Source organism: Anomaloglossus baeobatrachus, chromosome 5 (assembly GCF_048569485.1).
Source record: "Anomaloglossus baeobatrachus isolate aAnoBae1 chromosome 5, aAnoBae1.hap1, whole genome shotgun sequence".
Classification (NCBI taxonomy): domain Eukaryota; kingdom Metazoa; phylum Chordata; class Amphibia; order Anura; family Aromobatidae; genus Anomaloglossus; species Anomaloglossus baeobatrachus.
In genome coordinates this window covers 504,430,422-504,502,510 of record NC_134357.1, presented here as the reverse complement: position 1 = coordinate 504,502,510, position 72,089 = coordinate 504,430,422, and the positions used below count along the sequence as shown (strand labels likewise).

Genomic DNA, 72,089 nt, shown 5'->3' with positions numbered 1-72,089 from the left:
CCCCTTCCGGGGGTTGTTTACCAACCAGCCCGGAAGGACTGACTTGGCTGTCCATCACGTGGACACTGGGGATCATCCCCCGATCCGGCGTTCAGCAAATCGGGTCTCCCTGGAGGTGCAGCAACACATGCGCCAGGAGATTGACGAGATGCTGAAGCTGGGGGTGATCCAGGCATCCAACAGCGCTTGGGCCTCGCCTGTAGTCCTCGTCTCTAAGAAGGACCGAACCACTCGGTTCTGCGTGGACTACAGGGGGCTCAATGCGGTCACGGTCGCCGATGCGTACCCAATGCCACGCATCGATGACCTGCTCGATCAGTTGGCCGGGGCTCAGTACCTGACCATCATGGATCTGAGCCGGGGATATTGGCAGATCCCCCTGACTCGCAAGGCCAGGGAACGCTCTGCCTTTATTACCCCATTTGGACTATACGAGTCCACGGTGATGCCATTCGGGATGAGGAATGCCCCTGCCACTTTCCAGCGGATGGTCAACACCCTGCTCAAGGGACTTGAAGGGTACGCGGCCGCGTACCTGGATGACATTGCCGTCTTCAGTCCCACCTGGGAGGACCACCTAGAGCATCTAGCACAGGTGCTCAGGCGGATCCACCGGGCAGGTTTGACCATCAAGCCGGGAAAGTGTCAGCTGGCCATGAGCGAGGTCCAGTACCTCGGTCACCGGGTAGGTGGGAGAACACTGAAGCCCGAGCCTGAGAAAGTGGAAGCCATCGCATCCTGGCCCACCCCCAGGACCAAGAAGCAGGTGATGTCCTTCTTGGGGACCGCTGGGTACTATAGGAGGTTTGTTCCATGCTATAGTAGCCTGGCAAAGCCCTTGACGGACCTCACCAAGAAGAAGCTGCCCTCTGCAGTCGATTGGACAATGGACTGCGAGACAGCCTTCCGGGCCCTAAAGGACGCCCTGTCCAGCCCGCCCGTGCTACAGGCAGCCGACTTCACGCGGCCGTTTGTAGTACAGACCGACGCCAGTGACTTCGGCCTCGGTGCGGTGCTCAGCCAGGTGGACTCTGCGAGCCAAGAGCACCCAGTCTTGTACCTGAGCAGGAAGCTGTTACCAAGGGAAGTTGCCTATTCCACGATGGAGAAGGAGTGCCTGGCCATAGTGTGGGCCCTGCAGCGTCTGCAACCCTATCTATACGGGCGCCACTTCATCGTGGAGACGGACCACAATCCCCTCAGCTGGTTGCACACCGTCTCTGGGACGAATGGGCGATTGTTGCGATGGAGCCTTGCGCTCCAGCAATACAACTTCACCATTCGCCACAAAAGGGGCCGTGACCACGGTAACGCAGACGGGCTGTCCCGACAAGGAGAGGTCGCGGACGGGCGCACGGGGGAACACCGGAGTGTGCTGCCCCCTAGCGCCCTCAAAAGGGGGGAGGTGTGAGGCAAATCCCGGGATATGAAGATGAATTATGACTCCAGTCATAATCCCTCATCACTCCCTGGCAGTGCCCCCTCCCTTCTTGTTCTCAGTGTTCCACTTACACCTCCATGGCCATGTCCTGTGATATGGAGATGAGGTGGTGTGGGAACAATGGACACAGGATGACTCCCTGCCGTCACCCTGTAGTAGGAGCTGCTAGCTAGTTAGCAAGGCTATGGAAATAGCCAGACAGAACGACTCCAGTAAAAAATGGTTCATATCTCGCAAGCCATATTTCCGATAAATATGGCAACCATAAAAATGGTGTCTCCGCATGCAGACGATGCCGGCACACCCTTTTTATGGGAGCAGGACATTGGGAAATGCCCCAGGCGTGATATCAGCCAATGGGGAACTGGCAGACAGGTCATGAGTCCCCTCGTTCTGTAGCTAAATTCATAACTGTCACAATGAGAGCATTGGCGTCCGCCTACGACGCTCCCAGGCCAAGTTATGGCCATATTCCATGTTGGGATATTGTCCATAACTCAAGCCAGGGGTGGAGCAGTGCTCCCTGTGAGGTCACGAAGGTAGGAGGGGACCTGGATTTGGCCAGGTTGATAACCCTACTTCGGCCATTTTCCAGTGTTCTTTCGCTGGGGGCATGTGTAGGAAACATCTGTGGGAAGGATCCTAGAAACCTGGGTACAGCGCCCCCCTGTGGCCAGACGCACCAAGGTAACTGCTGGAACTGTGTATGCCTGTTTGTAACCCATGCTTTGATTGTAACTGTACTCTGACATATGTATATTCTGTAGATCCCCTATTGTATATATTGTAGTTCTAGTGTGCTTTAGGCTGATTAAATTATATAATTAATCTTGGGCTGTTCTGTTATCTCGATCTTGAATCCCACGTCTGTGTGTTCGGCTAATAGTTACCGTAAATCGGTTGGTGGCAGCGAGTTGTGCCAAGGATTATTGTGGGGAGGCCAGTGAGATTCAGGGAGGTTTTATATATTCCGCCCGCGGAGGTCGGGGGAATATATACCCTACTCTCACCGGGGACCCTTCAATAATCGGCATAAGTAGTATAGCGGCCTCCTTGCTTATTGTCGGGCAATTCCATAATTGGCCTGACTATAAGAGGGGCGCTAGAGAGCGCGTCACGTGCTCTGTCTGTCGGTCGGGAGGTATAAAGGAGGGGTGACCCCCACTTGTTACCCCCCGATTGTGACGTACTGGTAGCCAGCGCGGGGGATTTCTGAGTGACCCCCCCGGTGGTTTGTGACAAGGCAAAATGCAAAATATTTCTGAAGAAGGACGTACTCCCAGCAGCAAACATTAGTGGGGAAGATAACATATGTGGAATACCAGTGGCTAAATCTTCACTTAAATATCTGGGAATTCAGCTGCGGCGACAACCGGTGTCGGTCTATTCACTAAATTACACGCCCTTAATCGGGAAAATAGAACGGGAGTTAAAGGTGTGGGAGGACCTACCGTTATCACTGCTGGGCTGGAATCAACTCAATAAAATGATAAGCTTCCCGAAGTTGCTATATACGATGCAAACTATCCACTTACTACTGAAACATACAGATGTAAACAGACTGAATAAGACATTAGCGGCCTTTCTTTGTAAGGGAAAAAGACCAAGAATTTGTGTGAAGTTTATGTCATCGTTGGAGAAAGGGGGGATTGCACCACATTAGGGGGTACAACCTCATGCACTTGATACGACACGTAATTGATTGGTTGAGGAAGTCAAGTCACGATGCAGATATTAAGCTGGAATCTGAGTTTTGCAAACTTTGGGACTTGGGGGCAATACTTCACACTAACCTCACAAATATTCCACAGAAAATCAAACACTCCTTGGTATGTAGGGACACGGTGATGGCGTGGAAAGCAGTAAGGAAGAAATATGACTTATGGCGAATCTCAAGAACCTAAACATTTGGAGCTGTCCAGACTTCCCGATGGGCCAGCAGAACAAGCTCTTTATGGAATGGTGGGTTAAAGGGATAAGGGGAATGTCAGACTTGCTTCAAGAGATGGAACACAGATGATTAACATGTCCAGAAGTAGTGGAAAGATATAGGTTCTCTTTGTTCCAGTTCATACACTATGGGCAGGTCAATAAGGGTGTGATGCTGCTCCTTAGAGATTTTTAAAAGGAACAGTCGAGAAATGATATGGGCCTGGTTATAATAAGGGATATAAACAAAATAAACATATCGGTACTCTATAAAGGACCTAAGGGACGTTTTAGTCCAACTTGGCTCTGATAAAGTTCTGGGGGCATGGGCTAGACAATTGGGAGATGGGGAAGCAGAGGAAAAGATACTCCAAGGGTGGATGCAAATGAGAAAGGCATTAATTAAAAAAGGGTGGAGAGATACCCAATTCCGACTGATACATAGGGCCATCTATGCTTTCAATATCCCGAACGGACAAGGCATTAACAAATTACAACTGTCCCAAATGCAAGAAGTTGAAAACAGATTTATTTCATGGGCTATGGCAATGTGTAGAGAGACAGAAACTTTGGAGGAAGGTACAAGGACTCATATTGAGTATATAGGGAGTAGTACTAGAGCTAGACCTGATGCTAGGCTCTTCCATTATAAAAATGAGGGGAAGAGAGTGAAGAGAGATTGCAGGAGGCCAAATTAGCAAAATTATTCCACAGTATAGCCATGATAAGCAAGAAGACTATCCTACGCAAATGGTTATAAGGGACCATACTATCCTTGGGTGAGGTGGTGGGCCAGATAAAACCTTTACTCCAGGTGGAAAACTTGGAGACAGAAAGAATTAAAGATGAATTGAAGGAGAAATTCTTTTTAAAAAATGGAGAAAATGTAAAATGAAGCAATACTCAGACATTGAAATAACGGGTATAGTTTCTCATTTCACCTACACAGAATGCTACCTCTTAGGCCTAAAACACACTTCCGCAAAAAAAAAGTCCATATGATACGGTCAGTTTTTCGGGTCCGTGTTCCGTTTTTTTGGGGCGTTTCTCCGGTACGTATGGCATCCGTGTGATGGCGTATGGGAGCCATGTGTACGTGTAAAATGCCCGTGTATGTGTACGTGGAATGTCCGTTTGTGTGTTGCACAATGTCGTTGATACATGTCGGCTGACAGCAGACAGAGTTGCGCGATGAGAATTAACTCGGGTGAACTTCACCCGACTTCATTGTCATGCCGCGGCTCTGTCTGTGTGCCGTGTACTGATTAGCGGTCACCTGTGAAGGATTCACCAGTGACCGCTAATCCCCCGAGTGACAGAAGTGAGCGGCCCTCTCTCATACTTACCGCTCCCCGATCACCAGCGCGGCGAGGAACAGCTGTGTAGAGAATACGCGGCAACAATTACTTTGAATATGCCGGCCGCTCATTAATCAATCTCGTATTCCCTGCTTTCCCCACCCACAGACGCCCGTGATTGGTTGCAGTCAGACACGCCCCCACGCTAAGTGACAGCTGTCTGACTGCACCCAATCACAGCAGCCGGTGGGCGTGTCTATACTGTGCAGGAAAATAAATAAATAATTAAAAAAAACGGCGTGCGGTCCCCCCCAATTTTAATACCAGCCAGATAAAGCCATACGGCTGAAGGCTGGTATTCTCAGGATGGGGAGTCCCACGTTATGGGGAGCCCCCCAGCCTAACAATATCAGTCAGCAGCCGCCCAGAATTGCCGCATACATTATATGCGACAGTTCTGGGACTGTACCCGGCTCTTCCCGATTTGCCCTGGTGCGTTGGCAAATCTGGGTAATAAGGAGTTATTGAAAGCCCATAGCTGCCAATAAGTCCTAGATTAATCATGTCAGGCGTCTTCCCGAGATACCTTCCATGATTAATCTGTAAATTACAGTAAATAAACACACAAACCCGAACAATCCTTTATTAGAAAATAAAACACTAACAAATTGCCTTGTTCACCAATTTAATAAGCCCGAAAAAGCCCTCCATGTCCGGCGTACTCCAGGATGGTCCAGCGTCGCTTCCAGCTGTGCTGCATGAAGGTGACCGGAGCTGCAGAAGACACCGCCGCTCCTGTCAGCTCCACGCAGCTAATGAAGGGAATAGCGCGATCAGCTGTATTCAGCGTTGGCCGCGAGTAACCTCAGTGACAGCTCAGCTGATCGCGCGGCTGTCTTCATTAGCTGCGTGGATCAAACTTAGCACCCCCTTATGCTAATATCTATATGGCGTACTTCGAGGAGGTTTACGTTTATAATCACCCACTATGGTTAGAACATTCTGTAACCTGGAAAAGATACATCGACGACATATTCATGATTTGGAGGGGGGACTCGGTGACCTTATTTCGATTTTTTACTGATCTCAATTCATTCAGGCAGGGTCTGACTTTTACCATCCATCATGACTTACATGAGATCAATTTTTTGGACACTTTGGTAATGTTATCTGCTGGCACCTTGAGTACAGATTTGTACGTTAAACCCACTGACCGGAATAGCCTGTTACATTACACAAGTTGTCATCCTCGTCACACGAAACAGGGACTCCCCATTTCCCAACATAAACGTGTTGAACGTATTGTATCGGACCCTTTACAACGCAATATAAGATCCACAGAGATGCGCAATAAATTTCTTCAAAGGGGGTATCCACTTGAAATTGCAGATAGGAGATCTTCCCAGAGATCTACCATTAACAAAAAGGTTCCACGGGTTTCATGCATTAATACCTACCATCCTTTTTCGCCCTTAATTAGGAGCATCATATGCAGGCATTGGCCACTTTTGAGCAAGGCCTACCCGGAAGTGAGTGAGTTCCAATCACTTCCTTTGTTCTGTAATAAAAGACCACAGAATCTTCGCGACAATTTAGTTAGAGCCGACATTGGTTCGAATAAGATTGTACAGAGACAAACCTTTTTGGGCACCCCTAAGAGAGGGAATTTCCCGTGTCATCATTGCGTGCAATGTAACAATCTTACCAGGGGTGACACCTTTACCCATCCTTTGTCAGGTCGCGTTTTTCCGATACATGGATTTTTCACCTGCGAATCCTCTTATGTGGTTTATCTGATCAAGTGCCCGTGCGGTCTCGGATATGTTGGAGAGACTACCCAACATGTCCGAGACCGCATCAGTAAGCATAAGTCCACAATTAGGTGCAAGCAGATCCTACTACCCATCCCGCATCACTTCATCACATATGGACATACAATTGCCCAATTGAAGTATCAAGTACTTGAACATGTCCCTCCCCCTAGAAGGGGAGGCAATCGAGTACGTACCCTTAAGGAAAGAGAATCCTATTGGATTTTCACTCTCAATACATTGGAGCCCAGGGGTCTCAATCGAGAACATGACATGTGCCTATAACTTCCTTTATATATGATCCATTTTTTCCTTTTACAAGATTCTATATGTCTTCTCACGTGATTACATTGTGTCTTATTGGATTATTATTATTTATCTTGGGTGTCCTTAGGTCTAACTATGTCATTTGATTTTATTAGGTATCTCGGTTTCTTATTCAGCATTTCAAGGAGTCTTTTATCATCTTATTGATCACTATAGTGTGCCAGAGCTAAGTTTATTATATTGACTTCTATTTTTTCTGAGCACCTACTGCGTACACAGTGAGCCAGACATATTCTATTACAATTGTCTCTATTTTTTCTGAGCTCCAGTGTCCTTACCCATTATCTCCAATGTCCTTTACCACTTTTTCGTATAACGCAGATGAAGTCAGCAGCATACTTTCCAAAGTAACTATACCGAATACTTTTCTATCAGTACCAAATGAAGAAGTTCGATCTAGAGATTACGAGAAAGAACTCAGAAGACACACCGCTTTGGAACTACACTGCGCCACACTGGCAGAGTACCACCGTGTGCAGCGTATTCCCAGGGGACTACGTGTGTCACTGAAGCCAACACTTTTTTCAGACAAACCAGATTACTGCCTTAAATTTGAAAGTATAATTAATAAATGCTCGATGGACATCATAATTTTGACTATTGAATTTCTACAAAAAGAAATCGAGGACCTGGGACAGAACATTAGCTCTATTGAACTCCAACTCCAGAACACTCTACCCAGCACGGACTGGGATAAGATTCACTCTAAAACTAAGGAGACGATAGCCGAATTCAGAAGAACCTTACAAGAGCGAAAGAGGTCCAAGTTTGTAAGAGATCAGGACGACTATTCCAGGAATCGTGTCTACCGTTGGCAGTTCGCAGAGGACAACCCTAGGCGACCAGCTTTTTACAATCGCTATTCTTCATCGTCTGGATCGGATACAGAACAATTTATTCCTCGACAAGCCCGTTTTTTAGGCCAACGTTCAAATCAAAAAGGAAGACGCGGCGCAGCAAGAGGGGCCACAGGAACCATACCGACCTACCACGTGCAGACACGATCTCAGGTATTAACTTAGTGTATAACATCTCCTCTTACAATCTATCTGTAACTGAGTCACGTGTATTGCAAAAAGGTTTATCGTTTTGTCCCACTCCATCCTTTAACACATTTGTATTGGATCAGGAGATGAGGAGGTTTTTTAGGACCCTTAGGTTGAAAGCCCATTTCAGTACGGATAGGGACACACCTATTGAGACAACTCCATCCACTCCCGACAACATGTTTCGGTTGAAGCAGCTGGATTTGAGAATTCCCAGCTCCTTTAACCCGCCTAAGTCTTATCATCCGATAGAAACATACGTTGCCTTGGTTTCCAGGGACATTGGTCAAACATTAAAATCGGTCGATGAGGGGCAATTTAAGATAAAACATAACCTCACCATAGAAGAGAGCCGGGCAATGTCCGACTTGAAAAATAATCCTAAGATCGTAATTAAACCGGCGGATAAAGGTGGGGCCATAGTGGTACTTGACAAAACATATTATGTCAACGAGATATTGAGCCAACTTAGTGATGCTGATACCTATTGTCCCATTCCACGTGACCCCACATCTCACATACAAGGACTGATTAAGAACATAGTTGACCTCTATCTTACCAATAACACCATAGACCAGAAATTGGCGGAGTTTCTCATCAAGGCACACCCCATAACACCAGTATTTTACACGCTACCTAAGGTTCATAAAAACATGAACCAACCCCCTGGACGCCCCATTGTAGCGTCCACTGAATCCGTTCTGTCCCCACTTGCCATCACGGTGGAACAAATTCTCACTCCCCTGATAACTGAGATCAAATCGTATCTCAAAGATACCTCTGATTTTCTGACACACTTACGACAGGTCGGGATGTTACCTCCTGGGTGCCTACTAGTATCCTTTGACGTCAACAGTCTGTATACTAGCATCCAACACCAGGAAGGGATGCAAGCTGTAGACTGGTTTTTGTCCAAATATAGTTCTTATTCTCCGATACAGAACAAGTTTTGCCTGGACCTTCTCCGTATTGTTCTTGAAAATAACTTCTTCTTGTTCCAAGATCAATTTTACGTACAGAAACGCGGGACCGCGATGGGCTCAAACTTAGCACCCCCTTATGCTAATATCTATATGGCGTACTTCGAGGAGGTTTACGTTTATAATCACCCACTATGGTTAGAACATTCTGTAACCTGGAAAAGATACATCGACGACATATTCATGATTTGGAGGGGGGACTCGGTGACCTTATTTCGATTTTTTACTGATCTCAATTCATTCAGACAGGGTCTGACTTTTACCATCCATCATGACTTACATGAGATCAATTTTTTGGACACTTTGGTAATGTTATCTGCTGGCACCTTGAGTACAGATTTGTACGTTAAACCCACTGACCGGAATAGCCTGTTACATTACACAAGTTGTCATCCTCGTCACACGAAACAGGGACTCCCCATTTCCCAACATAAACGTGTTGAACGTATTGTATCGGACCCTTTACAACGCAATATAAGATCCACAGAGATGCGCAATAAATTTCTTCAAAGGGGGTATCCACTTGAAATTGCAGATAGGAGATCTTCCCAGAGATCTACCATTAACAAAAAGGTTCCACGGGTTTCATGCATTAATACCTACCATCCTTTTTCGCCCTTAATTAGGAGCATCATATGCAGGCATTGGCCACTTTTGAGCAAGGCCTACCCGGAAGTGAGTGAGTTCCAATCACTCCCTTTGTTCTGTAATAAAAGACCACAGAATCTTCGCGACAATTTAGTTAGAGCCGACATTGGTTCGAATAAGATTGTACAGAGACAAACCTTTTTGGGCACCCCTAAGAGAAGGAATTTCCCGTGTCATCATTGCGTGCAATGTAACAATCTTACCAGGGGTGACACCTTTACCCATCCTTTGTCAGGTCGCGTTTTTCCGATACATGGATTTTTCACCTGCGAATCCTCTTATGTGGTTTATCTGATCAAGTGCCCGTGCGGTATCGGATATGTTGGAGAGACTACCCAACATGTCCGAGACCGCATCAGTAAGCATAAGTCCACAATTAGGTGCAAGCAGATCCTACTACCCATCCCGCATCACTTCATCACATATGGACATACAATTGCCCAATTGAAGTATCAAGTATTTGAACATGTCCCTCCCCCTAGAAGGGGAGGCAATCGAGTACGTACCCTTAAGGAAAGAGAATCCTATTGGATTTTCACTCTCAATACATTGGAGCCCAGGGGTCTCAATCGAGAACATGACATGTGCCTATAACTTCCTTTATATATGATCCATTTTTTCCTTTTACAAGATTCTATATGTCTTCTCACGTGATTACATTGTGTCTTATTGGATTATTATTATTTATCTTGGGTGTCCTTAGGTCTAACTATGTCATTTGATTTTATTAGGTATCTCGGTTTCTTATTCAGCATTTCAAGGAGTCTTTTATCATCTTATTGATCACTATAGTGTGCCAGAGCTAAGTTTATTATATTGCAACCAATCACAGGCGTCTGTGGGTGTGGAAAGCAGGGAATACGAGATTGATTAATGAGCGGCCGGCATATTCAAAGTAATTGTTGCCGCGTATTCTCTACACAGCTGTTCCTCGCCGAGCTGGTGATCGGGGAGCGGTATGAGCCGGGGGAAGAAAAAAACCGAGCGCCAATGTAAGTATGACTGAGAACAGCAGAAAAAAAGGTAAGTATACTGACTTTAATTTAAAAAAAAAACAAAAAATAAGATCGCTAGTGTAAAAACGCACACGCACGAAAATGTGCTGAACACAGACATACTCAGTGTGCGGTACGTGCAGGCACAGACCCATAGACTAAAGCGGGTCCGTGCCTGCGTGCTGCCGGCCAAAAACGGACATGTCGTCCGTGTAGAAAAGTGCACACACGTACTTACCACACGGTCACACGTTCTGTGTGATTTTACGTGTGTGTGACATCTACCATTGAATAACATGGGTCTCCGTGTGTACGTGTCTCCGGTACGTGCAAATACGTACCGCACACGTACAAATTAAACGGATGTGTGTTGCGGCTCTTAGAAGATATTCAGGGTACCCTGGGGAAACTGAAAGTACATACCTAGAAGAAGCGTATATTGGTTCCATTTTATATCGGGATCACTTGACTGTACCAAGTGGCGAAAAGTGTTCTTTACATTTAAGTATTTCTTTTTTTGTTTTTGCATTTAATTTTTTTCATAAAGTCTTTGTTTCAGTTATTAATAAACTTAACGCAGAGTGATGGACTAGTGACATACAGATTTTAGATGCACTCAAAAGAGGGAATTGTTCAATGTTTAGATGTTGTGAGGTAGCGACCACCAATGTGGTAAATGGTCGCTATATGTCGCAGTGGAGAAGGTCGCTGCAATATTAAACTGAAGAGGTTGCTATGGGACTTGTAGTTCCACAAAGGCTTGTTTCTGCATATAAGGGTCAGGTTCCCTTTAATAATGCCTGTGTGCTGTGCAGGTCTGGAGAATCCACATATCCTTGCCTATGGGTGTGTCTGACACAGGTCTTAATTAGCTTGTTTGGCACATGGAGTCAGTGTGTGTGTTTTGGAGCAGTGTATGAGAAGCATTGCATGAGGAGCAGCCTCAGGCAGGAAAAAAGGCTGCTATTCTCAGAGAGGTTGGAGCCTCTGGAAGGAACCTGCCTAAGGAAGCGTGGGTTGCCTTCAACCTTCTGGAACTGAGTGTATGGAGGCTGAGGGAGCTCCACTCTGACACTCGTAGTGTCCAAACCTGAGCGGGCGGTCCGCTACAAAGATTGACCAGAAATCCGTGTCTCCTGGGGAGACAGCCATACCTTCACTATGGACATTTAAATGGACTTGAAGCCCACGGTATGTGAAGGTGTTTAGTTTACCTTTTCTTTTAAGCCAGGAGAGGCTTCATTGTGTTTTGGAAGAGCAGTTTATGTTGGTTACTAATAAACTGCTGCATTTTGAGAAAGACTGAGTTGCCTGTGTATGCCTAAGCTACCCTGCATCGCTGCAAGCGAGTAAAACCCCCCAGGTTGCGAGGTGCAACGTTACATATGGTGGAGAATGCGGGCAGCAATCCAGGCAGCTCGTCTAGCAACTGCTGAGGTGTTGTTCCTGTGGATCAGCCGGGTCCACGAAGGTTTCTTTTTTGTTTTTTTTTTCTCTGCTATCTACACACTGCAAGGAAGTGTTGCCTGTGGATCGGCGGGTCCATGAAAACAATTTTCGAAGCTGTCTGCAGTGGATCGGCGGGTCCACGAAAATCGTGTCGGTGCACTCCAGCAGCTGGCTGTGGATCGGCGGGTCTGCGGGGTTCCGTGCTGCAGTGGCGAGAGACCAGTGACTGGAGGTTCCAGGCCAACCCGGAATTGCGGGGCCCTGTTTGGTGAGCAGTGATACACCACAGGCTGGAGATCCTGGTTGTACGGGCGGTACAACCTGGAAAGGTTAGTGGTTCTCTAACCCCCCCCTCTTTAGACCACCGGGTATTACCCATTGGAGCGCCCCTCTGGTTTGTTTTCTTGTTTCAGCATGGAGGGTGCACAAATGGACGCTATGGAGCTGTACCAGTTCCTTGTGCGTGGACAGCAGGAGCCGTCAGTGCGCACCGATGTGGCAGCAGTGGACCAGTTGATGAACTCCCTTCTGGGGCCAGTACGAACACAGGGTGCCCAGCGAGATAAAGGGGAACTGTGTGAACTGGGGTCTAAAGACACTGCAAGGAAGCCACAGAAACCCCAAAAGGGGGCGGAGTCCCAGAAAGGGGTGGTTAGCCAAAAGGGGACAGAGGCCTGGAAAGGGGTAGTCGCCCAAAAGGGGGCAGAGTCCCGGAAAGGGGTGGTTACCCAAATGGGGACAGAGGCCCGGAAAGGGGTGGTTACCCAAAAGGGGGCAGGGTCCCAGAAAGCGGTGATGACACAAAAAGGGGCGGAGCATCCCAAATCCGAAGGTGTAGTGGCACCAATGGACAGTAGCCAAGGACAATGGTGTTCATGCTATGCGTGTCCGGTCTGCGGTACAGACTGCCCGCCTGACGAGAAGTCACGGCTGTGTTCTGTGGAAGTTGATGGCAAATGTGTGACTGGGCTGGTAGACTCGGTGAGCTTGGTGTACCTGGTGAGGGCCACGCTCGATAACTACCCGATTCTTGGAAAGATGGAAGCCAGCTGCAGACATGGGAACATTGGAGAGTATCCACGGTCCCGAGTGGTTGTTGAGATGGATGGGGTGTTAGGACCCATTAATGTTGGGGTAGTGCCTGACTTACCGCATCCCATTATAAAATAGGCCGGGACTTTAATTTTTTTTGAGGACTTGTGGTCGATGGCGGAAATGGCCAGCTGCTTGTGTAAAAGCCGGAAAGGCTCAAAGGAAGCCCTATCACAGCGGGAGGCTGAAAGTGTTCCTAGTAGTATGACATTATGTAATAAGGGGAAGACCGTGCCTACTAGAGGTGACAGTACTAAGTTAGGGGTGACCAAAGAAAGAGATGGACGTGCCCCCCCTTAGGGATATGACGTTTACAGTAACAAAGGATAATGTGACCGTTAAAAACGGGAGAGCTCCAGACAGGGGGTTCAACACTTGGTTAAGTGGGGGCTTGTTAGTCCAGGACACCAGGGGGACTGACGATGACTCCAGTAAAGACACTGACTTTACTAAAGTGACAAATGAGTACAGTGATGTACTGATGAGCAAAGAGGGGAAAACCTCCCGTCACTGAAGGTGCAAGAGGGGCGGAGCAAGCTACAACCTCTGACAATATGGTCCAGATAGAGACAGTGTCATGTATTTCTGCCCAAAGTGTGGATTCCCTTCCAGAATCTGAGTGTGCAGAGAAGGTTGAGAAAGGCATGTTGCCGATAACCGCTAAATGTAGAGTCGGACAGCAAAATCATGCCAAAGAAAGATGAGTCTGAGCTGGAACTGACACATTGTAACAACAGAAATCAGCAGGGTGAAAACGCAGAAAAGGAGTCGACCAAGGAAGTACTGGTGGTGTCCCCTATGATTTCACAGTGTGAAGCTGATGGTCTGTTGAGTGTAAGCACTATAGGATATCAAATCCTGGAAAGTACTGTAAGAGATGACATCCTAGAGAGTGTTGGTGGAAGAAAAATCCACAAAGGTCATGGTGAGCAGACCGGTGAACTATCTAGTGCTAGGGTGGATAACAGTGAATACAGCCCCAAAGCTCTAAGAGGAACAGAGTACTGTGGTGAAGGGTGTGACACCCTGGTAGAAGGCGATGTTGTGAACTCCCAAGCGAGGGCAGAGGGTGACACTGCAGAGACCCAAGAGGAAGTTGAAGGGAATGCAGTGAAGTCCCAAGACACGGCTGGTGCTGTAAAAGTGGAAAGAGCCTCTGAAGAAGAGCTGAGGTTTGGACGTGAGGTCTCATCAGAAGCTGAGAGCCTGACTGACTTGGTGGGTAAGACCAAGACCGCAGACAAGAAGATTGACTCAGCTAAGAGCCTGAAACCCAAAGGCTCTGAGGCTAGGGCTGAGCCCGAGGAGGGTGTAACTCAAAAGGTGAAGCCTTTGGTGAAGAATATAGAAGGAGGCAAGAGACCTCAGGAACAGTCTAGTGTCCTTGAAAGTAAAGGAAGCAGACCAGTCTTCAAGTATCTGATAGATGTGCCGGAAGACTTAAGAGAAGCCTGTGCCAGTGAGAAGGTGCATGAGAGATTTCAGAAGGGAGTAGGAGCCTGTAAAGTGTACTTTGCCCCAGAGTCTGGTCGGTTGGTGGTGTGCTCTGTAAGTGATGTCACAAAGAAGCGGGTGGCTAGGGTGGCATGCACCTACAGTGTCTTCGCACGAAGTGGCTCATCTCTACAAAGATGGAAGAAGACACCAGACAATTGGAGCATATGAAGCAGCTCACCGCAGCGTTTCAGGAAGTGGTGGTTGTGAATAAACCATTAATTGGGCTTGCAATAAGAGCACTGAGAAGTAACATTCAGCAAGCAAGGAAGGTTCCAGGTATTACAGCTATTGAAGTGGAAGAAAACAGTGGAACATTCCGAATCTATGGGAAAACTGCAGAAGCAGTCAAGACAGCTGGAAGGTTGTTGGAGTTTGTGGAGGAGGTCACACAAGTGCCCAGAGAACTGGTCAAGAAACTGATTGGAAGAAATGGAAGAGTCATGCAGGAGATGGTTGATACGTCCGGTGTGACGAGAGTAAGAATTAATATTCATAATGAAGCCAGGATACGCTGTGAAGTCAGTATGGTTCCCTGTGTCATTGTGGGAACAAAGAAGTGTGTTGAAAATATACGAGTTCTCCTAGAATACCGACTGGGATACCTGGAAGAACTAAAGCAATTGAATCTTGAAAGACAGAAGATTGCAGAGAAACTTTGTCAAGTTAGTGTGAGGTCGCGACCGCTTTCGGGCCAGGACCCAAAGAAGTGCGGTCCACCTGGTGACTGTGTTGCTTCATATGGCAAAGGAAGCAGGTCCTGTAGTAAAAGGAGCCAAGGTTATAGAGGACCTATTTATACATCGGGCTGTAGCACAGACTCTGAAGACTCTAAGCCCTCTAAGACAATGTCCGAAGGAAAGAGTGGCGCTTGGGACATGTCTCTAGCCAAAGATGGCATTGAGAAAGTGAACAATCAGAGCCATGGACGAAGATGTCCTAGAAGAAGAGCCCAATATCGATCTGGACACAGAGAATTCATAGCATCTAGTTATGGCAGAACCTCAGGGCTGATGTATCCAAACAGTAGACCCTCTAGTGGACTGAATAGCGCAGGGTCGAGCCGCACAGTAGTTACGACTAAGAGAGTGTCTCACTACCACACTGACCATTTGAGACGGTCATGGAGAGATAGGTCTGACCAGGGACCGTGTCTGAGAAGTGGGTTTCCTGTGAAGGGTTTGGTGACAAACGGTATGTCGTGAACTGGAGCTCAAGGTTGTCAAAGTGGGCCCTCTCAACTGGTAGGGCAAGGTGACCCTGATGCCCCGTCTCGAGGCCCCTGTAGGGTATCGAGTGTTCAACCCTACAAGTTTGAACAGAGGGGGGGATATGTGAGGTAGCGACCACCAATGTGGTAAGTGGTCGCTATATGTCGCAGTGGAGAAGGTCGCTGCGATATTAAACTGAAGAGGTTGCTATGGGACTTGTAGTTCCACAAAGGCTTGTTTCTGCATATAAGGGTCAGGTTCCCTTTAATAATGCCTGTGTGCTGTGCAGGTCTGGAGAATCCACATACCCTTGCCTATGGGTGTGTCTGACACAGGTCTTAATTAGCTTGTTTGGCACATGGAGTCAGTGTGTGTGTTTTGGAGCAGTGTATGAGAAGCAGTGTATGAGAAGCACTGCATGAGGAGCAGCCTCAGGCAGGAAAAAAGGCTGCTATTCTCAGAGAGGTTGGAGCCTCTGGAAGGAACCTGCCTAAGGAAGCGTGGGTTGCCTTCAACCTTCTGGAACTGAGTGTATGGAGGCTGAGGGAGCTCCACTCTGACACTCGTAGTGTCCAAACCTGAGCGGGCGGTCCGCTACAAAGACTGACCAGAAATCCGTGTCTCCTGGGGAGACAGCCATACCTTCACTATGGACATTTAAATGGACTTGAAGCCCATGGTATGTGAAGGTGTTTAGTTTACCTTTTCCTTTAAGCCAGGAGAGGCTTCATTGTGTTTTGGAAGGGCAGTTTATGTTGGTTACTAATAAACTGCTGCATTTTGAGAAAGACTGAGTTGCCTGTGTATGCCTAAGCTACCCTGCATCGCTGCAAGCGAGTAAAACCCCCCAGGTTGCGAGGTGCAACGTTACAATGTCCATAATCTCTTTGCTTTTATTGTTTGCAATATGTGTTTACAAAAAAAAAATAAAAATACAACTTGTCCCACAAAAAAAGCTCTCAAATGGCTAGAGCAATGCAAAAAAAGGTTATGGCTCTTAAAATAAGGGGAGTGGAAAAAGCAACCCCCTCTCCCAAAAAACCATATACAATTGCCCTTAAAAGGTTAGGCCAAAAAGTATCTACTTTTTCATGATAACATCACTAGTTTTAATAGAAGATCACCCAGCAACACAATGTGCCATATATGGGAGAGATTTTGTTGCAAATTCTACTGTAGAAATATAGAGGACAATCATGTAACTAACAAAGTGTAATTTTTAATAAATACATTTTTTAGTAATACATTTTTAAGACTGGTTGATGTGAATTTTCAGATGTTTATCAAGACTTGATTCATGACTAAAGCATTTCATGCAATCTGAACATGCTTCTCCCCTGTGTGAGTGCTCTGATGTCTAGCAAGATCTACCATCCTAGCAAAACATTTCCTACATTCAATACAGGAAAACAGCTTATTCCCAGAGTGTGTTCTCTGATGTCTAGAAAGATCAGATTTCTGAGAATAAGATTTCCCACATTCTGAACATGAAAATGGCTTCTCCCCGGTGTGAGTTCTGTGATGTACAGTAAGATATCGTTTCTGTGAAAAACACTTCCCACATTCTGAACATGAAAATGGCTTCTCTCCTGTGTGAGTTCTCTGATGTGTAACAAGCCATGATTTCTTTATAAAACATTTACCACATTCTGAACATGAAATTGGCTTCCGCCGTGTGTGAGTTCTCTGATGTCTAACAAGGTGTATCATCCTAAAATAACATTTCCCACACTCAATACATGAAAACGGCATCTTCCCAGAGTGTATTTTCTGATGTCTAGAAAGATCAGATTTATAAGAATAACATTTCCCACATTCTGAACATGAATATGACTTCTCCCCGGTGTGAGTTGTGTAATGTAAAGCAAGATATTTTTTCTGTGAAAAACATTTCCCACATTCTGAACATGAAAATGGCTTCTCTCCTGTGTGAGTTCTCTGATGTATAACAAGCAATGATTTCTTTTCAAAACATTTCACACATTCTGAACATGAAAATGGCTTCTCCCTTGTGTGAATTCTCTGATGTACAACAAGACTTTCATTTTGCATAAAACATCTCCCACATTGTAAACATGAATATGGCTTCTTTCCTGTGTGTACTCTTTGATGTTCAACATCCTTTCTGTAATTTTTGTTTTGCTTAATAACCTGTGATGAATCAGTAGATAGAACCTGTTGAGAAGGATCACATGACATATCTTTACTATGATTGTCTGGAATTGTTTCTGGGATAATGGCATGTTCTTCATGTGTTTCTGCTGGTGTGATACCATGATCATCTGCTTTGACATCTGAAAATATCATATGTTCCTCTGAGTTCCCGGTACAGTCATCTGCCAAAAATGAAAACATTATTTTTATTCAATAACATAGCTTTGGAAGAATATTCAAATATGTTATTCGAAATGACATAATACTAAGTATTAAAATGTCTATACAATTTGAAGTAAATGTTGACTTTCAACTGACCTTGGCAGCAGCAGAAGACTATATTACTGCTTTCACCATGTTGGACTAATAACCTCAGTCTTCAAATGGTAAGAACTTCATTAAAAAAATAACAAAAAAAACAAAATAAGAAGGCCAGCTCAAATCAAAATGGCATGTATTACAATAATGTGCACTGCACCGAAAATTCCAAACTGCACTATTTAAAATTTGAGATTTTTGGCAAAAAATTGCAATTTCTTGAGCTATCCCGCCACGTCATGGCAAATCTCTTTGGGGCAGTCCTACTCTAAAATATTTTATATTTATTTCATGCAGCATTTGCTTGGGCCTGTCCTGCCCACAGCCATGATTGAGTTATGGGTACGGGATTAAAAAGCACCAGGTGAGTGCTGCTTTAAGAAGTTCTGTTTTTTCATATGTGAGGCCGTATAGCACATTTTAAATATAAAATATTTTAAAGTAGGACTACCCCAAAGAGATTTGCCGTGACGTAGTGGGGTAGCTCAAGAAATTGCAATTTTTTGCCAAAAATCTAAAATTTTAAATAGTACAGTTTGGAATTTTCAGTGCAGTGCACATTTTTGTAATACATGCCATTTTGAGTTGAGCTGACTTTTTTTTTTTTTAAAGAACTTAGTTTCCTTAATTGGCCTCAAAGTAAATCTGGTTTAAGAGGGCCTATAAAAAAGGTGCACAATTTTCTTTTTGTCAATCCTGGATAGTGGAGAGAACTTATTCTCAGACACATTTTGTTTAAGGCACTTATTAATTAAGTCCTCTATATTCATCCCTTCCACTTTTTCTGGGAAACTGAGAACTCTTACATGTTTACACTAAGTGCAATCCTCCATTTGCTCAAGATGCAGCTTTGTCTCATCACTCAGGCAATCTTCTTCGCGTATCACAGTCTACAAGGGACTGGATGAGGATACAGTAGGTGAGGGTAGATCATGTCATTCAGGGGTATAGTGGACTAAGGGTTACTGCAGGTTGTAGTCTTGTTAGAAGAGGTGGGCCTACAGGTTCATTTTGAAGGTTTCCACGGTAGACAAGAGTCTGATATGTTGGGGTATAGAGTTCCCCAGTATGGGGGATACACGGGATAAATCTTGTATGCAATCGTGGTAAGAGGAGATAAGAGGAGAGGATAGAAGGAGGTCTTGTGAAGATCAGCAGTTGCATACAGCAAAGTATCGTGAGACTAGGTCACAGACGTATGGAGGAGACAGGTTGTGAATGGCATTGTGTCTCATAGTTAGTGTTTTGAAACTGGGTTTTCGGGCAATTGGAAACCAGTGAAGGGATTAGCAGAGAGGAGAGGCCAGGGAACAGCAAGTGGACAGGTGAATTAGTCGGGCAGCATAGTTTAGATTAGATTGTATGTGTGCAAGAGTGTTAGAAAAGAGGCACAGAGCAGCAGGTTGCGGTAGTTGAGGCAGAAGATGATGAGGGCATTTGAGTGTTTTTGTAGATTCTTGGTCAAGGAACGTACAGATCCAGGGAATATTTTTGAGTTGGATTCGGAAGGAGGTGGAAAGTGCCAAAAGGTGCTGTACGAAAGAGAAAGTTTGCTAACAAGAATACAACAGTATAGACTTGCCATTTTCTAAACGTGAATATAAACCTTCTATTATAACATGAGAGGGGACAATAGCCAATCAGAAAGACAGCATAGAAAAAACTGTCAACTTCAGATCGTGATTCAGTTGTTTTCTCCACTAGTAATCAATATTATTCAATTGTCAATATAATTAAAAAGCACTTCCCAATTTTGTATACAGATTACAATTAAAACGTATTACAAGATGGTGGAAAATTTGTTACTAGAAGAGGCCTAACTGTGGGGGACATGTTAGCACCGAGTGATCATTATAGTAATATACTAAAACACAGCAGACTAATAATGGAAAAAATTGGTTGACCATAGTTGGCTCATACACATGTAACCAGAAAGTGGGTGGATTCTGTTCCTTTATTGTTAATACTAAAACATTTGACTCATTTGTTTCCAAATCAAATCTATGACATTTAATTCTTAATGAATTGTGGAAGTACTTATGTAATATACATGATTTTTTTTTGTCAGAAATGCATTTTATAATAAGTTGGATGCACGTGATGTCCACTTACGACACAGATTTCACAACATAATTATGATATACAAAATAAAACTACACATATCTTATCAGGGGCGTCCATGCACTTTGTTTAGGAGCATGGGGATAATTTGTCATCTTCAAGGGTCAAAGCAGTAAAAAAAAAAATTATACTTCAAAATATAGGTGGTGATAAACTTCAAGCCCTTCATAAAAAAGAAGCCTTTTGGATTCTTATGATCGATTCACAGATACCAAGAGGTCTCAATCTGAAATCGGATCTTTCTTACAATTATTAGTGTTGTTTCTTTTCATTATCATATTTACGGTATAAAATTTTGTTATTTAATGTGTATATTTTATATTTTGTAAAATTATTTCAGTATTTTTTGGGGGATACACATGTTAGCAATGTGAATATAGAAATGATAGTGAACGCCTAAAACGTACCTTTTAATAATATATCGATAAAAGTATTATTACAGTATTATTGTAATTGTAACAAACAGAAAGGCTGGGCTGCTACTCTTTCGTTTGAGATCCGTGAAAGGACCCCTCCCCTCGCTGTTAGTGTCAACCTCCCCCAGACTATACAGGAGTCTCACTTCCTCAGCAGGGGTATTTATCATACAAGGAGGGGGATTACGGCGGATTGGGTAAGACCGCTCCCTTATCTTTACTTGTATCAGAGCTGTTCTTGAAATGACAGAAGGCTGGTCCTGTTTATGATCGTCCAGGGCTTTTTTGTGTGAGGTGACTGGTATGTATTGTTACCCTAGGGGTGACCATTGTCTGGCGTTACCCTCTCTTGTTATTGTTACATATACAATTGTTCTTGTCTGTCTGTTTTTTACCTAAGGGTCTGTTTTTTGACCTTTTTAATCGATATATTATTAAAAGGTACGTTTTAGGCGTTCACTATCATTTCTATATTCACATTGCTATTCTTGTCCTTATTGAGTGAATACTGTCCAGTAGCTATTTCCAGGATACACGTTATAATCTGTTCAGGATATGTTCATCATGTGAAGTCTCATCGTCATTTTACCTACATCTCTGTAATCCTTATAAAATGGAGGTTCGAACTCGTTGAGTTATATTATGACTAAGAACACAATAGAGCAAAACGCATAAATATGTAATTTGGAACTGGAAACTCCGTTGCTTTTCCACACGTCGGTGGTTTTTAAGGATATGCAATAGACTGAATTTTTAAGAATACCGGGATGTTGTGCTGGATACCATCTTCTCTTATTAGTCACATGGTGGGTATTGCCACATTCAGGAGAAATTGTGTAACACATTAAAGGGCATTTTTTAACTATTTTCCTTATGAAAATTGGAAATCTGGGGTTAAAACAACATTTTAGTAGTAAAACTGAAATTATTTTTTGTTCAACGCCCAAAAGCACAATATTCTGTGACACATCTATAGTGTCAATATGCTCACTGCACCCCTGGATGAATTCACAGAGGGCTGCATTTTGTAAAATGGGGTCACTTGTGGGGGGGGGGGGGTGTTCCTATTCTGGTACCTCAGGGGCTCTGCCATTGTGACATTTCACCCCCAAAACTAAATCTGAACTCAAATATGGTTCTCCTTGCCTTCTTCACTTTGCACTGTGCTTCAAAAGTTGTTTTCATCCAAATATGGTGTATTGGCATACTAAGGAGAAATTGCACAACAAATTGTTTAGTCCAATATCTCCTGTTACCCCTTGTGAATTTGAAAATGTTTGGCTTAAAGCAACATTTTTGTGGTTGACAATGTATTTTTTCATTTTCTCAGGTCAACGTTATAAAATTCTATCAAGCACCTGGGGGTTCAAGGTGTTCAAACATCTAGATAAATTCCTTAAGGGGTCTAGTTTCCAAAATCGGGTCACTTGTGAGGGAGCGCCACTTTTTAGGCACATCACAGGCTCTTCAAAGCAACATGGCGTTCTCTATCTATTCCAGACAATTTTGTGCTCTAAAATTCAAATCAAGATCCTTTCTTTCCCAGCCCTGTGATGCACTCAAACAGTAGATTTCCACCACATTTGGGGTATCCGCCTACACAGGAGACATTGCACAAATTGTATGGTGCATTTTCTCTTGTTATTGTGAAAATGCAAAATTTGGGGCTAAAGTAACATTTTTGTTGCAAAAAGTAGAAATTTTCATCTTTTACTTCCACATTGTTTTAGTTCCTGTAAAGCACCTAAAGGGTTAATAAGCATCTTGAATGTGCTTTTGAACACTTTGAGGGGTACAATTTTTTGAATGGGGTCACTTTTGGGTATTTTCTGTCAGATAGGCCCCTCAAAGTCACTTCAACTGTGATGTGGACCCTAAAAAAATGTTTTTTGTAAATTTTGTTTGAAAAATGAGAAATTGCTGATAAACATTGAACCCTTCTAACTTCGTAACAAAAAGAAACGATGTTTCGAAAATTGTGCTGATGTAAAGTAGACATGTGGGAAATGTTATTTATTAACTTATGTGTGACATAACTCTCTGGTTTAAAGGCATAAAAATTCAAAGTTTGAAGATTGCAAAATTTTCACAATTTTAGCCAAAATTTTCACAAATAAAACGCAAAAAATATCGTACTAAACTTACCACTATCATGACGTACAATATGTAAAAAAATAAAAAAAATCTCAGAATCATTGGGATCGAAGCGTTCTAGAGTTTTTACATCATAAATTCACACTGGTCAGAATTGAAGAAAAAAAAATGGCCTGGTCATGAAGGTGAAAACAGGCTTGATGGTAAAGTGGTTAATATGTAATTGATATATTAAGATCGATGGGCCGTACATAGATTTCCCCAAGAATCTGCCTCCAGAGCTTATTTTAAATAAAAGAGAGTGTTACCAATGTGAGACATGTAATGACTGACAGTCTATTCTCCTGATTTACATGTCTCAGCTGGTAATGCCCCCTTTTATTTCAAATAAGCTCTGGAGGCTGATTCTCAGAGATCTTAACAGATCATTTACATATTAGGAAAAAATGTGGATTTCTATGAAATAAGACATTGAATTGAAGATATCAAGGTATCATTTTATTCAGCTTTCTTTGACCTGTGCACATATAGATGGCTTAGGAGTAGTGATGGGCGGACCCGGACAGTAAAAGTCTGGATCCATGAGGATTCAAAGCAACCCGATCAATGACCCTGGCGTTCTCAGAGAACTCCGGGTAACGATCCGGATCCATCCATCCGGGTCATAAAAAAAAACAAAAAAAAAAAACAAAGAAAATAAGAATAAAGCAAGTGTTTCATATTAACAGTCTCCGCACGGCCGTACATTGCTTCCGGGGCCACTCATTATCTTCATCCATCTGCACCACTTCCCCCGCTCACCAGCAGTCCCTGCGTCTCTCACTGGTTGTAGTCAGACAGTGCCCCCACACTGTGTGACAACGTGTCTGACTACTTTCAATCACGCACTGTGTCTTCGATTGGTGTGAAAATAAATAAATTAGCGTATGATCGCCTCATATTCTGATACCTATGCATAAAAAAGCACATGGCTACAGGCTGCAGCCCCCAGCTGTGCGCATTATCTTGGCTATGTATTAAAATGAAAAGAACTGCATGCGGCTATTTTCCTAATTATGTAAATAAATGTTAAAAAATGATACCCAGCTGTGATAAAGGCGACAATTGGGAGCTGGTATTCTCAAGCTGGGAAGACCTATGCTTATTGGGCCCCCTAGCTTAAAAATAGCAGTCCCCAGCTGCCCAGGATTGTAGCATCCAATAGATGCGATAATCTCAGCACTTTACCCGGCTAATCCCGATTTCTCTGATGCATTGTCAATCGAGGTAATAAAGGGGTTAATGACCACTCACAGCTGCCACTAAGCCCTAGATTAGTAATGGGAGGTGTTTATGAGACCCTCTCCCATTACTAATCTGTAAGTGAAAATAAATGAAAACAAACATTAAAAAAATTCTTTATTTGAAATAAAATACAAAAAAAGCACCCTCTTTCACCTCTTTATTAACCCCCAAAACAGCCAGGTCTGACTTAATCCACACAAGGTCCCATGACAACTTCAGGTATGCTACATGAAGTGACAGCGTGCGGGCATAGAACATGACAGCCCACTGTAAGCTTCAGGCAGAGACTGAACCACAGCAATGAGCGGTGACGTCACTCGAGTTATTTGCGGTCACAGTTGGAGGTTCTAGGGCTTAGTGGCAGCTGTGAGCTCTTATTAACCACATATTACTTCAATTGCCACTGCATCAGGGCAATTGTGATGAGATGGGTAACGTTCCAGGATTGCAGCATCTAATGGAGGGGACAATCCTAGGCTGCTGCAGGCTGCCATTTTTAGACTGGGGTGGCCCAATAAACATGGGTCTCCCCAGTCTGAGAATACAAGCCCCCAGTTTTCAGCTTTATCATGGCTGGGTATCAAAATTGGGGAGGACTGCATGCCGACTTTTTAAATGATTTATTTAAAAAAATAAAAAGCAGCACGTGGTCCCTCTTATTTTGATACACAGCGAAGATAATCGCACGCCTGGGGGCTGCAACCTGTAGCCGTATGCTTTATCCGTGCTTTGTTATCATAATAATGGGGGACCTGACATGTTGAAATCTGAGCACTTTCTGTAAATCTTTAAGTGCTGCCTTTTGGGGATCCTCTTTTCAAAGTCAATGGATGGTTGGATTCTTACTATAGAAAGAATTTAGTGGCCATTGGTTTCTTATAAATTGGTGTAATAAGGTCACCATTACTTGCTTTATAAAAGACCCTTCCACCCCAATACCCCTCCTTCCATTTGAAAAGTAAAGTTCAAATTCAGACTATTGTTGTTAAGCTTATGCACAAAATCAGAGAATAGTCCAGACAAATTATTTGTGGATTCTCAATTATTTCAGGTGTCTCGTTTTAACCCTAAATCATGTCCCTTGGTGTCCTTTTGTGATCTCGGGAGTCTTCTTGTGGTCCGAATTCACAGTCCATTAAAATTTTTCACGTAAAAAGAAGTAAACTGTTTTATATCGTGGCTTGGAAATATATGGTCCAGTGTACATTAATGTTATTGTGACATCCCAGGACTATCAGGGCGTCACAGGCTATTGTGCAATCTGCCCTTCTGTGCAATATCCACCTCCTCATTGGTTATGGGTCCCCAACTGTAAGGTGTTGCCAACATCAGCCAATTAAAGTCCTAGGTACACTCTGCACCACACCACACCCACCAGACACACCAGTGGACGGCCTGAGTGGAATAGTGTCGCCCATTTGGTCGGTTGGTAAGGGGAGGTCAGGAGTAAGTCAGTCAAGTCTAGGAAGTGAAGGGGAGAGGAGGTCAGGAGCCAGGCTCCTTGGAAGTAACTAGGTGGCAGACGGTGGTCTGGGCCTAGTAGGAGCTGGACCCCCGGTCGCAGGGGATCGTGACAAGGGGCACGAAACTGTCGAGGAAGACAGCCAGCAGCCTTGTACCATCACCGGGCTGGGCCCAGGGCACAACGGGGTACGTGGACCCTAGGTTAGGGAGTAGCTTCAGGCAACCTGACAATATACCCGACGAGAACAAAGCCTTCAAGATCCGCTCTACACCCACTCCAAAATCGGGGTACTAGCACAACGAGGGGGATAGGACTTTCCACTAAAACGGTATAGGAAATCCCAAGCGTGAACCCTGAGCGCAAGCTCCCTCAGTTAGCCATACTGAGGAGCGGGACCCGATTAGTTTTATGCTACCAGGACCAACAAAGAAGTGAACTAAGTGCCAGGAGGAAGGTCATAATTCACCAGGCAGCACCATCGGGGACGGGACCCAAACTAGCTCCCCTCAGCGGCAGCGGTGTCCAGAACTTTAGTTTATCCAGTTGTCGGTGTCAGCTTTATGGACCGAGTGAGTACGAAAGTGACCCCCTTCGCTCCCCACGACGCTCCCCAACACCATCACCGAGTCCCGGCGCATTCCCCCCTACCCGTGGAGGGACCTAACACCTGGCTGCCCCTTCCATCATCCCCGGGTACTCCGAACGGCAGCGGTGATACTCCAAATTACCACATACCACAGGTGGCGTCACAAACTCTTTTAACTACCCCCTGTAAATACCCCATTCATTTGAGTAGCCGCACGACCCCCGGGTCCGGAGACCCTCGAGCCACCGAGCACCCGGATCCGAGCAGCCCGGCTGCTGATACGTGGGCGGCAAATAATGAATTATACTCACCTTATCGATTGCCTGATGCCTTTCTACTAATGCTATCCAGGTACCCCTCCAGTCTTCACAATTCCACATTTGGCCAAAGACATAACCCCTTCAGCCAATCACTGACTGCTGCAGTGACCAATACATCTGTACTGTGGACAGTGATTGACTCAAGAGCACAATGTATAGATATTGGCCCCATATTTTCATTATGAGAAGCGTAACTTTCACCCATTGAAACTTTCTAATACCAATGTATTAAATAAAAAAACATAAGTCTGTAACACACCCTAAAAAGTTCAACATAATTTTATACAATCCAGTGACAATAAAATATGTGACTTCTATGCATTAGTGGTCACTACTCACCTGTTTGGTTATCTGTAGGAATCTCCTCTTTACATCGCTCATCACCCCTCACATATGTCTCTGTAGTATTAATATGGGTCAGATCTTCACCCTGAAACAGATTGTAAAAGTCACAAACAGATGGAGAAGTCATGCGAAATTGTTATCACACACCTTCAGATCTCCTATATAAATCCAATCTGTTGGCTCCTAATTGTAACCAGCAGTCTCCATAACCAGAAAATTGTGAGATCCAGACAACATCTAATGTCTATAATCAGCTTTATCCTGTTTAGTTATGTCCCACTACTAATGAGGAATGACAAGTGCATTTGGACACATTAGTTGGACACCAGCGATGTAATAAGGTGCAATTTTCCTGGCTGAGCACAGCTTGTTCCTGAAAATAGTTCTTCACAGCCTTCTCAACTAGTTCAGGTCCACATTATTGGAAGTTTTCCATTAATGTAACTTTTTTTTTTTTGTACACCATTGCATAAAATTCCACCTCCACCCACAAGGTTGTCAGTTTCTAAAATATTGGCCCTGGTTAATCTTCTACAGACAATGATTCCTTTTTTTTTTTTTTCAAAGTCAGCCAGAGCTCTCAATTTTCCTATCCTGATGTTGTTTTACACTGAATCTGATTACCAGAAACTGAATAACTTGATTTTATGTTGCACTCAGGGTCACAGATCTAATTTCTATACAAAGAAGCTCCGATCATAAAATGGCCGACGAAAAAATAAGACTGAGCACAAGACCTTCACAGCCGTCTACACATCATAGGGAGATTTCATGACACCTTTGCATCTACCTGATGATCCTGAGGAACATCGGGATCTTCTTGTTTACAGTCCTGTGGAAGAAGAGGACGGGGACATCTCTCTGGTGTTGTCCTCTCACTGGATAGAACTGGAGAAAACACATACAGGGACTGAATTCATTCTATATATACAGATAATTACCGTATTTTTCGGACCATAAGACGCACTTTTTTCCCCCCAAATGTTGGGGGAAAGTTGGGGGTGCGTCTTATGGTCTGACTATAGGGCTGCGGCCGGGAATGAGGGTGCTGCGGTGGAGCGGGTCATCGGGGGCACGAGCAGGCAGCAGCAGCGCCTGCTGTGACCACGTGGGCCCGCTCATTACATATGCACGCCCATCCTCCCGCCCATTTCTCAGCGCAGAAGCTGGCGCTGACAGGTGGGCGGGAGGACGAGAGGGGACACACGCATAGTAAAGAGCCGGTCCGCATGATCACCCCTGGCAACTACAGCCAGGAGTGATCATGTGCGGCTGTATTCACTGCCCCCCGCGCGTCGTCATCATCATCGCGGGGTGCAGTGAATCAATGTACTCACCCGTCCCCGTGTGTGAAGCACACGCGATGTCTTCCTTTCTGTGCCGGTCAGCTGATCTGTGCTGATCGGCACAGACAGGAAGACATCGCGATGCTGCAGGGGAACGGCTCCACACACACAGGTCAGTGGCGCAGAGAGGAAGATGATCGGTGCTGCAGGGAGTGAGGAAAAGGTGAGTATAAACGTTTATTTTTTTTCTCTGTGCTATAGGAAACAGGCCATATACCAAGATGGTATATGAGCACGATGGGGGCATATAGCAGGATGAGAGTCTATGAGCAGGATGGATGGGGGGTATATGAACAGGATGGGGGTATATGAACAGGATGGGAGTATATGAGCAGGATGGATGGGGGAATACGAGCAGGATGGATGGGGGAATATGAGCAGGATGCATGGGGGAATATGAGCAGGATGCATGGGGGGTATATGAACAGGATGGGGTATATGAACAGGATGGGAGTATATGAGCAGGATGGGGGTTTATAGCAGGACCATATACAAGGCAGGAGGATCATTACCAGGATGGGGTACCTTAGTAGAGAATTTGGGGACATTACCCCCATAACAGTGTCAGCAGCAAATCCTCGCCCCATAACAGTGTGTCATGACCACATTTTTTTGCTTAAAGTTTTATTTTCCTATTTTCCTCCTCTAAAACCAGGGTGCGTCTTATAGTCCAAAAAATATGGTATAGGCCGTGTATATTTAGTCCTGTCTATTACCTGGTGATGTGAGGGGCTGGGGAACCTCCATCATGACGTCCTTGTATAGATCTTTGTGTCCTTCTAAATACTCCCACTCCTCCATGGAGAAATAGACGGTGACATCCTGACACCTTATAGGAACCTGACACATACAATGATACCGTCATCCCCCGATCCCTTCATAGCGTTACTGTATAATGTCCCAGCAGTGTCACCTCTCCAGTCAGCAGCTCAATCATCTTGTAGGTGAGTTCTAGGATCTTCTGCTCATTGATGTCCTCATGTATCAGGGGGGGAGGTGGAGGCCCCGTGATTGGGCTTAGGGGTCTTCCCCATCCCTCAGACACAGGGTCATGACAGCGCTCACTAGAGGTCTTCTTCACTACTGTGTAATCCTGGTTATGGAGAGACACATTAATAAATCTCACTACAGACATTTCCAGAGTCCTCACCTCTCCAGTTCTGTCCATCTGTTATTCCCATAGATAAGAATGGTGTAATGTGACGTCATCAGAATCTCTCACCTCTCCAGTAAGCCGGAAAAGGATCTCTAGGGTGAGGTGTAATATCCTCTCCGCCATCTTGTCCCTGTCCTTATCCATCCTTGACAGGTCAATCAGGAGAATTCTCTTATACAGAAGATCTGAGAGGATCCGATATTGTAGGGACCTGAATGGGGAGAAGATGACGATGTAACATCAGAAAGATCCCATGTAAGAAGTCTCCGGAGCTGTTACCGGCTTCAGATGATCACTACATCCAGTCCTGGTCCCGTCCTGCCCCCGGTATAAACACACAATCCAACTATAGTCACACACAGAGATTTATCACAGAATATTTCCAATCCAGCACCAAAAAAAATCACTAAACAAATCTACAAGGAAAATTAAATTATCTGAATCTTTGTTAAATATTTCATAAGAACAAGAAATAAAGTTGTAAAGTGCAGGAACATCCACAGAGATCAGACGGCAGAACCGGGGCCGTCGGTAACAGATAATGATAGAACATTAATATCTCCTGATAGTGACAACATAGAGCGGGCGACAGCCATAATGGAGACTGTAAAGTAACAGAGCAGCGAGCGGTGTCAGGAGGGAAGTGACCCAATCTAATCCCATAAAGACAGATCTCCTGATAGAGCCACAGAGGGGATGTCTGTGATGGTATTTTGGGGGTGTATGATGCTGGAAGGATGCCGGCTATGGGATTTGTAGCGGTGTACGAAGCAGGGGGGTTTGTATGTGGTGGGATTTGGGGTGGTGTATGATGCTGGGGAGGGATATCTATGGCGGCATTTGGGAGGTGTATGATGCTGTGGAGGATACCTGTGGTAGCATTTGGGGGATGTAAAATTGTAAAATGCAGGGGGGATGCCTGTGATGGGATTTGGGGGGTTTACAATGCTGTTCGGGATGTATGTGGTGGGATTTGGAAGGTCTACGATGCTGTGGGTATTTCGGGGGTGTATGATGCTTGATGGACATTTGCGGTGAGATTTGGGGGGGTGTACAATGCTGGAAGTTTGAATGTGGTGCGATTTGAATGGTGTACAAATCTGGGGGATGCCTGTGGTGGCATTTGGGGGACTGCACAATGCTGAGAGAGATGCCTGTGGTAGCATTTGGGGGGGTGGGATGCCGGGTGGGATCTGGGGGGTGTAGGATGCTGGGGGTGAGAGGGGAGAATGCTTGTGGTGGGATTTGGAGTGGTGTACAATGTTGAGGGTTTGCCTGTAATGGAATTTGGGGGGTGTATGATGCTGTGGGAATGCGTGTGTGGGATATGGGGGCGTACGATTCTGAGATGTCTGCAGTGAGATTTGTGTGGTGTGTGATGCTGGGGAAGATGCCTGCGGTGGGATTCGAAGGGGTGTACGATGCTGGGGATTCCATGAGGGGGGTATAATGCTGTGAGGATACCTGTGGTGGCATTTGGCCAATGAATGATGCTGTGGGGAAAGCCTGTGGTGTGATCTGGGTAGCATACGATGCAGTTGGGATGCCTGCGGTAGCATTTGAAGGGTGTACGATGCTGGGGAGATGCCTGCGGTGGTATTTAGGGAGTATGATGCTGTGGGGGATTCTGTGGCAGCATTTAGTGAGTGTGCGAAACTGTGGGGGTTTGAGGGGGTGGGGAGTTGTAAAATGCTGGTGGAATGCTTGCAGTGGGATTTGTAGTGATGTAAAATGCTGGGGGTTTACCTGTGGTGAGATTTGGGGGGTGTATGGTGCTGTGGGAATGCCTGTGTGGGATTTGGGGATGTACAATGCTGATGGGATAGCTGCAATGACATTTGGAGGGGGTGAACAATGCTGTTGGAATACCTGCTGAGGGATTTGTGAGGTGTATGTGTAGTGCCCTACGGGGCAGGTGTTTTAACCTACTAGTTGCCGGGCCGATGGTGCAGATCCTTCTGCGTTGTCACGGGGTGGCCTGGCCCGGTTCCGTTGCCACGAGACGTACAGGAGAGAGGATTGGAGGGTGGCAGGGAGGATTGAGGTGGTAGTTGGAGGTTAGGAAAGTATTTTAGGATCGTGACGCCACCTGTGGTACGCGGCCAGGGATGAGAGCCGCCGCTGCAGGGTCTCTCGCTGGGGCAGATGTCGGGTGCAGCCGGAATGGTGTCGCTCCCCATAGGTGGAGCAGGCCCCGGTAGGATGGAGGGGGGTAGCGGTAGTCCCCATTAGTGCCGCAGCGCTGGGCAATAGCGCCGGTAAAGGAAAAGCAGAGACAGGGGCTGCGGTTCCAGGTCTTTTTACTCACAAATCATTTAGGCGCTGCCCCAGACCACCGGTCGCCGCCACGATGGGCTCCAGGCAATCCTGGATCCATAAAAGGTCAAGTCCGGAGTGTGTGACAGCCTGTGAGCCCTTTCCTCCTTTGATGCGCTAAGTATCGGACCCCCATGGCGTGAAGCACTTGAGGATCCTAGGCTCAGTAAAGTGTGTCTTGTTCTGTATGCTGATAACGCGGTTCCGTTATGGGGCCGGTCCTCAACCCCGGATCTTATATGCTATTTGCTGCAGACTCGTTGGAATAGGTCCGGAGACTGTTCTATCTGTTCCCCGTGACCTTGCAGAGTTGGTAGATAGCGTGAAGTATATCTGCCCTAGGATTCTGTATCCCGACAGTGCTGGTGCTGTAGAAGCAGACGCCTACTTCTACCCAGCGACCGTAGTGAACGCCCTGGCCCACAGAGCTGCCCGCGGCAAGTTCGCTCTGCTCTGTGTCTGAAGCTGTTTTATCTTGTTGTCGTTGTGTTGTGTGTTCTGAGCTGTTGCCCCCAGCCACTGCAACCGGCTGGTTCACTACTCTCACTTGGTCAATCTGCTCTTCCCACTGTGTGCTCCTGACTCCCCCTGGTGGCTGCTTCTCCCTGACCCCAAGTCCCCAGTTCCAGTGGATCGGGGAGCCCCTGGTGCGGTGGCGTCCTGTAAACCCACCGATGTAGTGACCCCCTACTGTGATCCGACCCTGGCCCAGTCCCCATTGGGGAGGGCAACCCATTGACTGTATGATGGTGTGAGTGAAAACTTGCATCGATCTTCCCTGGACCCGCAATAACTACTACAACCTAATAGGGTACAGTATAATGTGGCGCCTGAAACCGCAGGGGCGCCACATATGATGCTGGGGGGATGCCTACGGTGGGATTTTTAGTGGTGAACATTGCTAAGGGTTTGCATTTGGTATGAATAGGAGGGTGTACGATGGTGTGGGGATGCCTGCGGTGGGATTTGGGGGGCGTACGATGTTGGCAGGATATCTTTGTGGGATTTGAAGGGGTGTACAATGCTGGGGGATACCTAGATGGTGGGATATGATGCTGGAGGGATGCTTTAAGTCTAGGTCCCCTAACCTCTATATTATACTTAATTTTAGGAGACTTCATCTTCTATCGCCGCTGCTCCAATTGGTCTCCAGCGATTTGTGAAGTGGCGGTTTCTCTACTGCTCCATAGCGTGCGCCAGAGGTCACAACTCAAAACAACTCTATGAGAGCCTTGTTCTGGCACTTATAGACTTACACTGAGAGCTTGTGAATATTGGCTCAGTCGGGGTTTACGTCTGAAACCCTGGAAAACTTAATGTGGGCAAAAGTGCAGAAAGTGCCATAGATTGAAATGATGCAGACGGAGTCACTGTGCTCTTTTTTACTATATCAATAAACAATAACCTATGTGACTCCCATATCACATTGGTTTTACAGTAAACCAAACAATTTAATCAAATTAAAAGCATTTTTTACAGAAATGTATCCATATTACCAGAGGATCAAGAATTGAAGGAAATTATTGATGGGCCTTGCAGAGTAGTATCACGGCAGGCGACCTCACTTGGCAACATTCTCTTGCCAAGCATGATGCAAACAAAAAAAATCCACCAATAGTAACTGGATATCCATCAAGGGTTATTATAAATGTGACATTAAACTTTGTGGCATGTGTCCATATGCAAAAAACCACAAAAAAAAACAAAAAGCACGCATTTTATGGACTCCATGAAATCTATGAAAAAACTATTAACGTAAAGTCAAGACAAACCTTAAAATATGTGATCACTCTCGACATAAGGGCAACTCAAAAATAAAAAAAAAAAAAACTGGAGGAAAAGGGAGTTATATTGCTCAAAAAATATATTTTATTAGTCATAACACAAACAAACAGATATCACACATACAAGTTCAAAAATGAGGAAGGATGAAAGAAAAAAAGAACACAACAGAGGTGTACATAGGTGGAACGGCAGAAATATGGCCCTCAGATGTAAAAAAACAAAGCCAATTGCATCAAATATAATATAAATATACTGAAAAAATACCATCAATAATCAATTGATGAGCGTGACACAGATAGGGAGCACAAGACTGCTAATAAAATTACAGTACCCTTGTAGCTGAAAGTGTCAGAGAGTGCAGGCAGGCCCAGTGGCGTGGGGAAAGAATCCCCTGAGCAAAGAAACCCCAACGTATGTTTCACCGTTCAAATGAGTTGCTTCATCAGGGTAATTTTATGTACAACCTTGTGCTCCCTAATATCATAGTATTGATCTATGCATTGCAACATGAATGAGAGCTGCGGCTGTTTGCACATAGCCTGTTAACCTTTTGACAATCCCTTGTATTATCTTTTTTCTATTTGTCAGGCTCATCAATTGATTATTGATGGTATTTTTTCAATAAATGTATTCATAAAAAATGTATATTATATTTGATACAATTGGCTATGTTTTTGACATCTGAAGGACAGATTACTGCGGTTCCACCTATATACCCCTCTATTGTGCTTCTCTATTTTCTTCATCTTTCCTCATTTTTTAACTTACATGTGTGTATTATCTGTTTGTGTTATGACTAATAAAATATGTTTTTCCGTCTAGTTTTTCTTAACATTTATAAATTGTAGGACCTCTATGGCCATCTACATTATTGAGTTGTCTAAGGGAATCAGGGTAACAGAAGGTGGAACCCTAAGCTGACCCTCAAACTAGGGACCCTAAGCTGTCCTTTATCCCAGAGGTAAGCTTGATAGTAGCTAGGTCTGGGCCCCCAGCAAGTCCCTAATCCTTTTTTGAGTCCTGATCTTACAATCCCTTTTCCACCACCACAGGACAGGGCTGGGTTTGGAGAAGCAAACCCCACAAATAACACAGATAGGTGAAAGAACCAAAACTCATGCACACTGCAACCAGACACAAGGGAGAGACAATACAAACCCAAGAGGAAATAAACACAGGAAGGAAATAAACTAACAACAGGGATAGGGATATATCCACAGCACACAACAGGTCACCAAGCTCTGGATCACAACAATAAGGACTGAAATGCTGGATCAACGCAGAAGCTATATCCGGCAACCAGCAACAGGATCCAGCACCTTATAAAGTGTGAAGGTGGCTGTTAATGATCATTCAAAAGCCAGTAGCAATTAACTTTGCTGTACTGGAGAGCAGTACAGCAAAACACAGCCGACGTCCGTGACAGGCTAGGTAACTAACAGATCTTAAGCTGCTTGTCAGACTCTGCAGTGTGAAGAGTCCAACACCGCCATGACACCCAGCAAGCGCAAAGACGAACATCACATGACTTGAGTGTTCCAATTGCAACTTGAAATACGTGGGAAGTACTACTCGCAAACCACGTATTAGAATTAAAGAAAGTATCCATGACATAAAAAAAATTCACATCTCATTAAATATACATGACAAGATTCCAAACATTTCATCAAACATCATCATAATGGTTTATCTACATTCAAAGTTTATATCATAGAAAAAAATTAGATGGGACCCTAGCTAGAGTGATGGAGAAAAAGTATTGAGACACAGGGAAGCCTAGTGGATGTATAAATTAAATACATGTCTACCAAATGAATTAAACCTTAAAAAAGATTTCATGTTACTGACACGCCCACCGGGGCCTGGGGGAACTCGTTACCGGACCGTGGTTCCATTTGGGGAGGATGTCACGGCAGCAAGGCCCGGTTCTGTGACCCCGGCAGTGTTGTTTTACAGAGTGTTGAGGGGTATATTTACATGGGATAATGTAATGACGCCACCTGTGGTATGCGACAAGATAGGTGTAGCCGCTGCTATTCAGTTCCCTGGGGGTCGGTGGTGATGCAGCTGAGTTGGTATAGCTCTCCACAGGTAGAGCTGGGCCCCAGGGCTATCGATGGTGTCAAGATGTAATGGCGGGGTGCAGGGCCGTAGGTGCAGACAATAACTGGGCAACACAGGAATACAGTCACAAGTTCTTCACGCGCTGTTGATAGTTCCAAGTTACCACAAGTCAGAGGCTGCCCTCGGAGTGCTGAGTGTTATGAACTGGTAACCATGGACTTTCACAAAAAAAAAAAAAAAAAAATCGCATTAATCAGGAAAATAACAAAACCACAAGAGTAGTTGGAAACTAAGCTGACCGCAATCCCCTATTTATCGGACAACACTAGAAGTAGCAGTGGGATGTTCCTAACACACCTAGACACTTCGTCACTGCCGGAGAAACTTGCTACACCTCAAAGATAGAAATGAAGAATCCTAACTTGCCTCGGAGCAGTGCCCAAAGAAATAGCAAGCCCCCAACATGTAAACGACAGTGATGTAAGAAAACACAATACACAGATAGAAAATATAGATTAGCAAAAGTTGAGGCCTGACTTACTAGATACAACAGGACAGGAAAGATAACTGATTGCAGTCAGCAAAAAACCCTGTAAAAAATACCAAACTCCTGATAGAAAAAAAATCCTAAGACCACACGGTCTCTCCTCCACTATATCAGGAACTCTTGTGCCAGACACTTTAAACAGAACTGCAGATATAATGGAAAGAAATTAAAAAAAAAAAAAATCACAGAACAAATAATATTCTAAAGTGTAAATAATCCAAACATGAACAGGGAGCAAGCTCCCTTTCTTGCTTGATGAACTCCAAAATGCTCACAAAAGCAAAGAGACAGATACTCACAAACAGGAAACCAAAACACAGAACAAAATGGAATAAGCAGAAACACCCGTAAGTGCAATTAATCACAGAAACTAGTAAACTTATCTGGAGTAGATTCAGGCACAGAATAAATGGGAGAAACTAATGGAAAAACTCCCAGCCATCTTCAGAAGCAGCAGGAAACATTCATCACTGGCGGCCGCCAGGCAGAAACTGCCCTCCTAAATACACTAGGCTGATCTGCAATATGACTTCCTGGATTACTAATTAATTCCATCACCTGTTTGAGTCACAGATTCAGACTCAGCTTCCTGGCCACCAGAGGGAGCTCCACACCAGCACCCACTCGGATGACATTCACAACAGCTGAGTTCTACTATGATGGGCCCCACCCGATCCCCGCATAGTTCGGAGGCACAACTCGGTACACCCTTCTGTGTTCCTTCCTTGGTTGTCTTCCTGCGCTGGCCTCTCCCGCCTGCCCCTCGCCTATGCACACAGAGCCCCGAGCCAGTGTCCACGGATCCTTTTTAGGGATGGCTTTTCTACCTCATCCCTTGCTCCTATGTGGTCATTTTTTCACTGGATGTGTGTGGTGGTGGCTTCAGTACTCGAAGTAGCCTCAGCCTCTGGTTTGCTAGCTGAGCCTTGTAGTTCACTAGTTGAGGGGCTGGTCCCCTTTGCAGTCAAGTCCCTCCACACCAGTATGCTGGCTGTGGATCGAGACAACGGTATATGGCGCACTTCCCGTGGACTCTAGGACCTCTTCTCCTGATCCTGGGACGAGCAGGTCCAGCTCCAGACCCCAGGACCTTTCTCCTCTGCGTCCACTTCCTGACTGACTAACGTTCTACAGTGTGCGCCCACTAACTTAACCTCACCTCCCAGCCGGCCGTCAGAGCCCTGGTCTGATGGAGTGTCGCTAAATTAAGAGTGTGTCTGTGCTTGTGTGCAACGACCTGTGACCTCCTCCTTACCCGTTAATGGGATACCACACCTCTGGCTTAGGTGCAGTATCTCTGTGGTGACTGGAGCCTAAGGGGAGCCACATTACACTATTAGGTACTTTTATTCCTTGTTTTCATGTACATTTTATAATCAAATCTAACCTGAGATCATTCTATTGTAATATTGATTAAGGCACTCATGTCTCCCGCATTGAGAATGATTCAGTGTCTGGCCCCTATTGATTCCTATGGAATCACACTCAAGTTGATCATCGAGGGTGAGTCGATGTGCGTCTCCTTGAATCATTTCCTTGCTTTGAGAAGGATTCGATGGGTGGCTCCTATTGATTTCCACGGAGTCATTCCTTACTCATCAACGGAGAGTGAGTCAGTGTGCGGCACCTGGGATCCTTGTGAGTTCACTTCTTAAAGGGGTGGTTCACTCCACAGCATTAGTGGCCACATCAATGTAAACCTCATAAAGAAGGCTTTTCACAAATACCTTGTGTAGTAAATTCTGATTCTGAGCGGCGCTATTGCGGTCCACTCATCCACATAACGTTATCCCTGTGCTCCGTGACCTCTGAGATCCGGTGATATCACATCAACTTCCAGTTGAACCGACATCACTGAGGCAGGCCCCAGTCTCCATCAGTGACTGAGCTGTCGATGGAGTTTCACTGCTTGTCACAGCCCAGCATTGCTCCTGCTTGTGGCGCTCTGCAGCAAAGGAGAGAGCGTCCAAGAGGGCCATATTTGATTTTGGGACAGCCACTTGGGTACTGGCCTTGTCAGGGCGGAAGCATTTGCATGGGGCACGACAGGGGCTGGTTATAATCATCTACCCTCGGACTTGCCAACATATCTTCCTCCTGGGTATTTTTGTCATGATTCCTCTGTGCAGAGCATCTTGTAGTCAGGTGATGCTCTGCTTCACTACAGAGCCGGCAGTGACATTATTCCTCTGTGCAGAGCATTTTGCATATTTGGAGATGCTTTGCGGTTTTTCTTGCTGTGTCAGCACTAGCTGACAGGTTGATTGACAGCACAGGATTCCATGCAGGTTCTGGGAGGTGCTGATTACTGAGGTGTTCCACCTTCCTGGTAATTGCTCTGTTTCTTTACTGGTCATGCTCTCCCAGAACCTTGACAGTCATACTCTCTGGTTCTGCAGTTGTGCTCTTGGCTTGTGTTTGTTCTGATCTAAGGTTCTTGACCTCGGACCATTATCTGACTACGTCTCTGCCCGCTCCCTGTTTTTGTCATTATGTCCTGGCTTTGGGCTTGGACCGCTCACTGACCACGTCTCTGTTTGCTCCCTGAGTCTATACGTACTCTCCTGGAATTTTGACCCTTGGCCTGTGACTTGACTGCGCTTCTGTTTACTCCGTGTCCTGACGTGTTCTCCTGTTATCTGACCCCGGCTTGTCTGACTAGTCTTCTGTCTATACTACCCGTAAGTAGTGATAGCATCACAATTTTCATCATGTCATTATGTATAGTGTATCCGCTCGTGGAGAAAGATCGGGTGAGATCGTGGACAATTTGATTATTTGCACGTTATATTTATGCACTGCACTTTTTGTATATTCATGGATGATTTTAGAGATACGTAGTAAAAGTAATATTTTAGTTCTTGATTTATATTGATTATATAATCTAGTAACTATAATGTTAATAGAAACTGAACCCACAAATGACATTTCTTCAATTTTTACATATGGATTATGAGCAGGTTGCACTGTAATTATACATACATGTAAATGTACATTTTATTGGCTTTACTCCCTGTAAGACCCGCTCCCATCTAATTTCGGCACTCGAGAGTTACGAATACCAACGGTGGATAAATTTAAATATCTTGGGATAGTAGTTAGTGCCCGGCCACGGAATTATTATAATTTAAACTTAGAACCCATGTTGTTGCAGTTCAGAAGTAAGATAGATGCCTTGGTGTCGGCTTCCATTATCCCTTACTGGCCGTGCCAACCTCCTTAAAATGGTGCTGATGCCCACACTTTTGCTTTTACTCCACAATGCCCCGATTTGGATACACTGGAAATTCTTTAGGAAAATCAACACTTTGTTTAGAGAACTTCTGTGGAAAAAACAACAACCCAGAATTCGTCTCGAGGCTTTGCAGAGAGGGAAAGGGGAGGGAGGTCTGGTGGTCCCCAACCCATGGATATATTATATTGCGCCGCAGTCACAACATTTTAGGGGATGGGGAAAGGATGACACACATGACCGTGGGGCAAACTGATAAAGAGTCGTATAAGATGGAGACACCCGACATTGGCACTGTTGTACAAAGTGTGGGATAGAGGGAAGACGTTGCTGGGAATGTTGAATACAACAGAGTACTGTCCCCTATGGCATAACCACAGATTTTCAGAGTTGCAGAAGCTTCCAGGCTGGAGGAAGTGGGTGGATAGGGGTGTTTACTTGGTGTCCCAGATATTACAAAATAACGCACTCAAGAGTTTTAGTCAGCTTCAGGCTGAATTTGGGATACCGCATAGTTCGTTTTATCAATATTTACAACTCCGTCATGCCTACGAGACACAAACACGCCATGTGGGGATTAGTATACAACGGAATCATAGTCTTTCGGACCTGCTGACATCTGAATGCTCACACGGTGTTATTTCCAGGGTTTACACGGCATTGCTGCCGGGATACCTTGACAAATTCCCTATACAAGCAAGAGGAAAGTGGTGGATGAATAATGAGATGAGTGTCTGAAAACCAGCAATTACCGCAGTTATTTCTATTACACAGAGTGTACAGGACTCCTAGTTTATTGCATAAGATGGGAATCCGGGTAGATGATCTTTGTCCTAGATGTGGGCAGGAGAATGCTAACCTGATGCACATGATGTGGTCTTGTGGAAATGTCGAGGAGTACTGGAGAGCAGTATTAGACCTAGTAGCACAAGTTTTTAAAATAAGACTGCAACCAAGGCCTCTCACTTGTATTCTTGGATATTTGGAGGGGAGACGGATCTGAGCTCACCAACAATGTTCGGCATTATACGAATGCTATATCAGGCTAGACAGGCTGTTGGCTTATCACTGGCTGCACCCGGCCCCCCCGACCATCAGGAAGCTGAGGGAAAGGGTTAACACTATACTTCGGCTTGAGAGAGGGGTGTACCTTAAAAGAAATGCATTTAAAAAATTCTACAACATTTGGGGGATGTGGTTGGATATTCCAGGTCTTCCTTCACCAGCACTGCTGCAGGATGGCATGGGGGATCAGATACTTCTCCTTATCACTGGCTAGCTAATTGTTGGGTTAGAATGTTCTCCTTTACATTCCCGATACATGTGTGGCGGTTGGGCATGGTGGGACATGTTTGGGGTAAGGAGACTACTATGATAAGAGGAATTTATCTTGTGACATTTGTTGATAATGAATGTGAAATATGGGTGCACTATTCGTTTGTTTGTGTTTAATTCCCTTGAATGTATACTTTTAATGCTATGTTGATGACCGGAAGTGGTCCTATCCCTTTTCCCGAATTGTTCTTCCAGGGGAAGGGACTGTTATATATGTTATGTGGTTTTTGCAAAAAATAACAATAAAAATGAACCTGATTTAAAAAATAAAAATAAATAAATAAAAAAGTACATTATATTGTACATGTCATAACCTAGAAAATGATACAGTATGTCAGTTATAACTATTCAATCCATACAAGTAAATATTAAAGGGAACCGGTCACCACTTTTTTTGGCTATAAGCTGCGGCCACCACCACAGGGCTCTTATATACAGCATTCTAACATGTTGTATATAAGAGCCCAGGCCGCTGTGAGAACATAAAAAACAGTTTATAATACTTACCTAATGGTCGCGCTGCAGTGGAATTGGGTCACGGAGGAGTCTCCGTTGTCCGGTGCCGGCGCCGCATCTTTCGGCCATCTTCGTCCTCCTTCTTCTGAAGCCGCGGTGCATGACGCGTCTACGTCATACACACTCGCCGGCATTCAGGTCCTGAGCAGGCGCACTTTGATCTGCCCTGAGCAGGGCAGATCAAAGTATTGTAGTGCGCCTGCGCAGGACCGGCGAGTGTGTATGACGTAGACGCGACATGCACACAGGCTTCAGAAAGAGGACGAAGATGGCCTCCGTGACCCAATTCCACCGCAGCGCGACCGTTAGGTAAGTATTATAAACTGTTTTTTATGTTCTCACAGCGGCCTGCGCTCTTATATACAGAATGTTAGAATGCTGTATATAAGAGCCCACTGGTGGTGGCCGCAGCTTATAGCCAGAAAAAAAAGGTGACAGGTTCCTTTTAAAAATGTCATAAAAAAAAGAAAAGAGAAAGTATAAAAAAAAATGAATCTAAATTTATCTATAGTACATGCAAATATCTATATATATATATATATTATTGCCTTATTCTGTCTGTCTGTCTGTCTTGCTCCAAAATTGTGTCGTTACAGTGACAACCAGCGGATTGGCCGCTGGGCTCGACATGGCCCCGCCCCCCGCACGGATTGGCCGCTCGGCTCGGCCTGGCCCCGCCCCCTGTACGGATTGGCCTCTCGCCCCGGCCCCCTGCACGTATTGGGCGCTCGGCCAGGCCCCGCCCCCTCACGCATTGGATGCTCACACTGGCCCCGCCCCCCGCACGCATTCCCCGAACCCACACGGAGACGCCCGACTCCCAGGTGACTGCTGCAGCCCCGGAAGCCCACACCGGCAGGACTAAGTGGAGAAAAGCTACTAGCTTACCCCGCCTGCTGGCACACGTGTGCTGGAGCCGGCGTAGGCTGGTAACTATAGTACACATCGGGTAACTATAGAAACCGCTTTCCTTAGTTACCCGATGTAACTAGCTTACCCCGGGTCCCGCACACGTCGGCACTGTCGCTTTTAATAGTTACCTTTTCTCCACTTTGTCGGCGCACTCCCATGCACTGTGTACACTACAGTTGCCGTGCGACAAGCTCCGATCACATGTTGTCATGTGACCAGGAAGTTGCGGCGCAGCCACTGTCCTGTACATAGTCGTGTAAGGCTGCCTTCAGACGTCCGTGTCACACATAGCACACATGCATGTATATACACACACAGCAGACACACATGGATACACCGAGCGCATACACACATACCGCACATGCATGTACACACACACACACACACGCTCTGCTGTACACTCACCCAGCGATGTGGTCCCCGGCTCTGAAGTCCCCAGCGCTGTTCCTGCTTCCAGCTTCTCAGGGCACTGAATATTCAGTGAGTATAATGAGCGGCGATAAGGAGCGGGAGGCAGCAGAGCCGGAGAGAGCATCTCTGGAGAGAGGTAAATATAGAAAATATTTTCATTAAAATGACCCATATTTTCTCCGGTATGTTTTATACTGATGTCGCACGGATCACATCAGTGTGCGATCCATGTGACATCCGTGCTGCCGGAGATGCCTGCGTGTGTGCGTGCGGGGTCATGAAAAGTCACATGGTCCGTGTGCAAACAAGGACGTGTGAGGCACATCAGGGAAAAACATGGGTACGTGTGACATCCGTGTTACAAAACGCATGTCACACGTACCTAAAACACGGACGTTTGAAACCAGCCTACGGCAGCGCGCCGGATCCGACAAAGTGGAGAAAAGCTGGATGTGTGAAACCACTAGCTTACCCCGGCTCCCGGCACACGTGTGCCGGAGCAGGCTGGTAACCATGGTACACATCAGGTAACTATAGAAACCGCTTTGCTTAGTTACCCAATGTGTAACATCGTTACTAGCTTACTCCGGCTCTCGGCACACGTGTGCCGGAGCATGCTGGTAACCATGGTACACATTGGGTAACTATGGAAACCGCTTTGCATAGTTACCCGATGTGTACCATGGTTACTAGCTTACCCCGGCTCCCTGCCCATTCAGATCGTTGGTCTCCCACTGTCAAACACGCCGATGCGTGCTGCACAGCAGGAGACCAACAAGCAAAAAATAAACCAGCACTGTCGCTTTGCATAGTTACCCAATGTGTACCATAGTTATCAGCTTACCGACGTACGCTGGTAACAAATGGTACACGATCCTGTAACTATGGAAAGCGCTTTCGTTAGTTACCCAATGTGTACCATGGTTACCACCTTACCCCCGGCTCCTGGCACACGTGTGCTTGAGCCGGCGTACGCTGGTAACCATGGTACACATCGGGTAACTAAGCAAAGCGCTTTGCATACTTACCCGATTGTGTAACATGGTTACCAGTGTACGCCGGCTCCCTGCCCATTCAGATCGATGGTCTCCCACTGTCAAACACGCCGATGCGTGCTGCACAGCGGGAGACCAACGAGCAAGAAATGAACCATCATTATTCAAGACTTGATGATTATATTATTATTCAATCTGCTAACCTACATACACATTCTAGACTACCCGATACGTTAGAATTGGGCCACCTCCTAGTTTCTTATAAATCTCCATGATCACTATACCTACTGCTTAGGTTATGACAATTGTATTTATGTTTTTCACACAGTTTGTCATTTCTTACTATACTAGCTGTACTACCCGGCTTCGCACGGGTTAATAACTGTTGTTAATAAAATAGAATGTATTAACATTCCCGGGATAGAATGTATAAATAGAATGTATTAACATGCCCGGGATAGAATGTATAAATAGAATGTATTAACGCCCGGGATAGTAACTGTCTCTCTATTTCTCTCCCATTGTCTGTCTGTCTCCCCCTCTGTATATATCTCTCTGTCTCTCTCTCTAGCTTTGTCTATCTATCTCTTTCCCTGTCTATCTATCTCTGTCACTTTCCCTGTCTGTCTCTTTCCCTCTCTTTCCCTGTCTGTCTCTTTCCCTGTGTCTGTCTCTTTACCTTTCTTTCCCTGTCTGTTTCCCTTTGTCTGTCTCTTTGTCTGTGTCTGTCTCTTTCCCTGTCAGTCTGTTTCTTTGTCTGTGTCTGTCTCTTACCCTGTCTATGTCTGTTTCTTACCCTGTCTGTGTCTGCCTCTTTCTCTGTCCCTGTCTGTCTCTTTCCCTCTCTGTCCCTGTCTGTCTCTTTCCCTTTCTTTCCCTGTGTCTGTCTCTTTGTCTGTCTCTTTCCCTGTCAGTCTGTCTCTTTGTCTGTGTCTGTCTCTTACCCTGTCTATGTCTGTTTCTTACCCTGTCTGTGTCTGCCTCTCTCTCTGTCTGTGTCTGTCTCTTTCCCTGGCTGCATTGTGACACGCCAACATTCCATATAAGGGCGTGGCTGTGCATTCTTCTGAAGTTCTGGCCGCACTGTGGCTCCTAGCTCCATTCGCTTTAATGGAGGCAGGTTTATTGGCGAATAACTGTAAAGCACGAGGTTAAAATTTCCCCTCAAAACATAGCCTATGACGCTCTCAGGGTGAGTGTGCAAAATGTTGTGGCTGTAGCTGCGACGGTGCAGATGCCAATCCCGGACATACACACATTCAGCTTTATATATTAGATTTCACAGTATTTAGAGTTTGTTCTGCAAAAAGTTGTTGTTTTGGGTTTTTTTTTACCAATGCTTACACTTACTGCTAATGGGGGATTTGTTTAATGTACTGGTGTGTTCACCAGACCAGGCTTCACTTAAATGCCTGTTTGGTTCAAGTGAAGATGGAAGTGCTACTATAGCCATTATATTTTGTCCAAAGGATATTTTATCAAAGCGATAATGCTTGACTTGTAATGCTATTCATTGGAAAACACGAATACAAAATCGCATGTGGAGCTGGAAGGATTCCTTATCTTCTTTTATATATACCTGACAGGAACCCATACAGTCTGATGTCCTCACTAATATACACCTGACAGGAACCCATACAATCTGATGTCCTCACTAATATACACCTGACAGGGGCCCATACAGTCTGATGTCCTCACTAATATATACCTGACAGGAGCCCATACAATCTGATGTCCTCACTGATATATATACCTGACAGGGGCCCATACAGTCTGATGTCCTCACTAATATATACCTGACAGGAGCCCATACAGTCTGATGTCCTCACTAATATATACCTGACAGGAGCCCATACAGTCTGATGTCCTCACTAATATATACCTGACAGGAGCCCATACAGTCTGATGTCCTCACTAATAAACACCCGACAGGAACGAATATATTCTATGCACAACAGCAATGGAGACTCTCCACAGCACATACCTCCTCCTGCAGAGACGCACAATAGATATACGGTAGCGTCTCTAGAGGTAGAGTGGAGTTGATTTTTTGAGGGAAAGCCGTCACTGGAAGGGGCGGGGCCTCCTCAGTGTAGAGCTGTGGGCGGGAAGCAGCAGTGCTGCTCGGGCTCCTCAGTGCACTGCACACTGCAGAGTAGTGATGGGTAAAATGCGATTTTTTGGTGAGCCGGCTCTTTTGGATCGGCTCACCAAAAAGAGTCAGCTCTTTTGGCTCCGAAAACGGCTCTTCATTTCCTATTACCTTTGGCTTTAAATTTGAAGCCCAATTCTGGTATGTTTTAACCCATGATTGTATACCTTTTAGTAAAAATCTACACATGTGCCAATTTATGACATAAAACAGAATAGTTTCCAGAATAACCAGATTTTATATTATTTGCTGTAAAAACTTTAACAAACACAATGTTTGATAAAAAAAAGTGCAGAAATCAAACAAGTGCAATTCAATGAGCTCAACACTACTGGCAATTGTATGCAGAATGGGATGTGATTTGAGAGTGCTGCACTGCCTTGTATAGGACTAGTTCTGTGCATGAAGTTGGTCCCTCAGATTGGCACTGCTATCATGTAACAGGGGCTGCTGGGAGGTTATTCACCAGAAACAACAGAACCATTCCAAGTTGCACTAGCTAATGGTGCATTTACACAGTCGCTGCAGCACCCGAGCCTGCGATCCAGTGATGCTCAATCCAGCATCGCGGATCATTTGTTCTCTTCCATTCAAGTGAATGGGAGAGAACAAGGGACGCACATTTACATCCGCTGTTTCTCCCTCGCCCAGCGAGGATTTACAAGCTGGCGGTAAATAACTATAATCAGGCTAAATCCAGATGTCAGTGCTCCTTTAATAAAGTGCCTGACTGCCTGACTGCTGCTTGCTTGTCACAGATTGGAGGGGGGCGGGGCTGTGAGTCAGTGCTATGTGCGGCAGCAGGAGGAGCATTCTCAGTCTCCTGGATAAGATCAGAGTGACTACTGCCGGGAGGGAGGGGCCGAGAGGGGCAGGGCAAGAGGGGACTGACTGTGGAACGGAACTGGCAAAGAGCCGTTTACATTTCAATTGGCTCCCTGCCAGGAGCCGACACATATGATTCACTATGAAGAGCCGGCTCTTAGAGCCGGCTCGTTCAGGAGCTACCCATCACTACTGCAGAGCGGACGGATCCTGACCCTGAGGTGGAGAATATTCAGCTTTTCCTCATTGGTTATTATAGCTCTGGGGTCTCAGACTGGATTTTTGGGGCATAGATCAGTGACTCCTGTTAGTGCTGGGGGCTGCAGTTTGTGTATATGTCACAGGGAATGTACTGAAGCTACAGCACCGTGCTTTGGAGGCTTCAATAAGAAAGGGGGCTTGGGAAGGGGGGGGGGTTACACCGGCCAGATGCTGTGGAGGCTTTCATAAGGGATGTGAGGGTTACACTAGGCAGGAGGCGTGTTTGGGGGGGTTTGCAGGAGGCAATGTGGAACGTTTTGGGGGGCTTGCACTTGCCAGGGAGCGACTCTGCACGTTTTGGGGTACTTGCACTGGGCAGAGGATGACGTTGCACATTTGAGGGGATCGTGGGGGCGATTCTGCACGTTTTGGGGTGGCTTGCACGTTTGGGGAGCTCGCACTGGGCAGGGGGCTATGCTGCACGTTTGGGGGGGCTCGCAGGGCGTGACGCTGCACGTTTGGAAGGCTCGCACTGGGCAGGGAGCAACTGCACATTTCGGGGGCTCGCACTGGGCAGGGGGGCGACGCTGCATGTCTGGGGGGGCCTCACAGGGGGCAACGCTGCACGTCTGGGGGGGGGCCTTGCAGGGGGCGATGCTGCATGTTTGGGGGGCTCACACTGGGCAGGGGGCGACACTGCACATATGGAAGTGCTCGCAGGGGGCTATACTGAATGTTTGAGGGTGCTCGCAGGGGACGACTCTGCACGTTTGGTGGAGCTCGCCCTGGGCAGCGGGATATTGGGGCGTGTTGTGGGAGCTCACCCAGGGCAGCGGGGTATTGGGACGCGTTGTGGGGGCTTGCCCTTGGCAGGGGGCGACACTGCACCTTGTGGGGGCTCGCAGGGGGCGACGCTGCATGTTGGGTGGGGCTCGCAGGGGGAGGCTGCACATTTTAGTGGGGCTCACACTAGGTAGGGGGTGACGTTGCACTTTCGGGAGCTTGCAGGGGGCTGCGTTGCACTTTGGGGGGGCTTGCAGGGCACACTAGACAGGGGACAATGTTGCACATTGGAGGGGGCTCGTGCTGGGCAGAGGGCCGCGTTGCACGTTGGGTGGGCTCGCAGGGAGAGGGAGACTGCACGTGGCGGTGGGCTCGCAGGGAGAGGGAGACTGCACGGTGGGCTTGCAGAGAGAGGGAGACTGCACGGTGGGCTTGCAGGGAGAGGGAGACTGCACGGTGGGCTCGCAGGGAGAGGTAGACTGCACGGTGGGCTCGCAGGGAGATGGAGACTGCACGGTGGGGGTGGGCTCGCAGGGAGGGGCGCAGTGAACTCTGTGTTATTAATCTTCTCCCTTTGTTTTTCAAATACAACTTGTGACTACTGGCATCTGGGTGTAATTGCTCCCCCTGTCGTCCCACCTTAGACACCGAGAGAACAGTGTAGTCTAATCAACATCACACCTTCTGTGTCCTTCTATGTATTCAACAAGAGGATTTTTATGGTAAATGGATTGAAATACCATGTCCCAAGAATGAGAAAAGTATTTTAGGAGTGATACCTTTATAGGCTAACCAGAAAAATCATATTAGCAAGCTTTCAGAGCACAGAGGCTCCTTCTTCAGGCAAATTACAATATCACCCTGTATTGCACATCGTATGGTAAATGGAGAAATACAATTTTTACACCTAAAACGCACTGGACTTAGCTACAAAACATTTTTTTCTTTCATTGTCGCCAATGTACAACATGGCTTAATTCTACGTATCGATTTGTAAAGTTAATTGTTATGTATTTGTATCCCCGACCTCTCTCCTCCCCATTACCCTGTAGACTGTAAGCCCCCGAGGGCAGGGTCCGCTCCCCTCTGTATCCGTCTGTCAGGATTGGTTTATTCACTGTAATTTATATCTGTATTTTGTGTGTTACCTGTTCCCATGTGCAGCATGGAATCAATGGTTCTCTATAAAAATAAAACTGTATAAATATTTCTCCTTTTTCTTGGTATGCTTGTGTTAATAAAACGATTCTAGACATATGGAATGAATGTTCATTTCTATAATGATAAAGCTCGGTGTGACATTAGTGATCAGTCACTGCCGGTTGGATCTGTATCTGGCTGCATTCACACATTGCTGTAGGTAGTTTCCTCAGTCCGCGCATGTAGACCCACAGAAAATACATTGTCAGCGAGATCTGAACCATTTACTGTCTTTAGCAGCCCCCTGATCCTCTCTTATGTCCCACAGTTATTAGGCTCCAGTCCTGTTTCTTGGTGTTTCCCTCTTTTTGTGGCAACGGAACTCCATGAGGCTCACACTGCCTGATTCAAGTCATTTGGGGCGAAACTTTTTTTTTTTTTTAATTTAAATGGATGTAAGTTGCTTTTCGCTGAGCGTCTGAAGCTGTTCTCACCACTTCCATAGGACGGGCTCTGGCAGAGGTCACACTACATATTTTACAGAGGGGTAACAATATTCCTTAGAAATTTTGAGAAGTATTTTTAGCCGCTGAGGAGAACATCATGATTTGCAGCAAAACAATAGTACATATAGTAGATGGGTATCCATAAGGCCCCTTTCAGACAGACGTCCGTGTTTAAACAGGTGCAAGTCACACGTACCGGTATGGTCGTCCGTGTGGTATCAGTAAAAAAGTAAGATACAGAAATGAATGTGTTCTTTGGGGGGGGGGGGGTATTTATGTGTAATGCCTGAAAAATTGTAAATACATATAGACTAGAGTTAATCTTTATTTCTATAGCGCCAACATATTCCGCAGCGTTTTACAATTCAGAAGGATCATATACAAACAAGTAACAATTATAGAAGATACAATATTTAAAGGGAAAAAAGGCAACCCTGCTCGTGAAAGCTTACAATCTACAATGAGATGGGGGGAGGGGCAAGGTACAAGTGCTTATTTACAATGACAATCCAGCCAGGACCAGTTGGCCAGAGCCTTGAGATGCATTTGGGTGCCATGGAGTTTGACGTGGGGTTATTTTCTGATAAGTTGTGGAGGGATTAGGTGAAATTAGTTTGGCTAGGGAGTGTGATGGGCCGCCCTAAAAAGATGCGGTTTTAGGGAACGTCTGAAGCTGAGTAAGTTGTGATTTGTCCTAACTTCTTGCGGGAGAGCGTTCCAAAGGTTTGGTGCAGCTCGGAAAAAGTCTTGGATTCGGGAGTGGGAGGTTTGAATTAGTGTGGATGTTAGTTGAAAGTCATTTGCAGAGCGTAGAGAACGGATGGGGTGACAGAGAGGAGGGTGGAGATGTAGGGGGTGCTGCACTGTGGAAAGCTTTGTGGGTGAGAACAAGCAGTTTGAATTGGATCCTGTGATATATGGGCAGCCAGTGCAATGACTGGCACAGAGCAGAGGCATCCGAGTAGCGGTTAGCCAGATAGCTGACCCTGGCTGTTGCATTAAGGATGGACTGTAGAGGAGAGAGTCTAGTTAGGGAGATACCAATTAATAGAGAGTTACAGTAGTCAAGGCGAGAGTGGATCAGGGCCACGGTGAGGGTTTTTGTTATTTCCATTGTGAGAAAGGGGCGGATTCTAGAGATGTCCTTGAGGTGCAAGCGGCAGGTGCGGGCAAGAGATTGTATGTGGGAGGTGAAGGAGAGATCAGTGTCAAGTATAACACCCAGACAGAGGGCTTGCTGCCTAGGACTTATCGTTGTGCCACACACAGAGAGGGAGATGTCAGGTTTAGTAAGGTTGGGAGATGGAGGGAAAAGAAGAAGTTCAGTTTTGGAAAGGTAAAGTTTCAGATAGAGAGCAGACATGATGTTGCAAACTGCAGTCAGGCAGTCACTTGTGTTCTGTAGTACAGCGGGGGTGAGCTCGGGATGAGGTGTATAGCTGTGTGTCATCAGCATAAAGATGGTACTGAAAGCCAAATCTGCTGATGGTCATTCCAATTGGGGCAGTGTAGAGGGAGAAAAGAGGGCCAAGGACTGAGACTTGAGGGACCCCAACAGTGAGAGGAAGAGGAGATGTGAAGCCAGCAAATGATACACTGGAGGAGAACCAGGAGAGCACAGTGTCCTTTAGGCCGATAGAATGGAGCATAGAGAGAAGGAGATGTTGGTCAACAGTGTTGAAGGCGGCAGAAAGGTCAAGAAGAATAAGCCAGTTACGCCCAGTAACCGTTACGTTTTGCTGTCAATAGGTCATTGGTCACTTTGACAAGGGCAGTTTCTGTTGAGTGTAAAGGGCAGAAGCCAGACTGTAAAGGATCTAGAAGAGAGGAGAGGTAGCGGGTGAGACGAGAGTAGACCAGGCGCTCCAAGAATTTAGAGATGAAGGGGAGATTGGAGACTGGTCTGTAGTTGATTGTGCAGAGAAGGTTTTTTTTTAAGTAATGCAGTAATGATGGAGTGTTTGAGGGAGCAGGGGAAGAGAGAGAGAGAGATTGAAGATTTTAGTTAGGTGAGAAGTGACAACCGGAGAGAGGGACAGGAGAAGGTGTGAGGGAAAGGGATCAGTAGGACAAGTGGTAGGACGAGAAGAAGAGAGGAGCCTGGAGACTTCCTCCTCTGTGACTGGGTCAAATGTGGAAAGTGAGCTGGATGGGATATGGGGAGGGATGGGATTCACAAAGCTTGGTGGCTGGGAGCTGATCTCTCGGCGGATGTTTTCTATTTTCGCTGTGAAATACGAGGCCAGGTCATCAGCATGAAGGTCTGTGATAGGGGTCTGTGCTTTGGGACTGAGGAGGGAGTGAAAGGTGTCAAAGAGCTTTTTTGGATTGCTGGATAGTGAGGCGATAAGGGTGGTGAAGTAAGTCTGTTTGGCGAGGTGAAGGTCCTTAACATGAACTTTTAGTGGATGAAGTTTTCTGGTGTGCGGAATTTCCTCCATAGGCGTTTGACAAGAAAGTGAGCAGATAGGGGACAGTGATAAGTGTAGAGAGTCTGTAAGTGTCTGAGAGTCAATGGCCTGTAGGTTTCTGAATGTGTGATAGGTGGGAGTATGCTGGGGCGGACGAGGGTTTGTGAGCTTGAAGGAGAGGATGTTATGGTCAGAGAGGGGAAGAGGTGAGTTGTCAAAGTGAGAGATTGAGCAGAAGCGGAAAAAGACCAGGTCAAGGGTGTTACCATCTTCATGTGTCTCAGTGGATGAGAGCTGTGAGAGGCCAAGGGACGTGGTTAGAGCTAGAAGCTGGGATGCAGATGGGGAGGAGGGGCTGTTCATGGGGATGTTGAAGTCTCCTAGGTTGAGGGTTGGCAATTTAGAGGACATGAAGTGCGGCAGACAGGCTGAAAAGTGGTCAAGGAACTGGGTGGGTGAGCCTGGTGGACGGTATGTGACAGCTACTCTGAGGGAGAGGGGATGGAAGAGCCTGATGGTGTGGACCTCAAAGGATGGGAATGAGAGTGATGGAGCTGGGGGGATGACCTGGAAAGTGCATTGTGGGGACAGGAGTAAACCGACTCCACCACCATGTCTGTTTCCAGGTCTTGGTGAATGGGTAAAGTGTAAACCACCATGAGAAATTGCAGCAGGGGAAGCAGTGTCAGAATCCTGAATCCAGGTTTCAGTGAGGGCTAGCATGTTAAGAGAGTTATTGAGAAAGAGGTTGTGGATGTAAGGAAGCTTGTTACATACAGACCGTGGATTCCAGAGAGCACGATTAAAAGAGGGACGTAAGGGTGTACAACTAATGTTAATAAGGTTAGCAGGGTTTCTATGAGAGGTGGGGGAGGGGGTAAAGTTAGCATAGAGTGGACCGGGATTAGGTGAGATATCACCTGAAAGAAGTAGGAGTAGAAGGAGAAAGATCAGATGGTTTTTGGACTTGTGGCATGTCTTTTTGTGTAAGACCCTGGAGCATGATAGCTTGAAATTAATCAGATAGGTGAAGAGAGCCTGGGAGCTATACATAGGAGATGAGAGGAGAGAGGGACTGATGTGGATGAGTGGTGATGGAGGGGGATGGGGCGGTGAAAGTGGATAGTAAAGGCACATAGAATGATGGAGATAGGAATAATAGTCATGGTGAAGAGTGTCAAAGAGTAGTTTACCTGACTAACTGCCATTGAAATAACTGCCCAGCACTTAGCAACAATGGCAGTTTGCATAAGATGGCACACGCATGCAAGCACCCCACACGCGTGGGCACCGCTTAAGAAAGCACCAGATATATAGTGCAGACTAGAGGAGTAGATGAGGGGGATTATGGGAGCTCAGCTTGTTAAGGGATATTAACAAAAGGTGATCACACCAGGGAATGATTAAGGCTGGCTTCACATCAGCGTTTTTCTGCCGGTCGGCAGAAAAACGCAAAACGCATGTTGCCGGATCCGTTGACTGCTCAATGCAAAGTCAATAGACTTGCGGCAGCATGTGTTTGCATCCGTTTGCATGCGGCTATGTCTGGATCCGGTGAGTTGCATTTTTTTACCATGTTGCAAAAACGTAACATGTTGCGTTTTTGGCCTCCGTCCAAAAACTGCAGCTCACCGGATCCTGTACATTTTAGCCGTAGCTGCAATGTATTTCAATGGGCGCCGGATTCTGGTTTCTCACTTTCGGTTGTATGCGGCTGGATGGTTCATTTCTGCCGTACAAACCATTGTCTGAAGCACATTGTTTTCTTTAAATTTCTTATAATTCTTTATTTTTCTTAAAAATCTCTTTACTATATAAAATATATTTTTAACTTTATGAATAAATATATAAATTTCATATATTTAAGGCCCGTTTCACACGTCAGTGAAAAACACAGACGTTTTTCACTGGCGTGTAAAACACGCACATGTCCCTGCGTGTGCCGTGAATCACGGCACACGTGGGTTGTCTAAGTGCAATCCGGGCTCCGTTCTCCGTGGTCCGTGATTGCACTTAGAAATCAACTCACCTGTGCCCGCTCCCGCTCTCTGTGGTGCTGAATCCTCCCACGGTGCAGCATCCGGCCGGCGGTGACCCCTGCAGCAGCTGCTTCCGGGTCGGCCGCTGTGTCGTGCATCATTAAGATGCGCGACAGTAATCAGCCAGCTTAGAAGCAGCAGGCAGAACGGGCTGCAGAGGACATCGCTGGACGCCGGGTGAGTTAAAATGTTTATTATTTTAAATGCACGTTTTTTTCTGGCACGTGTTTCACGGACCACACCACTGCGTGGTCCGTGGAACATCAGTGATGCCAGAAAAAAATGGACATGTCTCCGTGCGGCAATCACGCACACGCGGGTACGCCGCAAGGAGACACGTGCAGTGAAAAATCACTAACGTGTGAGCAGACCCATTCATTATAATGGGTCTGCGTATGTCAGTGATTCTGGTACGTTTAAAAAAAGCACAAACGTACCAGAATCACTGACGTGTGAAAGGGGCCGAAGATAAAGGCATATATATATATATATATATATATTATTAAATTACAAAATATATATCATTCTTCATCTATTGTTAGGGATTATTCTTTAGCAAACAAACAATTTTTATTTTTTTTAAAGTTTACTTTTCATAATAAACCTATATATATCTATCATTCGATCTTTAAATATTGTGACCAATCTGCTGCTAACTTTCTATCTATTTATATATATATTGCAATGCATCTATCTAAATATCTATATTTTTCTAGTTATCGATATTTAGATATTGGATTATCTTCATTATCTTTATTTTTTTATTTTTTTAATTTATTTTTGAATTAACGGAACCCCTTTTTTAATTTTTTCGATACAGATGTGGAGAATGCGTGATTGTGTGAACGATAGTGTTTCATAGAAAAAGAGGGTTTCATAAATGTGTTGAGTGTGTGAGCAAAACGTGCGCCACTTTTATTGGACAAGCTTGTGAATTTTTTTTAACCCCTTAGATACAAGTAAACCTATATATATTTGGTGTCTACAAACTTGCACTGACCTCAGACATCATACCAACACATCAGTTTTACCATGTAGTGAACACCGTGAATAAAACATCCCAATAACTATTGTGCCATCACACTTTTTTTGCAGTTTTTGCACACTTGGAATTTTTTTGCTGTTTTCCAGTACACCATATGGTAAAACTTATGGTTTCATTTAAAAGTACTATGGGGAGATAAGGTATGCACACCAGTGACTATGTAAGGGGAATACATGAAATAGCAGAAACTGCTGTGTGAATACTGACTTGAAAAATCCAATAGCTATATGTAAGTGTGAAAATGTGAAAAATGGAATCTGCATTACTGCCATGAACATATGAATCAAGAGAAATTTAGCTACTGAATTGATCAATGCAATAGAGCCCCAACACTACGCCAAAGTATTTCTCTACGTTGGGGTCCCTAGCTTGTGTGTCCTCTCATGCAGTTAAAAAACTTACCGTGTATGGGAAGCTGAGACCCAGGCTATTTATGCGTATGATATGGATTGGCAATAGGTGTGGTTGGGGAGGGTTCACAAACGAAAAACTACTAACAATAAGGAATAACATTTGGAACACCATTCTAAGTCTGAACTGGGTGCAAAAACCTAAAAAAAACATCACTATGGGGAGATAAGGTAAGTAGAGATAAGTAACATGCAGTTTGAATTTTTTTGCCTTCAGGCAAAAAAACACTGATGTGACGCAAGCCTAAGGGGTACTTTGCACGCTGCGACATCGCAGGCCGAAGCTGCGATGCCGAGCGCGATAGTCCCCGCCCCCGTCGCAGCAGCGATATCCTTGTGATAGCTGCCGTAGCGAACATTATCGCTACGGCAGCTTCACATGGACTCACCTGTCCTGCGACCGTCGCTCTGGCCAACGACCCGCCTCCTTGTTAAGGGGGCAGGTCGTGCGGCGTCACTGCGACGTCACACGGCAGGCGGCCAATAGGAGCGGAGGGGCGGAGATGAGCAGGATGTAAACATCCCGCCCACCTCCTTCCTTCCGCATATCCTATGGAAGCCGCAGTGACGCCGGTAGAAGATGTTCCTCGCTCCTGCGGCTTCACACACAGCGATGTATGCTGCCACAGGAGCGAGGAACAACATCGGACTGTCGCGTCAGCGTAATTATGGATTATACCGACGCTGCACCGATGATACGATTACGATGCTTTTGCGCTTGTTAATCGTATCATCGAGCCTTTACACACTACGATGTCGCATGCGATGCCGGAAGTGCGTCATTTTCAATTTGACCCCACCGACATCGCACCTGCGATGTCGTAGTGTGCAAAGCCCGCCTAAGGAATCAAAGGAATCAGAACATTTGACACCCGCCCGGACTCTAGTCTACACAGATTCACACCTTCCACCATCAGATAAGATTTACAAAGCAGAAGATACAGTCATACATCAGTGAGTATTAAACATAATGTAAAGGTGACATAGCATAAGTCACAGTAATCAGAGATATATACCAGGAAAATGAATTCAACAGGAGCAGAGGGGAGCAGACATTACACTTCAGCAAGCAGAGATATATACTTGTGTGAAGAGAGAGAAGATGCATGTTAGTCCAATGCCATTGGACTAACATGCATCTTAGATAGATAGCTTGACCAGTTGTTTTACACCATTTTTATTTTTTAATTAAAAAAAAAAAAAAGACGCAGGACCCCCAATTTTCATGTTTAGCACAGGAACAGCAGCAGGTGCAGGCAACCGCAGTTGTCTGCTGTACCTTGGCTGGTTATGAAAAATAGAGGTGATTTCACACTTATTTTTAAAATTTTTAGATTTAAAAAAATGTTGTGGGTCCCCTCCATTTTACTAAAAACCAGCCATGGTACAGCAGACCACTGGGGGATGATATTATTAGGGTGGAAAGAGCTATGGTTATTTGGCCCTTTCCAGCCTAAGGGTTCATGCGCACGTTGCATATTTAAATGCATTTACGCTATGTATTGCACTGCAGCGTAAATGCACGTGTCCTGCGTTCACTGCACAATATATGTAGATTGTGCATGATATGTGCGCACGTTGCTTTTTTTGAACGCAGCGATTTGGGTGCTAAAATTTTGACCCAAATCCGTGCGTTCATAAAAGCAGCATGTCAATTATTTGTGCGTTGTGGATGCAGCTCCGTGCACTAATTATGCAGTGTTTCTGCAGCGATTTGAGGCGCACGTGCTGTCAAATCGCTGCAGAATATTCAGCAGGTACGTGCGCATGAGCCCTTACAATAGCAGCTCACAGACGCCTGAGAAGTGGCACATCCATTAGAGGCGCTAATTCTGGTGATGGACTCGGCACTTCCCGTTGCTCTGGTGCGATGGCAAATGGGGTAATATATGTAGGGTTGATGCCAGCTCCAGCTGGTATCAAGCTTTGGTATTAGTAATGGGTGGCGTCTAGCATACACCCCCTATTACTAATCCAGTAGTTGAAATAAGAATAACAAAGTTTATTTGAACAAAAAACCTCCGACTCGGCCCTCATTCACCAATTTATTTGATTTTTATAAATAAAAATTCCGCCATAATCCATGGTGAGGTCCCATGACATTCCTCAAAAGCAAACCTGGAAAGACCTAAAAGGAGAATCATTCAATAACTAAAGACGAGACACCCTCTTTTCCAATTTATTTCTCTATCAAAGCCCTAATCCTGGTCTGTCGAAATCCAATTGGGGGCAGCCACGTCGATCCTATACTGCTGTCACATTCAATGGAGAACCGAACGTTCCTCATTGATTGTGAGAGCACACACACACACACACACCTGTGTATGCTTCTGTTCAGTGACCTGGATCTCATAAGGTGAGTTCAGGTCACCGCAGGGACGACCTCAGCAGTATGTGTGCGGGCGCAGCAGTGATGTCACCGGTTAATCAGAGTTCACAATGAACTCAATGACGTCCTGATGACACCCCTGTGATGTCCGCGTTATTGTGGGTGTCGCGGCAGTAACGTCATGGGTTCAACGGAGTTCCCAATGAACTTTGATGAACCCGTGAAGTCACTGTCACTACACCCACAGTAGCATGGGTGTCGTCAGGATATCATCAGTTCCTTGGATACTCCTGACCTCACTGCACACACACTGCTGGATACTCACCTGTCACCCGTGATACTGTCCCTGGCACTGACGTCTCTGGTGCTCCCAGGTCCTCCATGCAGGGCATATTCATTGAGTATAATGAGCGGGGATCGGAAGCAGGTGTCAGCAGGGCTGGAGACAAGAGAGTATAAAAAAACATTTTATTTCAGAGACACATATTTTCTCCAGTACGTGTCATGCGGATCACATCAGTGTGTGACACTTGTGCTACCGGAGAAAAACGGACATCTCTGCGTGTAGGGAAACATGGGGCCACACGGTTCATGTGAAAACACGCATGTGTGAGGAACACCATAGAATAACATGAGTATGTGTGGCATCCATGCTAAAAATGGATAAAAATTCGCCGTTTTCCCAATCGGTGCGGGTTCCAGTGATCGGACACTGATCAGCAGGTTATCACTGGGCCCATGGATAGGTGATAACTTGTTTTCACTACACAAACCCTTTAAGGCCCGTAAACAACCCCTACAATCATTTGGCCGACGGCTCTCTCTTGACTATCACATATAGGAGTGCTCGGCCAGATATTCTTGTGTTCTCTCTCTGAGAGCAGATGTCGCCTCCTCTGGTGGTGGCTTATCTTTCAAGAGAACAAAAGGATCAACAAGTGGAATTCCAATAAGCCGGTTCCTTCCCTCCCTTGACATCCATTCTCGAGGGAAGTCGGAAAGCCCCCATACACATCAGATTGTCTGATCCTGACGACTTGAATGAGGGTTCATTCAAACATCTATGCACGTCTGTACAATCTCGGAACACAATGCATGGACTGGCTGAGGCCGTCCTTATAGGCAGTACTGTGATCTCAGAAATCATGAGCCTCAGTTCAGCAACTCCGATCTACTCACCTCTGTAGTGCGACAGCTAGAATGGAGTTGCGGCAGTGAGGACATCCTTATAGACAATACCCAGAAATCATGGACCTAGGTGCAACAACTCCGATCTAGTCATCTCTGTACTGAAACATCTATAATGGAGTTGATGTACACCAGACATTCTTATAGACAGTACAGTGAGCTCAGAAATCATGAGCCTCAGTGCAGCAACTCCGATCTAGTCACCTCTAGTGAGATAAAATGGAGTTACTGTACAGAGGACGTCCCTTATAAATAGTGCTGTGAGATCAGACATCATGAACCTCAGTGCAGCAACTCTGATCTATTCACCTCTGTAGTGAGACAGCTAGAATGGAGTTACTGTACAGAGGACGTCCCTTATAAACAGTGCTGTGAGATCAGACATCATGAACCTCAGTGCAGCAACTCTGATCTAGTCATATCTGTACTGAGAAAATTAGAATGGAGTTGCTGTTCAGAGGGTTTTCCTTAGGCCAGTGCCACACTAGCATAAGGCATCAGATGAGATATGCTAATGGCACTCGGATCAGGTTCTGTTGTGAGTGTAAGTCGAGTGTCATTATACAGTGATCTGATCCAGTGTTATCGGATCACAGGTGAAGGGGAGAGGGAGGGATTAATCTCTCCATCTTCTCCATTACTTGTCTTTGCGTATACAGATGTCATCCGAGCGCAGTGCGATGTTTCACACGCACCCATACACTTGTATGAGTGCAAGTGAGTCCAGACTCCCTGCAATCGCAACATACTGCCATTTTTTCCTCAGTCCGATTGGGACTGAAGAAAAGATCGTAGATCTGACCTGCAGCATTGTCTAACATGAAGCCGAGTGCAATGCGAGATACGCCAGTGTGACTCTGGCCTTATAGACAGTACAGTGCCCAGAAATCATGAACCTCAGTGCAAGAACTGCGATCTAGTCATCTCTGTACTGAGCAGTGGTGTAACTAGAGTTTCATGGGCCCCAGTGCAAAGTTGGGACCTGGGCCCCCCAACACAGACACACGGGGTACGGGATAATGACACTGACATTCAGGGTATGGGATAATGACGCTGACACTCGGGACACAGGATAATTACACCAACACTCGGGGTACGGGATAATGACGTTAACGCTTGGATCTTTCCCTCAGCACCCAGGTTTCCCATGATCTGAAATCCCTTTTTCTATCAGCACCCAGCTTTCCTATGTTCTGATATCCATCTTGTCCTCAGCACCCAGCATCCCTATTGTCTGCTACACATCTTTCCCTCAGCACCCAGCTTTCCCATATCAGAGTATCGGAAAGTTGGGTGCTGCGGGAAAGAGCCTCTTTCCATCAGCACAAAACTTCCCATCCCAAGCTTGTGTCTTTTTTTTTTAACTTCGTTTTATTAACAATTTCAAACATGGTACAACTGACATTTGCCATAGAAAGATAGCTCAGTATATAGATAGTAATATTTAAATATAACAATGAACAGTCATATAAAGTCCATAATATCTTTAGCACTTAACATAGAACAAGGTTATTATCCATACTTCTTATCATTTGCATATATATATAATTTTATATTGAGCATAAGAACAGCTCTATCCATCAGCATGATCATATTTTGAAAACAAGATAGAAAGAGGAATAGAAAAAGGAAGAAAGAAAGAACAACAACAGCCATATTGCATTATTATATCTCAATATACCATTGGACAGTGTTTCATATCCCAACATCTAGCGGGAACCACCATTATCCGCATAATCTCCCTCAAACCTCCGCAAGTGTGTCTGGAGAAGAATTCCACAAACCCCAGATTTTGTTACATTTTCCCGGGCACGCCCTATTATAATATACCACCCGCTCATAGACTATGGTTGCATTGACTAGTTTAACCCAGGACCGCACAGTTGGATTTGAATCTCCCATCCACCTCAGAGCTATTAATTTCTTAGCCAGAAACAATGCTTCTCTGAGGAATATTGTCATGTATTGATCCCAGGACTCTTCCTCCACGACCCCAAACAGGCATATCAAAGGGTCACACAAAACAGGAATCGACACAATCGATGTCAGCAGAGATGTCACTCCCCGCCAGTACGAAGATATATTAGGACAGATCCAAATCATATGTATGAAATTTGCCCCGAGAGATGACACCTCGGGCACTCCGATGTACGAGAACGGCCCATACTAAATAATCGAGTTGGAGTAAGGTATGCCTGGTGGATAATGTAGCATTGAATCAACTTATTATTAACCGAAGGGGATACCGCAGTCGGAGATTCCAATATCTCTTTCCATTCCTCTCCCTGTAGAGAGGGAATTAGAGGTCTCCATCTATCCTGGGCTGGCAAGGGGTCCGACTCCACCCCCACCGACAACAGGTAAGTATATACAGCTGAGATGAGGCCTCGAGGTCCTTGTGATTTTAGAATACCTATCATAGGAAGTGATGATATCAATTTCCTCACTCCAATTTTCTGTATGTGGGATTGGATCGCTGTGCGAATCTGCAGGTAACTAGTGCAAATAATGCTGGAGACAGGGGGCATCCCTGTCTTGTTCCCCGATTCAATGAGAAGGGTGTAGACATAGCACCATTGACTAGTATCCTGGCTGTCGGGGACCTATACAACATATAAATCCAATTACTGAATTTAGGCCCACAGGCGAATCTCTGGAGGCAGGCAAATAAAAATGGCCATTCTACCGAGTCAAATACCTTGGCCGCGTCCAGCGAGGCCAAGGCCCACTCGTTCTCCTGGACCAGTGTGCTATATTGCACTATGGACTGGACCCGTCTTATATTTATAGAGGTGTTTTTCCCAGGCATAAATCTGGTTTGATCTGGGTGAACTACAGTCAGGGCCAGAAATATTTGGACAGTGACACAAGTTTTGTTATTTTAGCTGTTTACAAAAACATGTTCAGAAATACAATTATATATATAATATGGGCTGAAAGTGCACACTCCCAGCTGCAATATGAGAGTTTTCACATCCAAATCGGAGAAAGGGTTTAGGAATCATAGCTCTGTAATGCATAGCCTCCTCTTTTTCAAGGGACCAAAAGTAATTGGACAAGGGACTCTAAGGGCTGAAATTAACTCTGAAGGCGTCTCCCTCGTTAACCTGTAATCAATGAAGTAGTTAAAAGGTCTGGGGTTGATTACAGGTGTGTGGTTTTGCATTTGGAAGCTGTTGCTGTGACCAGACAACATGCGGTCTAAGGAACTCTCAATTGAGGTGAAGCAGAACATCCTGAGGCTGAAAAAAAAGAAAAAATCCATCAGAGAGATAGCAGACATGCTTGGAGTAGCAAAATCAACAGTCGGGTACATTCTGAGAAAAAAGGAATTGACTGGTGAGCTTGGGAACTCAAAAAGGCCTGGGCGTCCACGGATGACAACAGTGGTGGATGATCGCCGCATACTTTCTTTGGTGAAGAAGAACCCGTTCACAACATCAACTGAAGTCCAGAACACTCTCAGTGAAGTAGGTGTATCTGTCTCTAAGTCAACTGTAAAGAGAAGACTCCATGAAAGTAAATACAAAGGGTTCACATCTAGATGCAAACCATTCATCAATTCCAAAAATAGACAGGCCAGAGTTAAATTTGCTGAAAAACACCTCATGAAGCCAGCTCAGTTCTGGAAAAGTATTCTATGGACAGATGAGACAAAGATCAACCTGTACCAGAATGATGGGAAGAAAAAAGTTTGGAGAAGAAAGGGAACGGCACATGATCCAAGGCACACCACATCCTCTGTAAAACATGGTGGAGGCAACGTGATGGCATGGGCATGCATGGCTTTCAATGGCACTGGGTCACTTGTGTTTATTGATGACATAACAGCAGACAAGAGTAGACGGATGAATTCTGAAGTGTACCGGGATATACTTTCAGCCCAGATTCAGCCAAATGCCACAAAGTTGATCGGACGGCGCTTCATAGTACAGATGGACAATGACCCCAAGCATACAGCCAAAGCTACCCAGGAGTTCATGAGTGCAAAAAAGTGGAACATTCTGCAATGGCCAAGTCAATCACCAGATCTTAACCCAATTGAGCATGCATTTCACTTGCTCAAATCCAGACTTAAGACGGAAAGACCCACAAACAAGCAAGACCTGAAGGCTGCGGCTGTAAAGGCCTGGCAAAGCATTAAGAAGGATGAAAGCCAGCGTTTGGTGATGTCCATGGGTTCCAGACTTAAGGCAGTTATTGCCTCCAAAGGATTCGCAACAAAATATTGAAAATAAAAATATTTTGTTTGGGTTTGGTTTATTTGTCCAATTACTTTTGACCTCCTAAAATGTGGAGTGTTTGTAAAGAAATGTGTACAATTCCTACAATTTCTATCAGATATTTTTGTTCAAACCTTCAAATTAAACGTTACAATCTGCACTTGAATTCTGTTGTAGAGATTTCATTTCAAATCCAATGTGGTGGCATGCAGAGCCCAACTCGCGAAAATTGTGTCACTGTCCAAATATTTCTGGATCTAACTGTATATATATATATATATTGTATGTCCGTGCGTATGTATATATATATATATATATATGTGTGTGTGTACATATATATACAGTATGTGCGTATGTCTGTGTATACATATATATATGTCTGTGTATGTATATATACATATATATATATATATATATATATATATATACACACAGTATATATATATATACATATATATATGAGGACCTCAAAAAAATCAACTCCATTCTAGTGGTTTCTGTGATAAGCTGTCTAGATTGGAGTTGATTTTTTGAGGGAGAGAAATCCCAACAGAGCCATCTAGTGTGGAGTTGCTAAAATGAGGGACTCAAAAAAAAGCGTCTGCAGTGAGGGCCTCAAAAAATCAACTCCATTCTAGACGCAACCCTAGATATGGTTACCCAGATTGGTCAAGGTGGGATTCCAGCCAACAGAAATATTCCACCTGGAATTCTGTAAGCACCTTCTCCAGGTCCATCGAAGCACCTCCAACAGCGCCTGTCGAGCTGAGCTGGGCAGATTCCCTCTACACCTAGCAGCTCTGAAGAGGTCACTATCATTTCAGGCTCACCTACAGAGTAGCAATCCAAGCTCCCATCACCACAAAGCTCTGATATATATACGTGGGTCAGATGAACCAGGACCCCTGGCACAGCTCTCCCAAACCCAACTGGACAAAATAACCAATCACAGCAGCCTGACAAGAACCAGAATCAGGAAGATGGTGGACGAGGGCCAGGAGAGGTGTCAATGACTGGAGGACCGACATCAACACCTCACAGAAACTGACCACGTACCAGAGACTACAGAGAGACTACAGACTGACCCCATATCTGGAGAAACTCCCAGATCCCAGAGACCGCAGGACCCTGAGCTGATATAGACTCAGTGCCCACAGTCTAGGCATCGAATCCGGTCGACACAAGCAGAGCTACAAGCCCAGGGAGGACAGACTGTGCCAACACTGTGACCTGGAGGCCCTGGAGGATGAAACCCACTTCCTGCTACACTGCACCAAGTACTCAGCAGTGAGGGACACTCACTTCAGGAAACTCTCCCATCTCTTCCCGGATTTCAGCTCCATGAAGGAGGAAGAGAAAACATATATCCTGCTGGGGGAAGAAGAGAGCGCAGTGCAGATAGCAGTGCGGTATGTGAGCGAATGTCATAGACTTCGAGAAAGAGAACTATGATAAGCCATGGACTTCCATAGCCCCCCATCCCAGATGTGGCCCCCCCAATCCCCACCCTGGATGTGCCCCATCCATCCTTCCTACAGTCCCCACCCTGGATATGCCCCATCATAAGCCATGGACTTTCATAGCCCCCATCCTAGAAGTGCCCCACCCACCATCCCCACAGTCCCAGTCCCTGTCCCTATTGTACACTTGCTTTGGCAAAACTAATTTGTATTTGGTCCTGCCAATAAAGCTTATTTGATTTGATATACAGGCTGTTCTGTGCTTACAGGACCTGTGATGATGTCACATGGAGGGGAGGAGTCAGGGGTCACATGATCAGCTCCTCAGTGTGTGCAGGACTCTGCTGTGCTGGGTGAGGGGAAGTTTATGTGTGGAGTCAGGAGGGATGTACAGTGTGGATGTAGCAGAGCCGTGTGTGTACAAGGTGTAGGGAGTGGAGCCGTGTGTGTACTACGTGTACAGAGCGGAGCCGTGTGTGTACTACGTGTACAGAGCGGAGCCGTGTGTGTACTACGTGTACAGAGCGGAGCCGTGTGTGTACTACGTGTACAGAGCGGAGCCGTGTGTGTACTACGTGTACATAGCGGAGCCGTGTGTGTACTACGTGTACAGAGCGGAGCCGTGTGTGTACGAGGTGTAGGGTGCAGAACTGTGCACATACAACATGTATGGAGCTGAGCCGTGTGAATTTGATGTCTGTGGAGTGGATCTGCGTGTGTATGATGTGTACAAACCTCAGCTATGGGATACAATGTGTACGGAGCAGAGCTGTGCACATACAACGTGTACGGAGCGTTGCCGAGTGTGTACGATGTCTATAGAGTAGAGCCGTGAGTATATGATATGTACAGTCCTGAGCCGTGTGTGTAGGATGTGTATGGAGAGAAGCCGTGAGGATACAATGTGTACGGAGCGGAGCCGTGTGTGTAGGATGTTTACGGAGCAGAGATGTAAGTGTAGATGCCTGTGGAGGGGAGACTTGGGCATACAACATGTACAGAGCGGAGTTGTTTGTGTACAATGTTTATAAATAAATCGGAAGACAAAAAGGAGCGCATATGGGGTCTTATATGAGGGGGGTTATGGGAGAACAACACTGAGGATTCTCAGCTTGCGGGGTTGTGAGAGTCACAACCACTTGATGCACATGTCAAACCGGCTGCTGCAGCCCCACATAGAGCAAAATGTATCGCATAAGACCCCCTTCACACCTCCATGACGTCCGTTTTCACACGTACCGGAGACACGGACACATGTAGACCCATTAAAACCAATGGGTCTGTGCACACGTCTGTGTTTTGACATGGACCGTGTATCTGTGTGGAGCACACACGTGTCAGTGAGCTCCACACGGCGACATGTCTGTTTTCTGACGGACGCACGGGTGTTGCACACAACACACACTGATGTGATCTATGTGACATCAGTGTAACACCGGAGAAAGCACAGGTTACATAAAAATAATGAAGTTTTATACTTCCCTGTCTCCAGCGCTGCTGTTACTTCTGGGCCCGCTAATTCACTGCGCTCAGCACAGACCCGGAAGTGAGAGCAGCGACAGATACAGGTAAGTATACCAGCTCAGACTATCCCAATGTCACACGAATAACCCAGGGACAGCACACGTAAAACACATGCATACACATACATACCTTCACCACGGACCATGCAAAACATTATTTTGCACGGGTGTGTGAAGGAGGCCTAAGAAGGGGTCAAATGCCGCGCTGCCGAAGTAAGGAACAATCTTAATTTCAACGCATTTTGGAGAAATCTTTTTCATTCTGGAAAAAAAAATCTCATACAATGTCTATGGAGCAGAGCCGTGTGTGTCCGATTTCTACAGGCCAAGTGTGTACAAAATGTTCGGAGTAGAGCCAAGTTTGTGCGATGTAAACAGAGCGGAGCCGTGAGCATATGATGTGTTCAGAGCGCAGCTGTAAGTGTACGGTGTCTATGGAGTGGAGCTGTGTGTGTACAAAGAGTATGGAGCAGAGCCGTATGCATACAATGTCTACAGAGCAGAGCTGTATGTGCGTGATGTCTATGAAGTGGAGACATGCGCACACTATGTGTACGGAGTGGAGCTACATGTGTATGATGTGTATGAAACAGAGCCGTGCGCATATATGTACGGAGCGGAGCTGTATGTGCATGATGTCTATGAAGTGGAGACATGTGCAACAATATCATGAAAATGAACGATGTGTCAACGATCAGCGATTAGGTGAGTAATTTTGATCGTTAGCGGTCGTACGTACATTTCACACGCAACGACGTCGCTAACGAAGCCGGATGTGCGTCACGAATTCCGTGACCCCCAATGACATCTCGTTAGCTATGTCGTTGCGTGTAAATGGACCTTTAGGCTTTGTTTTTCCAAACTTAATAACCCCACGTTTAATAACCTGTATTGGTATTGCATCCACCCATTCCTTTAATAACCTTGGTTGCTCTTCTCTGCACCCGCTCTAGTTCAGCTATGTGCTTCTTATATATAATCCAGGAAGGGTAGAAAATAGATTAAAACTTAACCTTTACTTAAATGGTTACTCGTTTAAGTTTTAATATATTTTCTAACCTTGCTGAATTATTTACTTTGCCTTTTGGTAGACTCCATTCACACTGCTGAATATATCCATCTTATACACCGTAGGCCAAATTTGTACACAGTATTCTAAATGTGGTCGTACTAGTGACTTGTATAGATGCAAAACTATGTTCTTCTCATGAGTATCTATGCCTATGCCTCTTTTAATGCATCCCATTATTTTACTAGATTTACCAGAATCTGCTCGACACTGGTCAGTAAAGGTGAGTTTGCTGTATATCCATACACCAAAGTCTTTTTAAGTGACAGTTTTATCCAGTGTTTTACAATGAAGTACATAATTATAAATTTTATTTCCTGTATCTAAGCGCATGACCTTACATTTATACACATTAATCTTCAATAGCCATTTCTCAGCCCAAGCCTCCAGCTTAGGCTAAGTTCACATTTCCGCTAAAATCTATCAGTCACAATCCGCTGCTCTTGTAAACAGCGGAATCCGTTTAGCGGATTCCGCTGCTCCCATAGACTTGTATGAGCAGCGGATTGTGACTGATGATGCTGCGTTGCACCCTCCGCCCGACTGATCAGTCGTGGAACGACTGACCGCCGGGCGGGGGGAACGCAGCATGTAACGTTTTTTGAGCAGCGAGATCCGTCGGATTTCGCTGCGCATGCTCTCTGGCTCCCTGCACACATCACCAGCTTTGGTTGGTTACCCGATATTTACCCTGGTTACGGTGCAAGGAGCCAGCGCTAAGCGGTGTAGGCCCGTAACCAAGGTAAATATCGGGTAACCAAGGTAAACATCGGGTGCTTTGCTGTTACCCGATATTAAGGCTGGTTACGTGTGCAGGGAGGCCGACACTTCCCCGCTCGGCCCCGCCCCCTCCCGCACTCCGCACATGTATGTACACACACACACACACACCTGTCCCCAGCCATGCAGACAAGCACTGCCACTGACACCCTCGTCTGGCCCCGCCCCCCGCTCGGCTCCGCCCCCTCCCGCACTTTGCATGTGCACACACATACATACATACATACATACATACATGCACATACACACACTCACTCACTCACAGATACACTCACCTGTCCCCAGCCATGCAGACCGCAGCACTTCCACTGACATCCTCAGCGCCTGGCCCCGCCCCCCGCTCGGCTCCGCCCCCTCCCGCACTTTGCATGTGCACACACATACATACATACATACATACATACATACATGCACATACACACACTCACTCACTCACAGATACACTCACCTGTCCCCAGCCATGCAGACCGCAGCACTTCCACTGACATCCTCAGCGCCTGGCCCCGCCCCCCGCTCGGCTCTGCCCCCGAACTCCGCCCCCCGCACACAACGGAATCCGACAAAAAATTCTGTTCTTTGTCATCCGTTGTACAGCGTTGAACAGCGCATCAGTCACATGCGTCAAGCGACGCATGTGACTGATACAAATCAACGGAAATGTGAACTTAGCCTTACATAAATCTTTCTGTAATAATAAATTTTGCTCCTCTGAATTGATTACCTTGCAGAGTTTAGTATCATCTGCAATGCCCCCTACAAGGTCATTAATAAATATGATAAAAAGAAGAGGGCCCAATACTGACCCCTGTGCTACCCCCCACTGTTAACTATGACCCAGATCAAGTGTGTAACATTAAAACCACCCTTTGTGCCCTATCACTGAGCTAGTTCATTAACCCAGTTACACATATTTTCCTACATTCCCATTATTCTCATTTTATGTACCAACCTTTTGTGTAGCACTGTATCAAATGCCTTGAAAAAATTCAAATAGACAATATCCACTGCATTTCCCTAGTCCAATCTGGAACTTACCTTCTCATAGAAGCCAATCAAACTAGTTTGACAGGACTGATACCTCAGAAACCCATGTTGATACTGGGTCATGAGGGTATTCTTTTTGACATACTCCAGGATAGCATCTCTTGGGAAAAAATAAAGGGTTTTTACCCACAGTAGAGGTTAAACTTACCAGTCTATAATATCCAGGCTCATATTTTGTCCCCTTTTGGAATATTAGCACCACATTTTCTATGAGCCATTCCTGTGGTACTGTCCTTGTTATTATTGAATCTGTGAATATTAAAAATAATGGTTTATCTATCACTGTACTTACCGCATTTTTTGTTTTATAAGATGCACCAGATTATATAACTCACCCGAAATTTACAGGAGGTAAATAGGAAAAAACAATTTTTAATGTTAAAATGAGAGTCCGTTTTATAATCCTAGTGCGTCTTAATCCCAATGCTCACCAGGGGGGAGCGACGGTGGTGGAGCGGCTCAGGAAGGTCACAGGAGGCAGGGAGATGCTGCTCACTCAGAGGACGGGGTGTTGCAGCTCAGGAGGCTCAGCGATACTTTGGGTTCGGAGGCACCATTGATCTGCTGGCGGTCTGCAGGGGTGTGGCGGTGGCAGGAGCCACTGATCTGCTGGCGGGGTTGTCACTGCAGTGGAACGACTCAGGAGGGTCACAGGATGGGATGTCTCGACGGCGGGTTCCATTGATCTGACTGCGGACTCCATTGAATCGCCCGTGGTTGTCAAAATGGACTCCAAGAATATGGCTGTGGAGGCGGTGTGTGCGTAGATAGGACTCTGCGGCCATTTTCTTGAGGTCCATCTCGTTAATCACATGCGCTGCCTACACGGCCATTTTTTTTAAGTCCATTGCTTCAACCGCAGGTGACTGGAGCCCCTAGTCAGCTTAATGCACCCACCGCCGAGACACCCCATCCTGTGACCCTCCTGAGCCACTCCACTGGAGTGACACACCCACAGTCCGCTGGCAGATCAATGGCATCCGCCACTGCCGTGACACTCCCAAGCCAGTCCTGTGACCCTCCTGAGCTGCTCCACTGTTGTTCCGAGCTCTCAGTATCGCCAACCTTGCCTGCTATGACCTTGCTCCACCATCGCCGCCCCGGTAAACCTTATCCAGTTTGTAAGACGCACCCCCATTTTTGGGGAAAAAAGTGCGTCTTACAATCCGTAAAATACGGTAATTCTTGCAGTACTCAGGGATGTATGGTATCCGGGCCTGGGGATTTGTCTACCTTAGTGATTTTGAAGAGGAGATGTACTTCCTGCTGGATTAAAGGGAACCTGTCAGGTCCAATATGCACACAGAACCACGAGCAGTTCTGGGTGTATATTGCTAATCCCTTCCTAACTGTCCCTGTATACACTAGCATGGATAAAGAGATCTTTAGAAAAAGTATTTCTAAAGATCTTATATCGCATGCTAATGAGCGAAGGCACTAGTCCCCTAGGCGTTAGTTCCCCGGCCAGTTGCTCCCATTAGCTTGTTAGTACGTCCCTGTGGGCGTGCTAACATGCTAATGAATACGCAGCGTCACAGGATGATCTCACTCACCTCTCCGCCGCCATTGCGTCCGACGGTGGATTTCGACTCAGTGCGCATGACCCCTGAGTTTAGGTCTTGCACACTATGAAGCCAGGTTTATGCCTCCTGGCTTCAAACTGAGCCAAACTCTTGGGTCATACGCAATGAGCCGAAATCCCCCGTCGGACGCGATGGCGGCAGAGAAGTGAGTGAGATCATTCTGTGACGCTGCGTATTCATTAGCACGTTAGCATGCCCACAGGAGTGTACTAACGTGCTAATGGGGGTGACTGGCCGGGGAACTAACTACCAGGGGACTAGTGCCCTTGCTCATTAGCATATAGTAAAAGATCTTTAGAAATACTTTTTCTAAAGATCTCTTAATCTATGCAAGTGTATACAGGGACGGTTAGGCAGGGATTAGCAATATGCACCCAGAACTGCTCGTGGCTCTGGGTATATATTGGACCTGACAGGTTCCCTTTAGCAGCTGACATTTAATGGGGAATTTATGGTATTCCTGATCATGTCATCTGTCCTGGGGTTTTCTTGCGTAAATACATTTAGCAGATTGACCTTTCCTTCATCCTCTTCCACCAGTTCACCCATACTATTTTTGAGGAGACCAACACTATGATTTTTGAGTTTTTTACTATTTATGTAGTTGATGAATAATTTTGGGTTATTTTTACATTCTCTGGCAATGAGTCTCTGACTCATTCTTTGCTGCCTTGATTTTTTTTACAGAATTTATTTAATTTTCTAAGTATTTAATGCGTCCTTACTACTCTCTTGCTTTAATTCTCGAAAAACATTTTCTTTTTGTAATTTCTTGCCCCCTTTACTGCTCTATTTAGCCATTGTGGTTTCCTTCTATTTCTAACTTGTTTATTCCCCTACGGTATACATTTTGCACAGGTCCTATTCAGGATGCTTAGATAAGTGTCCCATTTGCTTTGTGCACTTTTATTTCTCAGGATATTGTCCCAGCTTTTTGCACTGAAATCATGTTTAATACGTTGGAAATTTGCCTCCTGAAATTGTCTTTGTAGCTCCTGTACTATACATCTTATTAAAGGATACATGAAAACTTTTTATTTTGTGATCACTATTCCCGAAGTGACCCTCAACCCGTATATTTGATATGCGGCCCAGCTTATTGGTTAATATTAAGTCTAACAGTGCCCCCCTTTTTGTTGGGTCCTGAACTAGTTCTGATAGGCAAGTGTCCTTCATTGTTGTCAAAAACCTGTTTCCTTTCCTGGACCTGCAGGTTTTTGCTATCCAATTTATTTCAGAGTAATTGAAGTCCCCCATAATGACTGACGTCTCCTTGAAGCGCTGCCTCATCTATTTGCTTTATGAGGATATTTTCTGCCGCTTCCATTATATTTGGAGGGATGCACCACATGCACCGCCATCCAGCTTGAGCACCTCTTCTTGCAGTACAGCATTGTAAGACGTCAGCGCAAGCACGGACACCGTGGCATGCCAGGAAGTGGTAGTCATGGTCATGGTAGCACATGTGACTTATAACTCCAAGTACTCCCTTCCACAGTTGATCATCTAATATTTCTATATCTCATTTTGTAATTGGCTCCAGTGTGTGTGTGTGTGTGTGTGTGTGTATTATTTATATATATATATATATATATATATATATATATATATATATATATATATATATATATATATATATACAGTCATATGAAAAAGTTAAAAGTTTGGGCACCCCTATTCATGTTAACCTTTTTTCTTTATAACACTTCGGGTTTTTGCAACAGCTATTTCAGTTTCATATATCTAATAACTGATGGACTCCGTAATATTTCTGGATTGAAATGAGGTTTATTTTACTAACAAAAAATGTGCAATTCGCATTTAAATAAAATTTGACCGGTGCAAAAGTATGGGCACCCTTATCAATGTCTTGATTTGAACACTCCTAACTACTTTTTAACTGACTTTCTAAAGCACTAAATTGGTTTTGTAACCTCAT

At 45.5% G+C, this 72,089-nt stretch overlaps 1 protein-coding gene across 1 annotated transcript; it reads right to left on the bottom strand.

Moving 5' to 3' along the window:
- Window positions 1-16,986: 16,986 nt before the first annotated feature.
- LOC142312842 (uncharacterized) lies at window positions 16,987-70,134 on the bottom strand. The gene is made up of 7 exons (XM_075351829.1): window positions 70,121-70,134; window positions 29,393-29,537; window positions 29,084-29,263; window positions 28,887-29,010; window positions 27,615-27,712; window positions 26,819-26,909; window positions 16,987-18,057 (listed from the first exon to the last, which is right to left on the bottom strand). Exons 1-7 carry the CDS (start codon window positions 70,132-70,134, stop codon window positions 17,033-17,035), a joined length of 1,677 nt encoding a protein of 558 aa, XP_075207944.1. The 3' UTR covers window positions 16,987-17,032.
- Window positions 70,135-72,089: the final 1,955 nt, after the last annotated feature.

Bases quoted from the DNA above. Each gene is read 5' to 3' on its own strand.
- LOC142312842 (XM_075351829.1), bottom strand. The intron at 29,264-29,392 runs GTGAGAGATTCT...CTCCATAACCAG, and splicing joins TTTTCCGGCTTACTGGAGAG to GATTACACAGTAGTGAAGAA. The intron at 29,011-29,083 runs GTGACACTGCTG...TGTATGTGTCAG, and splicing joins TTGAGCTGCTGACTGGAGAG to GTTCCTATAAGGTGTCAGGA.